Source organism: Genypterus blacodes, unplaced genomic scaffold (assembly GCF_046128005.1).
Source record: "Genypterus blacodes isolate CSIRO-AG114 ecotype Tasmania unplaced genomic scaffold, CSIRO-AGI_Gbla_v1 ptg000076l_1, whole genome shotgun sequence".
Classification (NCBI taxonomy): Eukaryota; Metazoa; Chordata; class Actinopteri; order Ophidiiformes; family Ophidiidae; genus Genypterus; species Genypterus blacodes.
This window is the reverse complement of record NW_027466885.1, coordinates 7,194,022-7,263,881: the sequence shown is the minus strand read 5'-3', so window position 1 is coordinate 7,263,881 and position 69,860 is coordinate 7,194,022. Positions and strand designations below refer to the sequence as shown.

Here is a 69,860-nt window from a genome sequence, read left to right as displayed (position 1 = left end):
AAAAAAATATATGGATAATTTGGTAGAAAAAGGACATGGGTGGCCAAAACTCTAACTGAGTTGATCAAATTGACAAAAAAACAAGTTGAACTAATTAATTAGATGGATCACAAAATATTAATTGACTGGATTTCTGTGACATCTCAGAGAAATGAGTAAATAATAATCTGACAATAATAATACGTTAATATAAATGTATATAACTTAACCTTCAGCCCCCCTATTCCTACATAGTAGCAAATTGAACAAACCAGAAAATTCAAATCTCAGGACAGCTGTAAGAATCTCATATGCTCGATTTTCCTTCACTTTGTAGCTTTTAAAAACATTATTTCTCTGATTCCACAATGACAAAATGAAGAAATGATCATAAGAGTATTGTTTTTTGTTCTCCCTTTGAGTTAAGCCGTCATTACTGTAGCAGATTTACCTTAAGTGACATCATGTTAGAATATGCACCTAATTCAATGAGAAAGCTAAAACTGAATAGTACTGTAATTAAAAGGTAAAGATTATGGGCGTTCTGCTACAAAGCTCTGGCCAGGAAGACTCTGCAGTGTGCCAGGACATCTCACGGCTCAGCTGCTGCCTGCACGCAGCAGAAGTGTCATTGACACCTCGCTCCATCTCCAAAGATAAGGCAGTAATGACGTTCTGTATTCCTGGGGCCTGTCTAGTCTGGGTGTTAGTCGCTATTTGGCCAGAGTGCTAAAGATCTCAAAAGCAAAATAGCAGGCTGACAGCATATGTTAAATCAATCTAAAATCCTTCATGGAGGACTCATCTTGATTTCTTTAAGGACTTCTAATATGACAAGAGGAAAGCAAAAGAAGGATTAAGGTCTAGGACCATGCCATGATAAATAATAAACCTTTTACTCCTCCTATAAACATTGTTTCTAATTAATTTCAGAACTGATTTGATCATTCAATTGTAATCACATTTGATTTTGAAAACAGTCAAAACACAAATATAACATATTCTTACTCACTGTATCAATGCAGTGGCCTCTTGTATTATCTGGTCCATTTTTCTCCTCACTTTGAACTGTTTGGTTGCAAACATGACGAAACAGAATAGAATTGGATTAATGAAGACAAATGTGTGAACTCAGCTGTATGAATGTGGCCTTTCTGTTCCCTTTGGATGGTGTTTTTGTCACAGAGGCCTGTTCTCTCAATCATTGTAATAAGGCTGATCCCAGTCAGAGGTTTGACAGCTCAGAGAGGCCCTGCTCCGCTCAAGACCCCAACATGCTCCAATAGACATACAATACTGCACAATACTCTAGATTTGTTAGAATTCAAAATTGCCTTGTGTACTTTGGCTCTACACTGAAATAGCACCCCCTGCAGGTGAAATGCCACACGCTTTTGCCAAATCATTAACACATACTGTACATCAAACTGCAAGAGCTAACAACGAATGGTGACAAATGACAAAATAGGCAATTTCACATGTTGATAAACAACACTAAAAATATTGTGCATTTAAGCGGTTCATCTTGCATGGGACAGATAATATCTAGGTTCAATTGTACAAAACGTTAAATAAAAGGCCTTATGGTTCATGCTTTAAACGACAAAGTTAATAATAAACGGACTTAGATTTCATAATTTTCTCCTGTATCTTTTCAATACATCATTAATATTTGAGATATCTGAGCGCGTGCTTGGCTAGCTTGGTTTATCTGGCAAAAGAACAAATACACAAAATTGTAAACGCAGTCATTTCCTACTTAATAAATTTTGATTCGAAACGTTGACAACTGCACAAAAACTAATTTGTGAATTTATTGTTCAGCTCTCTGTTCTTCCTCTCGTGTACTTTTTACATTTGACACTTTATTTATTGATAAACATTCGGTCACACGTACACAGTTGCAATCAAGCTAGCTAGTTTGTGAAATGAGCTAGTTTATGAAATAAATGAACAACATTAATATAAAGTGGTAAATTACACTTACCACTGAGTTACATATGTTTCCACACTCTTAGACGACTGAGAAAGAAATATTGCGATGTTTCCCGCAGAAACATCCGTCCAAACAAACAATCGCAAACATGGAAACCGGAAGTGCCATTTCTTCACCGCTGCTTAGGTAAGTAATTAATTTAATTGTTTATTAGAATTGATAGCAATTGATAGTTTGTTTGTTCATTTATATTATATCATAGAAAACAACTAATACAACCATAGAAAACTAAATAATAAAATTTGAAATGTATAGCAAATCTTTTCAACAACTTCAATTGGGTGATCAGTGTTTGTATTGAGGCAACTTTTGCTCATTCAAATACAGTGATATAATAACTCTAAGATAACACTCATTTATCCCGAGGGAAATTCTGCTGCCAAGGGTTGCTCAGTAGTACACTGTGATAGAAGGTGCCATAGAAGCAATAAAAGCAAGTACTCTTGCCAAATGCATATACAAGTAAAAGATACAAAACACAAAACTGTATACTTATTTACAGGGAAGAGGCCAGGTATGGTAAGGAACATTTTCATGAAGAAAGCAGAGATAGCAAATTAGAGGTGCAGTGTACAGTACCTTGATGACATAGACATGATCAAATGAAATAATGCAACATAAAGCAACTTGAATGAAAAGGCCATGCAATAAAAATAAAGCAACAATAATATTAGATATCTAAATGGATGGTTTGACATAAAAAGAGTGATGCAAAGAGAATTTTGTATCGTGGTTGGAAGCCTGCATCAATCGTATTGTTTCAGAAGCTGAATTGGTGTTATCCTATTATCTCCTGCCACATTCTTATTAGACCAAAAGCATTACTTAGGAAATACACACATAGCGTCTTTGTAGGAATGTTGTCTCATTGGGCTGCTCAGATATCTCCCACGAGGATTTTATTTAGTGATGTCAGTTTAGTGGTTCTGTGTGTGTGTGCAGTAATGTGCTGGTATTAGCCACGAAGAAGAACATTTTTTTATTCATGGATGACTGAGCATTAAGCACACTGTTCACAAAGCATGTTATGTCCCTGTTTATAATGGGATATTGTTTACTTCCAAGCCTAATCAAGCTATGCCTATTGTGGCTTATCTTATACAGAGGAGAATTGTTTAATAGGTGTCAAAACTGGCAGAACTAATAATGCAAACATCACTAATTACCTTTAATAACGTCTAATCATTATGTTTCACCATTTTAGTATGCTAAATCCTATCTTGTGCACCATGACCCTAAACTGACAATTGTGTTAATTAGATCTGATGGGGTTAGTTGACGTAAATTTACAGTTAAGTACATTTAAGTGAATGGAAGAAGACTTCAACCTCGGAGTCATGAGCTCAATCAACGCTAATGACTCTGATGCTTCTTTGAATTTAAAACAAAATTTTATACTGCGCAGACATGAAACGCTCACCGAATCAAAGAGGAAAATCTAAAGCAGAATAATGCACTAATGTGCAAAATCATCTTTTTTTAAAGGGTTTGGAGTTCAAAGGTCACAGTCAGACTGCATAAATATATATATATATGTATATATATATCAATAGCAGTAATGATAATAATGTAATTTCATGGGAAAGAAATATCGGAAATCAAAGCTTCATATTCGAACAACCTGAGAAACAGTAGATTTCAGGGATATAGGGGTTTTAAGGTCAGTTGATCCTCTTTCACTTGTTTCAGCAATTGTCTCTCATGCTTTCATCCCAAACTGAACAAATAAGAAATGATCAGATTTTCATGCACTGCATCTCTCCACTCTCTTACACGCTTCTCCTCCGATTTGCCCCACGAGGATCCTCTGTAAAACAAAAGTCACATTTATCTCTGTAATTGGCCTTGGCGTTTAAGTGGATAATGTGGTTATTACTGCATTCTTTGTTTCAGTCCCCCCCTCCATCTCCATCTCCATCTCCATCTCCTCCCTCTTGCTTTTTTTTTTTTCTAAAACTGTTGAGCTGGTAAGTTCAATGCAGAGGCACGTATGCACACTGGAAAGGTAATCTAGAAGCCAGTTGAGCCATGACAAATAGGGACAGCTGGCCTAATTGAATCATTTGAGCTAAGACAGCTCAACTTGGTTATCCCCTCTGCAGCCCACACTGATATTAGTGCGGGAATCATTAGCCATGAAATCATGTCTGCTCTCTCTGACTGCATCCTTTATGACATGACAGCCAGCCCAGCCTGTCTCTTTCACTCTCACACCAAAAAGAGCCCTTCATCATAAAAGCAGCCTAACCAGGGTGTCTGCAAGTCAGCTGAAGAGAATCTTTTTGTCTCTTTCTGGACATTTCTTTCACGTAAAATTATCTCATCAAATCCCCTGCACCGTGCTTTGTGCTTACATAAAGGCATTGCCGTACTTGTAAACGAGTAGAGTAATTTTCACCATGTGTATTTGCAACAACACACTAACTATGTTGTTGATTTTTCGACCAGGACCTCAAAATGTTCCACCTAAATAGCTTTTCAAGATGTTTTTCCTGCGCCAATCATTTTAGGTGCCTCCTGTCACACTTCATAGCCCTTAATGAGACACAATTACAATCATTCCTGAGGACCATTTGCAGATAATGCAATCAGGTGGGCATGATGGGCTCCACTGACGGATGGGGGTGGGGGGGCTCTTATTGGAGGGAAAGAGGGGCTCCACATATTCTGAGACCCCTCCTGCCGCACAGCCTGTTTTCCGTGGTTCCTCTCTGCAGGACGCTCCTTAATCCCTGGCTGTGCCATGGGCATCGACAGAGCTGGGAGGGATGGAGGGATGAAGGAGCCAGACAGACAGACATCTCCACTGAGAGCATTATTGGTTTAGAACGTGGAGAGTTTTGATTTGTTATTTGTACAAGGTTTTAAGTTTCGTTTGTTTGGCTGTTCAAAGTCGCAAAATGTACAACAGAAATACTTCATAAGCTCCTCACATCTCCTACGGTAGAGGAAGCACTATACTATAACTGTCCAACTATGCATTCTATCTTTTAAGCAGAAAAACTACATTGGAATAGATTCAAAATCACACCAAACCAAACGTTATTTTTCACATGAGCTCATGTATAAATAGTAACAGTACAGTTTTGCCATCCAGTGGAAAACCTGCATTCAGATCAGTCAAGGAAGAAAAAGGAAAGTCATAAAGAAATAAGGAAGGACAGAGGAATGACAAAAATAAATCAATGTAAAGTACACTACTTGAGTATATGTACCTCTGTTTCCTTGTAGTCATAGAGTTGTGATGTAGGACATGAAGCAGGGTTACTATCAGTAGTTGATGGTCTCAATGGATGGCCCTTGTGCTCTGCGTAATAATGGACATCCATCCCAGAGTGAGGATGCCTGGCTTAATGGAGCTCAGACTGGGGATACTGTGCAATGTTCAGGCCCATTTCCTTTTGACTCACATTCCACAGGGTGGCGTGACCCCAATGAGACGCCTGCTTTACCCAGGTGGCAGTGAGCGATGCTCCTGCACAGTCTGGAGGCAGGGGAGCGAGGAGACCCTTCTTTACCCAACGAGCTGAGCTGGAAAAACAGACGCCCACTCAGACCCACACATCTCTCGCACACGTACACACCCAGTTGCACCCTTCACACCCTCAGGGCTCCGGCCCCGCATTCAAGGAAATTAATTTTTTTATTGAGGGGCTTAGGAATGACAGGTCTATTCCAGGTTTCAACAAGCACGCTGGGGAAACAATCGTGTGGAAAGATGGAATTACCACTGGAGTGTCCTGGACTAAGTGAGCTGCGTGTCTGACTCCCTCTCTCTCTCCCCCTCAGGCCTTTTTAGACAAGCACTCGGCCTCTTCTTGGATGTTTACACATCATTAATGTTCGCCTGTCTCTCCCAGCCGCTGTCTCTTTGAAGGAAAGGAGACTACCAGGTCTGAGGTGGAAGAGGAGGCAGTTCCTGGTCAGGCATGAAGGGAAGAGGAGAAGGAGGGAGGGCAAAGAGACCCAACAGACAACGCCTGTGTGGCCGCAGGTGACACCTTGAATTTAATTCTGTTGGAAAACTGTAGTATTATACATTCACGTGTTGTTTAACTATTAGCTCAAACAAATAATCATATCCTTAACTGATTTGACAAATGTGCAGATGCATTTACAATCATTATCACAACTAAAGCAAACAATGATGTATGCATGCAAATATCATCAACTGAGCTTTCAAAGAACTTTAGAAATTTCTTCTGAAAGAGAGAAAAGCAGGAGTGGGAAAGTCTGGTGTGCAGCAGACACGTTAGACAACACTGGTAATGAAGCATTGGCAGAAAGTGATAATTATTTTAATTAATGATAATGGTTTTAATGATTCAACATTTTGGCTAATTGATTATGATTGATTGCACATTACTAAACAAGGAAAGTGAATCAGGGAGGTAATCAGGGAGATGACAGCACAGGTCAACACTACAGCGTGACGGAACATACACTACACATGCTAATCAGACCCGGAGAGACGGAGAGAGAGAGGGAGAGCAGAGGGAGAGAGAGAGAGAGAGAGAGAGAGAGAGAGAGAGAGAGCAGAGAGAGAGAGAAAGAAAAAGAGGGAGAGCAGAGAGAGAGAGAGAAAGAAAAAGAGGGAGAGCAGAGAGGGGGGGGGGGCAGACAGACAGATGGAGGGAGGGATGGAGAGATGGAGTCAGAAAGAGTGAATGTCTGCTGGAGGGACAGACTCCCACAGCAGGGAAACATAAAGGAATAAGCTGTACAAGAATGAGACCTAAGACCCCAAATAAGTGTTTATTTTGATCACATCACTGTTCTACATGTTGTTAAAATGGCATCACTGACTGAAGTAAAGAGCATTCTGCATCAGTTAAAGAAACGTGTGCCATGTTGGAAAGCACATTTTTCTCATTTTGCCACAAGTTCAAATTCTGACTAATTTGGGTATAATTAAATCAATACCATCTCGTAGAGACGGAGACACTACCTGTGATGTTTGAGTGAACAGTCAGGTTTGAGGATGAGGGTTTGTGGGGGAGCAACGCCACAAATCCTGACTGAAAACACAATTACTGTTTAATACAAAATTGATTACATAAGAAATGAAAAGAAACTGTTTTAGGTCACCAATAATTAAAAGTAAATGTGGAAAATATTCAACCATATACTCAAACCCATACCATCAGAATCGTATTGTTTTAATTATTGATCTGTGTCTTAGGATATATATTGTATAAGAACAGGGCCTGTAGTGACATTCCAGCCTCTGTTTCATCCAGGATAATCACCCTTCAGTTACAAAGCAGACACACACACACACATAGACACACATACACAATAATTACGCGCTACATTTAAGGACACCGTCAGTCCTTCCTCTCCTCTTCTTCATCTCCTCCTATTGTTTTCCTCCACAGTGCACACGGGTTTCATACGGGTCCCCACTCCACCTCCATTATCAGATGCTATTGTCTACTCCCACCCCCCCAACACACACACACACACACACACACACACACACACACACACACTTTGGAGAGATGGTGAGTGGAGCAGTGAAGTGTCCTGGCCTCTGCCACCTTCCTCCCCCTCCTCCATCCTCGCCCACCTCCGTCTCTGGATGGGACTCTCTCTCTCCTCGCCGTAGATGGACTGAGGTTCGACTTTAATTAATGAGATGTATGATAATGTGATTTCTTTAATAGAATGACATAGTCTAATGGTGTTGTGTGATTATGATTAATATAGTACTTTGGTAGGAGAGAACATCATGCCAAGGGCTAAATGAGGACCTTCTCTCTCGGTTCCAACCCCAGACACGTTTCAGCGGTGCCTTGGACCTCTGTGGAGCTTCACTCCACACCCTGTACATCGCTCTGGATCAAAAATAGCACCTATTTCCCTAAGGTGCTATTTTACCAACATTTATTCTGTTTTCATATCACACATTCTTTTTATGCTCTGTGAAATAAAACCAAATGTATATTTTCATACAAACATTGTAAGATTCATGTCGTAAACTGATCATGCGGGGATCATTCCATTTATTACCCATTTGGAATGGATCCCATGGGTCAAAGGTCCCTATTTTCTCTTCTGAACTTAGTCAAGCGGCAGTCAAGCATGAATCATACTATCCTTGAAGAGATTAATGTATCTGACTGGATGAAGAGGGTAATAACGTGAACAAAGGCCTCTTATTTTCTCTTATAAATGGGGGGGAAAAAACCCAACAAAGTGTGTTTACCGTATTTGTGACAATGTTTTCCTCATCATGCAATTTCCTAATTTTACAGTTAACTCAAGACGGTTATGTGCTGACAAATGACGCTTCAAAATTCACCATATTTTGACTTTGAGCTTCAGCGGCACCGTCAATTGCAATCACCGGGAAGTGACAAATCAAAATAGATGCTTCTTACTCAGGTGTGTTGACGAGACAAAACCTTCCATCATAACTGGTGATGAAGGTTACCTGAAGGACAGAAGTGAAGCGATTGTCTGGAGAAACAGGAGGTTTGAGGGAAGTGCTTCTCCAACAACCGTTTGTCACTCTGATATCTGCTAAATGTGATAATTAATACTGTAATTTAACTAAACCCACTCTGCGAGGTCTGTAATTAAAACTGATGTACCTACTTAGCGCACCAAGCATCACAGGTGGGCCCAAATTAATCTGCAAATAGAGGTAAATTGCCTGCGCTTAGCATTTTCGTCAACGTCACTCACTTTGGGGGGAAATATCTGTAATTAATTCTGATATAACAAAGTCATAAATTTGAGGTTAAATGCCGCCTTGACAACAGACGCAGTGACAGCAAGAGACCTCATCTAGCTGTCCCAGATGGGATCCAAGAGTCTGCTTTCTCCCAACAACTTGGCTGTGACTTCCACTGACAACTGTTCAGACAAGGGGAAATATTCAAAGATAGAATCGCATCCTCTCGCTCTATCTCTCTCTCTCTGTGTTTATCAAGTTGGAGTAATTGAAAGGAACTGGAGCGAAAGCTGACTTCCAGGCTGCAGAGCTGAAAGTGGGATGATCCGTTCTGGATGAAAACCAAATAAAGGAGTGTGTTTCGATTTTCGACTTGCTGGGAAATGAAGCTGGAATCTCACAATAGACACAAATCAGTTTGCCCACTCGGGCGGAATTCTTACTTCTCCAGATCCTGCTAGAATATTTGCAACAGCTCTTATGTATACAACGTGGTAATAAATAATTCAAAGCTACACAATCTGCTGCTTATATGTTAGAATGTACCTTTTACCTTAGTGGACGAAGACCTTTACAGCTACAGAGGAACATAATCAATAATCACAATGTGAATAAAGACTTCACTCCCTCCTCCTACTGAGTATTGTGAGTACAAAATGTTTGTTCATTATTCTCTCTGGTGTTTTGTTTTGGTTGATACACAGCACGAACTGGCACACTGCTATTGTCGAGCAAAAATAGTAGATTGAGCTGAACGACAGTCAAATCAAGAAATAATCACATATTTATGAATATTTAATATGGTCATGGCAAATAAGGCAAGTAATTAGGAGTTTCCATAAATTAGCAAATTGTTATTTTATGTTAATGAGAGATCTTCAGCTTTTCTCATGAATAATTTATGAATCAACAAAAAGTTTCGCTGGAAAGGAATGAAAAAGTCTGACAGTTGTGTTGATCAGACACATTTGCACGTGCTGAGGCAGAAACACACACACACCACCATGATTGCCTTCAGCCCCTATTGTTTTGTTCCATTTGTCACTTGATATTTATTAGGCTGAAATTGGCAAGACGCATTCAGAAAAAAGCAGATTTTTAAAAAAATTTATTTCTTTATTTTTGAGGCAGCCTGGTGTGGAGTCGTCTTGGAAGACGAGGTGATACTGGCATCGTGCATCACGCCACTAACGCCTGTTCGCGTCCACTTTTATGCGCAGTACAGACTACAGTAGCCTCCAGCCCGGAGGTACGGAACACATTTTGCAGTACATTACAGAGGGAAGTGTGTGTAACATGGCGAGTGACGATAAAAGGGAAGGAGGTGGACGCCGGATACGAAGTGGAGCTTGCAAACGCTAAGATTTTGGAGATGTCGGATGTAGAGAATGTTGAGATGATTGCGCAGTGAAAGACACATCCAGGCACCCAGGGGGAGATGAGACTGAGGGGTGGTGGGGGTCTCACTAAAGGGGTTAATATGAAGGCAGAGGAGAGGAGTGGGTGGGGTAGGGGGGGTGCAGCGAGTCAGAAAACAAGAGCAAAACAAATCTGTGATCTGGAACTCGGAGAGCAGCCACTCAGGAGGGATTAATGAGAAGTAGGAGGCTGTGAAATTATGTGGCCTTTGAGTGGGGAGAATGGCCCTAGCAGAGCATGGCCCTGAAATGAGGTGAGACAAACTTCACCTGATCCTCAATTAACGGCATCATGCGGATGGGTGACAGGGGGTCACAGCAGGGGGGGGTGAGGAAGAACAAGAAGAAGGGGGAAAAAAAAACACATTTCGCTTCATGGCAAATTATCACCTCCTCTAAAAAGGGCAGCCATCGGAAACCGGGACTCAATGAGGAGAGGAGAAGGTTTTACACACCTGTCTTTTTAAAAGGGGGGAGAGCAACTGGGACGAGAGCGAAGCTTGTTAGAGAGATTTATGTTTAATAAGGACAGACGTGTAGCTGGAGATGGAGACAATTAACGGTATGGAAAAACATAAATAAAGAGATAGACAGAAGGAGGGAGAGCGACAGAGAAGGAAAATAGGGTAGAGTTGATTGCACAGGGGGTGAGGGGCAATAACAGGAGCACGGATGATTAAGTGGTGTTAGAGACGAGGAACACTTGTTTGCAAGGACAATCTTTGTGTGCTTTTGTTGTCTGCCGGCCGCCTTTATCTTTGTGTAATTCTCCTTCTGATGAAATGTGTTTAAAGAGATGAATTGGGATCGGAGGAGCCGTCCTGACATGATTATGAGGGATTCATCTGCAGCCATCTGCCACCGTTATGAAAGGGGTGGGGGTGTGTGGGGGGGTAGGAGAGAGAGAGCAATAGAGAGAGAGGAGAGAGAGAGAGAGAGATGGAGGGAGGGAGGGAGAAAGGGAGGGAGGGAAGCGTAGACCTTCTGTTCAGCAACCCTGCCACAAACCCACCATTACACAGGCCCGTGGCCCTCAGTTTAACATAAAGGCTTCCTTTGCTATGAGCTCTGGGTCCAGTTAAGGAGGCAGAGCTGGACCATAAAGCTTAAACCCTTGTTATCACATTTTAAACCCCCCCTCAAAGCATCTTCACAACAGGAAGGATTGCGTAGTTGAAGTCCTTATGTAAACACTTACTGTGAACTCCCACGTCAGCCTTCGCATGGATGTTCACCTCACAGACACTTTTGTAAGCAGGAACTTGGTCATTTGGAGTATTTTCCAGGTATCACTGGCGTTATATTCCGGTTTGGAACTGCCACCTAGAGAATACATCATATTCACACACCAGTTGGAGGAGAGGGCACAGCAGATGGGTCCATTGCTCATCACAACGTCCACTTGTTCTAAAGGGGAAAGCGGGGGCTTTAGACAGCATGTCTTAAGTTGTGTAATAGGCTCTTAGTGTCACAAATGAAAGTCACACATTTTTTTCTCACCTTATTTGTTTTCTCCCTTTTTCTTTTTGGGAATGAAAGATTTTTCCACACTCTGATCGACATCACTGCAGATATACATGGACTGTAAGTGAAATACATACAAAAATGACTTATACCCACTCTGAACTCAGATAATTTGTTTGTTGAGATATATACAGTGCTGTGCAAAAAAGTAACATTTTGACAAACTTGTTATTTAGTATATGTCTATTTGTATTTCTTTTCTTATACTTTACTACATTTTGAATGGAAATAGTGTACTTTTTTCTCCAAGACTTTAAATAAACCCTTCATAAAACCATGTACAATGATGCAATAATACATTACATTGTTCTCACTTGTGAAAAAATAACACATATTTCCATCGTTGCTGCGCTAACACGTACATGTCAAGAGCTACAGTAGATTTTGTTTTTTTGCTTCTAGATAATTACAAGAGGAGAACATTTGTACCTCTCTGATGAATGAAGATATCTTCTTTTAACCATCACCTTGTTCCATATGCATGAGACTATAGCCATCAAATCTCAAAGTGCTCTTGTGTTTTATCAAAGTACCTGTTTCATTTTTGCCCACTATGACTCTGGCATCACTTCATATTACAGGTCAGCGTTACGGTGCTTAATTATGTGCCGGCTGCTGGGGGCCCCTAATAACCTGTCATTGAGGGGAATTTGAATGTCACACCATATTGTTGGGCCCTAATGGCAGCAGGCAGATCCACTGATGAGCCGTTTTGGGACAATTACAGCAGATATTCAAATCACAGGTCTGTGTGTGTGTGTGTGTGTGTGTGTGTGTGTGTGTGTGTGTGTGTGTGTGTGTGTGTGTGCGTGTTCGTGCGCGCGTGCGTGTGCCTGACAGGGCTGCGCCAACACGCACGCACGAACACACACTTGTTGTATCTTGACCCTGTAATCCACCTCCCCCTGACACATAAAGAAGAGCCCCCCCTCCCCGCCGCCGCCGCTGCTGAAACAGTTTAACTGCAGCCTGATCGCTTTTATTATCCACCTAATCCAGATATCAGCGATTTCATCAAGCCAGGAAGATATGCATATCATGAATTATTTTGACACTGGGACCTTTTAATTTTCGCCGGCAATATTTCATTCCACCAATCAGTGCCTGGAGTGCTTGTCGCCGGGCGGACGTGGCAGTGTCAGTGGACTAGACCCCCCCCCCCCCCCGACACACCCCCCAAGAGGCTCCAAATCATCTAGGGGTCCATAATGAGCTATGGCCACAATTATGATCTGCCTGTGTGTACATGCATCTCATCAAGGGCCCTGTGCAAACTGCTGCATACAGACACAGGGACACGCACGCGCACCATTACTTTCATAAACATAGGTTAAACATCTGCCAAATGGGATTGGCAGGAGTGGGAGATACTGTACTACTGTAAATGCGTCTAATAAAGTACCTGTACAATTTTGATGTACTTTATTTCTCTGACGGCTGATACTTTGCAGATTATTACTCAAAAATCAACATGAGAGGAAAATCTTATAATATTGCTGTTGTCGGGGTAAATGCTGATTGGTTAAATGCATTTTAGACATTTAGAGAAAAGGAACATTTAGAGGACTAAAGGAGGATATTAACTTGTCACCTGATAGTTTGAGACCCCATTAAAAGTGAGGCACAGGCTTCCAAACCTCATATTTTGATATTTTTGGGTGAACTTTTTTGGTTCAATAGCTCAAATAAGGGGAATTTTGAGAGGTGACACTGTTTTGGAATTACAATATGGACTGAAGGGTTGTATTTCCCACTGTAGTATTAACATTTCTACCTGAGAATTGAAACACTCCTTTAAACTCCTTTTAACGCACAACCACTTAAACACTCCTTCCACCACTGATGTGACCATTTGATAGAAAATCTTTATGGTTCTTAAAAACTGATAGATCCATCCATCAAAAAAAAATATCAAAGCGCAATCTGTCAATTCTTAAATCAACAACCACAGGGCGTCATGCATGTGTGTGATATGTGGGCTGTGGGTCTTAATACACTTGTGTCTTTATTCACTTCCCTGCAGTGGGTATTTACGTGAGCAAATTGGATGCTCAAACAGTCAGTCCGTGACCTTCCCTCATCTTGGATGTTGACCCCCGTATAAAGAGAGACATTACATCTCGTTACACAACAACACGGCTCAGGCGCTCCGCTCAGATAAAGAAAAATGTCTCAATTAAATCTTCACCGGGGCCCCTGCCAGTGAGTTATTGCGGCCCACAGTAGCGCTGATCGCTACACTCACACATCCTCAAAAGTTATTTGACATAAATTGCCGGAGTCACATTATTTCCTGCCACACTCTGAGGGGGATTTACAGCTGATCCCATTGACTGGGAGCTGCACCTCCAATAAAATTCCTCAAGAGCTGCAGGGGCTGAGATGCACCTATCTACCCTCCATCAGACCCCTTCCACGCACTGTAGATTAACCATGCAAATACACACAGGTGGGAGGGTGATACTGATAACACATTAATGCACAAATATGCAACTGGGCTGATATGGCTGCAGGGCCTCCAGGCGAACACTGATTGTGTTTTATCTGCCAAGGGTGAGGGAATGAAAGTTGCAATGTGGCCTATCTGAAGAACTGCAAGATGAGTGGAACTTTTTGTTCTTTGGAGGACATCTCAACTACAGAGATGCCTGATAGGAATCCAAGAAATTAATGTAGAAGAAGAAATTCCACGGAAGATCATTAAATCAACCAGGGAGGGAGTACAAATCCTATGACTGCACAAATCCCCACCGGTCTAAAAATAAGTAGGATATGGTACTATTGCAAAATGTGAACAAAAGATGACTGCACTTGATGAATGAATGTTGTTAAATCAAAGGATAACAGATGGAAAAACATAATTCATATACTATTAAGAATTTAAAGGGTCATCTAATTACAAACCTTTGTTTCCGTCAGATGTGTTAACAGTTTCTCATTTGCTCTTTGCCAGGCTTATTGTCTCTCTCTAGTGGTCAACTATAAGACATCCATGTCAATAATTAACCGGACGTATTCATAAAGGAGACTATTTCTCCATTATTGATAACAGATCATGATCATTAAAAAACGGTTCTTTCATAACATTCAAAATCGATGTCAGAAAGTCCATGCAGAATGTTGTGCTGAGACAATGGTGCTGTATGACATCATTGCAATTCCAATCTACTTGTACTCTACCTCAGGGTCTATGTATAATGTTTAACAATAGTAGTGATAATACAACCTTCCTTCCTTCCTTCTCTCTATCTCTCCTCTTTCCCCTCTTTCTATATAAAAAATGATCTCCAAAATATCCCACAACTGTATGCACAATGTCATGTACAATGTTTGCTTCAATAAAACAAATTGCAAAAAAAAAAAAAAAGACAATGGTGCTGTGTGTTCACCTTCCATCCAGATGACACAGAGCTTTGACGACTCCTCTCCAGTCTGGCACAGTGTCTCCTTAGAGGCTCAGCAGCAGCAGCAGCAGCAGCAGCAGTCGTGGCTCGGGGGCCTCCAGCTGGGCCTACTGCTGCCTCTGCCTGCCTACCAGCACAGTGGCTGGGGGAGGTGGTGGGCAGGCCGCGTCACTGCCCTGGGGCGCCTCACTTATGGACCAGTAAAGACAACTGAATTTTGCAGTTGCTGCCTTCAGGGATTTGATTTGAAGAAAGTTACAGCTGCGATGATGGTGTGACCACTGCACACATCAGAAAGACAAACATAAATAAGTAGAACCATGTAACGTATTTTTGAGAATAAAAAGAACACGACACAACACATTTCCTTTTCAGTCAATCATTTATCGTGTATGGGAATCAACCATTATAAGATCAGCGATACATTATATTACATTTGTCGACAGGATGCAGTCTGTACATATGAAGTTACATTTCTGAGGACGAGGTTGGTAGCGCTTTGTCTATCTTTCATATGTTGTAATTCTACTAGTAATAGCAGGATCACTTTTACCTGAAACAAATGTTAAAATGAAATGACATGATGCAGCACAGACATTTAGTGAACACAGGAAAAACAAGGAAGACCTCAGATAATTTGAAACGTAATACTGATAATGTTCAGTTTGATCTAGCTTACTCCAAAAGGAAATGATTTCAGAAGAATGTTTGATGCAAAAATTATTGCTTTTTCAGAGAATAGTCATGATCCATTTAGTAAATTTGATGATGCTTAGCTAACTGAATGATGAGATCTCATCATCCAAATAATAAAACCACCCTGGTCAGCACATAACTGTTCATGACACTCAAACAGATAATTAAACCTAGCGTGAATCACAGCATCATCGTGTGGGCTAGAGAATGAGGAAAACCCTCATTCTATGCTGCTGTATCCTCTCATCGGGTTTGCCTACTGAAGAACTTTGTGTCCATAAAATGCAAATCAGTATTACAAAAACAGAACACAATTTCCCTTCACGTGTAAAGTCTGAGATCATCAGGCACCATTTACAAAATGTACATAACCGCACCCCTGATACAGTTTACCACGGCTGCCCACAGACAGCGTCAGCGAGTCCTCTGTGTGCACGCATCAACACAAGCTTGGCTTAAGGACACTGCTGGCTAAACTTAAATTACAAATGAACAGGAGGCACTACAACAATACTGTAAAACCGTGAGTCAGTGAGCTTCCAGGTAACTATTCGGCAAGCAGGAATCCAACACGTTTGTCTTCGCTATGCTGATCTAGGGTATTGTTAAAATGCTGATGTGAAATATTCAGCTGAAAGCAGAGGTAGCCTAAATTTGGTGTACTTAATAACAAGGAGATACAAGTACATCATCGCCACATGAATGTGTTTTTTTCCCCCCGCCTTTAAAAGCAGTGATGGGTGGTAATATTAATCAGTCGACTGGCCACTCGGCTCCCTTTTCTGTTCCACGCGAGGCAGCTAATGTGAGCCGGTGACTGTCTGAGCTGAAGCCTCTTGCTGGTGTTGAAATTACTAATTTTACTGATATGGCCTCCCTCTGTGAGCTGTAAGCTATGGCCGGCGACTGCTGGGAGCATTTGAACCTACATGGGGAAGTACAGACATTACATCTGACATGCTCGGAAGACACAAATAATAAATACAGTGACCAGTCAAAAAAGGCACACGCAATAATCTAGAGGGAAAAGTATGAATGGCAGCGGGCGACATTGGCACAAAACATTTACAGCATGCTTAAAAATGATCGGGAAAATAAGGGAGTAAATTAGGCTTTGTGACAAAAAAAAAAAAAAACAGTGAAAGGGGGGAAAAATGTGCATTAAAAGGCGGATAATTGGGGAAGAACACAGAGAGAAAAGTTTCTAACGTCATGCACAGAAAGTTGAACTCCCAAATACTAAATAAATAGAAAAAAATTAAATATGAAGGCCTGACACTGAGCGACACGGCTACACTATTTGGTTTGAAAATGCTGGATGCATCAGAGGTTTTGGTAAAAATTATTATGGTATGAAAATCATCGTAGGAGGCCGACTCTGAAGTCCTGTGGGATACATAATGCAGTTAGTTTAGTGTGTGTAAGTGTGCAAATGCAGCCAGTGGGGGGGATTCTGTTGCTAAATAAGTGCATTATATACACATGAGTTAAAGTTATTGCCGGTCGGGTTCGGTTGGCGGTCCTGCACACACAGCCGAGCTCTGTGTGCTTTTGCAGTGGGGGTGTCTAGAATAGTGAAAAGCGGGGCTCAGTCCGGGACGAGGCTGATAGCTGGATGGTGCGTTTAAGGGGGGGTTAGGGGAATAGGGATCACAGGAAGTGGTCACCAGTAGAAGGAGCGGGTCAGGAAGTTGGCAGCCGTGCTGAGCCAGCCCATTCCGTCGGTGATGGAGCCCACGCGTGTGACGGCCTTGTCGTGCTCCTCGGACGGACTCTCCTCCTCGGGCAGGTAGTCTGGGATGTCTGTGTTCTCCTCCACCACCACCACCACCTCCTCCTCTTCAGAGTCCACTTGGAATGGCACAATCAGCTACACACACACACAGATAGGGCTTATATTAGACTAACAACAAAGTCACCTAAAGAGAGTCTGACCGAATGAATTGAATACACAAAGATTCATCAATACACATAATGAGAGACACAGCAGCGATGTCATTATCCTGGGTACAGAATCCATAAGTGAGCCAAGTCTGACCCCTGCTGGTCAAATAAGATATGACTACAAATGTAACCACTGTCAATCTAATTATTTTTGAATTGCGTCACTGAAAAGGTATGACGAGGACCAGATAGGTAATCTAACTGGGGGGGGGGGTATGTTATGCTTTCTTGTACGGAGATGCAAACGTATTAAGGTTAAGGCCTTCACCTCTCCTCCATCATCTGTCTTCACTATCTGCTGAGCCTTCATGACTTTGGTGGAGTTTATCGCCGTGCCCAGTGCCTGTAAAGAACAAATCCATAATCAGACTTACAACATAACAGGTAAGACTGCATGGCTGGAAACTAAACACACAGTGAAACGTCACTGTTTACACACAAATACGACGTATCTCGCTCGGGTTGTTGTGTGCCGAGTCCAAACACTTACGTCGGCTTTCAGGTCAGAGCGGATCCTGACCACACACCTCTTGACAGCCATCTGGAAGGTGAAGCTGATGACCCCTCGGATCTTCAGCAGGGCCTCCTCACACAAACTCCTCCGAGTCTGACGACAGACAGGAAGCAGGTAAATTAGAAGTAGCTGTAGTAATTATACAGAGATACTAACGTTGCTGTGATTCAAAATAAATGCAGTATGGTTGATTCTACATGAGCTGCACTGCTTGTGTTACATTATGTATGTTTGTAGACTGTAGCGATTGGGATGACGCTTATCTGAGGTCTGTCTGCTGTAATGTGATCTGGCTTTCCCTGCGAACTTCCTACAGAGCAGCACTCAATCTCAACATCCTGCTGTTCAATGGTTGATATTTACCACCTGAACCCTCGCCCCCACACCCTCTGCCACAGAGACGGCAAACATGCCCCCGTCATCTAAACACGTCGCGGGTCAAACTCTCTGCATCACGAACGTTTGTAGTGACATGGAAATGCGCATGAAAATGGTTCCTGAATGCATCTTATGGCCGCTTACAGAGTCGTCCAGTCCATCAATGTGCAGCACCACAATCTTGGCCCTCTTGTTGTTGGAGCCCAGGAAGAAGTGAGCTTTGCGTCTGCAGGAGGAAGCCGCTGCCTCCGCCTTTTCCGCCTCTTCTTTACCAGCTGCTTGCAAGATCTCGTAGATCTCAGAAGCCAGCAATTTGGTTTCCCCGGGGGATGTACTCCTTTGGTGGAAGAAGGAAAAATTAATCAGTGAGCGAGTGTGTGAGCAGATAATCATCTAAACATTTCTTATGAATGTAGAGTAATGTAATGTCAACTGAAAGACTGAATGTGCAGAGCAGCTTATTCGAGGTATAATTGTGCAAAAATGGTTGTTAAAATCCATTTAGTTTCTATACAAAGGGAAACAAGTGATGGTTTGATGTTTACATCCATCTTTCTATTTTACAAGGCCATATCTTCACACAATCATCTCTGGTTTAATCTGCTGGACTGAATGTGACCACATCCTTCCCAGCGTTGAGAGGTTGACATTTCTAAAGGTCACTCTGTTTTGGGCTGATGTTGGAGGCCGAGCTGCTGCCACTGGGGGGGCACCATGACAGCAAAACTGCCAACTAACCTTTCCGCGGCAAAAACACACACTTGTAAAGGAAAGCTTGTTTGCAACACCATTAAAAATTAAGTCCCGCAAGGCTCCATCAATTCCATCCTTGTGCTCGAAAATAAGGATGACATCGCCTTAACAACGTACTAATTTGCATGCATTGGGCGTAATAATCTCCTTATTTAACAGCCGGAAACAAACGCAGGAAATGTAAAGTGTGCAGCAGCTTTTCCTGAAAGAGCCACACGAGGTTGCAGTTGATATTGCACTGATATTATGCGAGGAATCCGAGGGTACGCCTGCAGATTTGACTGGTGCATACAGTCACCCAGCCATCACATCATGTGTAGTAACCAAATGAGACAACAGCTGTCTCGCTCAGCTTCCCTCTGGAGCCTCACGCTCACCAACACTGTGCACACAAACTACCCACACTATGTCTCACTCCGTGGCCTACAGTCATCAGCAAACACTTTCCTACTTTCAGTGGATGAGAGGTGAGGTGTTGGTTGAAATTGTTCTTAATGAGCTGAAGGAAGTAGAGTGACGTTCACACCTGTTCGGTGCGACTTTGCAAGATTTCCCCCCCCCTCAACCCCCGCGTTCCCACTCTGTCTAGCCATGATCCCAGCTATGATCGACCTCTATCCAAAGTCAGACCGACTGCATTTGAGAGCGGGGAGAGTTTCTGCTGTCACTGCAGGGCTCTTAATTATCCTACCACTGACCAATCATAGTGCCTATCCACTATCCACTACACTGGGGGAGCATTTACGAAAAGGTATATGAGGCTACAAACAAGCGAGTAAGAAATTGGAGTAAAGTATGCCAATGTGAAATGAGAAACCTCTGCAAAATAACTGCAGGACCGTGCAGCAGCAAATAGAATCCTATATCTAGAAAAACACAGGACTCATCAAAATTGCAGAGAGGTGGCTGGAGGGGTGCAGAAGCAGCAAGTTAATTGATTACTGCTCTATTCTAATTCAACATTAATCCCATTGACACTGATGCAAACAAATAGAATGTCATCGTCCTGTCAGAATTTTGCAGAGAGGCAAACAAAACATATCTTTGATTGAGCATTTATCTAAAAAACCTGTACACATGAGGCATGAGTGTGTGTGTGTGGGTGTGTGTGCGTTTGTGTGTGTTGCAGCAGTGACAGGGACTTGCTTCTGCATGACATTCTGCAGACTCAGCATCATGCCCAGCTCGCTCTTCATCTTCTCCCTGTTGGCTCGACATTCTGCCAGGTAGCGAACAGCCTGTAAGGACGAGGGCAAGCGTTATCATTTTACTGCTGAGAGCTGACACTGCTTTGTGATAGTATTGGAAAGAGGGAGGTGTTCAAGTGGGTGCACGAGTGCAGGGATATGGTATTGCGTAACACCAATGTTAAATACATAGGTGCTCGATGTGTTTACAAACGCAACTAGCAACTGTTACATAAAGCCTCTTATCTGTGTACTTCACAACAAGTCCTGCAGCACAAACACGGATGCTGTCATAATGGGGGGAGGTTATCATGTCAACAGCTTTGCACTGTGTTTACGTTACTTTACTAACTAGATTGCGTCACACATTACTTGGTTTCAGCCATACAGATGTACACAGTTACTGGCATGTAAACTGTAAAAACAAAAACAACTGGTTTATCTCTATTTGCATCCTCACGACAATTGATTGAACCATTAGGTGCATCAAACAATTATTCAGCCTTGATAAAGCTCAATAAAACAGCGAGTTGTATTGTATATGTTGAAGGATAAAGGAACTGTAAAGACATGCTGCTTACCAATAAAGCAGAATAGACGATTTGTGGATTGGGGTGGTCCAGAAAGAGGATGAGACCCGGCAGGCAGCCTTGATCTTCTACTATGGCTCTTCGGTTGAGGGGGTCCGCTGCAAGATCCCGCAGCTGGTTCACCACAGTCAGAGCATCCAACTCTGCACTCATGGTGCCTCTTGTCCTGACACCACACACATCAAACCAGCCTCTTCTCTCTGCTGACAAGGGAAGAATAGGGGACAATTAAGACAATGAGCACATTAGGACTTTTTAAAATCAATTTATCAACTTATAGATAAAACATTTTTTCTTCTAATCAACAGATGGAAACTGAGATTCATTTTGTTCTATTTACCTTGATCAGACATTAAAATACTGCCTTAAATTCTAATACAATGATATTTATGAAGTAAAATCCAATCTTAAGTGAACATGTACGAACATGCCTTATAATTATTTCCATTGATTTACAAATGCTTAAATCAATGGGTGACGATAACAATTTTAATGATTTTGTACAGCTGCATATAAATCTTTTAGACTGTTAGCCAACGTTACACATTGTAACAAACAGTGTTGTCAGCCATGTAGGAATTAAGCTTAATGGTAACCGGTTGCATTACTAACACGCCCCCACACACAAACAGTAAATACAGTAAAAGTGCGAATAAATACAAGTCGTCATTGTTTCCAAAGACATCTTCCACGACCCCAAGCTAACCTCAATCACGCCCTACACTGCAGAAGCCATTCCGGAGCTAAGCTAAGCTAAGCTAAACAACTAACCTTACTTGACAATAACTTACGTGTTCCGCAAAACCATTAAAACAATGTCGGACAAATAAGTTCAAATACAACAAAACCAGACGCGGTGAGAAATACGGGTGAATATGGACGACACCGTAAAAACAAGCTTTCCCATATGATGCATGTAGGCCCGTGACTCTTTCTGTGCTATGCTTTAGCTAACAGCGGCGGTGGTGGACAGTGTTTGGGTTTGCGGTCCGTCATTGGGTGTACCTGTTTTGTCACTTCAGACATCCCAGTTTCCCGTACGAGTCCCATGGTTTTAAAGGAGCACAGCTCGGCCGGGATATTTCCGAAAAAGAAACAAGCATCCACAAAGCTAGTGGCATATGATTGGCTGTAGATATTTGATTGACAGATAAAACACCCACTCAAAACATGGTTTGTTATATTGATTGGTAGATCAGTCCGTCACTCAAACTGAATATCCAATTCGAACCTCGATTCGTTGTTAAAGGTTGCCCAGCTGTTGTGATTCCCAAAATTCAATTGGCTCAAAATCTGCTCCAGGATTCATCACATCCCACATAATGTCCGTCGGGCAGACAAGGTGGAGAAACCGATGAACTTGTCAGCTAACCTCAGTGTCGGTAAGTTTGTCTAACAGTCTTATCTGATCGCCGATTATGATTGTAAAGTCAGGATCCGCAGCAGGACACCACGCGCCAGGAACAACGTAGCTTTCCTGAATATTTCACAAATTCTAACAGGTCATCCAGCTGTCGTAAAAGTTCGTAGGAGTGAGTAATGCTATCGTTGTTAGCATCAGTTAGCCGGGTTAAGTTAAGGCTCACAAGTAAAAAACAACTTAACATGTTAAAAACACGTGTTTCAAGTAATCGCGTTGTCAACTAAACTCCATTTGGCAACACATAGCGAAAGTTTCCATTTGTGTGGCGGGACATTCCTGAGATTGGGAATTATCCAAGTATCCAACAGAGGTAACGGTAAACATTACGCGCTAATGTTGCTACCGTGACTGTCAGATTCCCGTCAAAATAGTTTGTGTTTCCCTGTGTTTTGCGTTTTGAAAAAACTATGTCCAGCTGTTTTAATGTTGCTATATTGTTGTATCTGCAATCTGTTGTAGTATTCAAACACACAGCCAGACTATTAGAAGTAAACATTTTAACCTTGATGCTTTTGTTCCCCTCTAGATGAGCCTTTGGTGATGAATCTCTTAGACTTGCAACCTTTGTGTCCATGTGTCCTCGTCAAACAAATCCACAGAAATGAATAAAAGCTTCCCACGGATTGAAATGGACCTGGTAAGCATTGTTTTTGTCTACACCCACACACACGTCAGTAAAAATGGATTCACTGTTCTCAAATCACTCTTTTGTCATTTACACATTACCTCGTCCAATTCTTCTGCAGGCTTTTGGATCAGCCAAGTCGTACGGGTCCTCCAGAAGCATTATACGGAGGATCGCGACTAGTCTTCCTCTGAGACCGTGTCCCCGGGTCCATTTCCAGGTAAGAGGACAGGCAGTCTTGTCTGTCTCGTACATGTATGTAGTGTTAATGTTAAGATAAAGACATGTTTACCCCTTTAACGGTCTGCACTTCCCTTGACTTTTGTCCTTTCTGAATCTGAATCTGAATCTTCTGTCACCTTCAACTCTTCTTCACTGATTGTTTTCCTTTATGAGTCATAAACGGAGCAGATGAAGTTGTCAGATACTTTATTCCAATTTGAAAAGGTGTGGTGGATATTTCAATTCTTTTGCATGTATTTTTTAAAAACTCAACTGCTGTTTCTCAATTCTGTCCTTTCCAATGCTGTGCTTTCTCTTCTTCTTCTCTTCTTTTTCCTTCTGTCTCCAGCGGCCCCCCCCCCCCTCGCTATGAGGAATGCAGTATTTCTGCTTTAGGTCAGTTCAGCAACTTGCAACACCTTTGTGCTGACTACCACAGCTTTATTATCTTTAACCAACTCTACTTTTTTGCGTCATTCTATACAAATATACCGTGTGTGTGTGTGTGTGTGTGTGTGTGTGTGTGTGTGTGTGTGTGTGTGTGTGTGTGTGTGTGTGTGTGTGTGTGTGTGTGTGTGTGTGTGTGTGTGTGTGTGTGTGTGTGTGTGTGTGTGTGTGTGTGTGTGTGTGTGTGTGTGTGTGTGTGTGTGTGTGGCGTTGCTCTGGCATGTTTTGTTAGATGTTTTAGTCTAAATGTTGAGCGTGTTTGGCCTTCATTTCTGGCAGCTTCATCCTTATACTGAGGAAAGCGTTGTCCTGAATGGAGCCAGGAGACCGACCTTTGCAGTGGCCTCCCTGGCTGATGTTGGCTGGATTGACGAGGACGGGGAGGATGAAGAAGACCTATTTGGCAGACCAAGGTGAGATCTGTGAAGGGAGCTGTGACAAACGTCTGCATTCTGAGATCTGTACTCAAAATTTGTCCCCTCACCCGTTACAGGTCAGAACTCCCACCGGGGCTCGTGTTCCGAGCCCGCGATCCGAATCCTAAAAAAAGGTCCATAACCCGTCGGAGGTCCCTACCTAGTCTGCGCGAGGCCGATCCTGAAGCTCAGGGCCCAACATTTGCCAATGTTGATGCCATTCAGAAGATCAGTGCCCTGGAGACTGAACTCGCCAAGCTCAGAGCCCAGATAGCTCAGATCGTACTAGCACAGGAAAAGAGCGCAGGTTTGTCAACTGCAAGATCTCTCACGCACTCTTGCGCTCTCTCTCTTGCTCTCGCTCTCTCGCTCTCTCGCTCTCTCGCTCGCTCGCTCGCGCGCATTCTTTCTTTCGTTCTTTCTTTTTGAATGAATGATCCCCTGGTGTAACAGTCTATCTTTGCCTCTAGATGGCAGCAGGATTTCATGTGTGACATAACCCAAACCACGTTTCTGTGTCTCTCACCTCTGCTGCAGCTACAGGGCCACCTCCTCCACCCTGTGGCACCGCGCCTCCTCCTCCTCCTCCTCCTCCACCACCACCACCACCACCACCTCTTCCTCCTCCACCTCCAAGTCTCCTGCGGTCATGTTCAGCCATCGACTTGATAAAGGAGCGCAAGGGAAAGAGGACGGACAGCCAGACAGTTGACGATTCAGGCCCTAAACAAGCAGAATTCCCCAACATGCTTGACGTACTGAAGGACATGAAGAAAGTCAAGTTGCGATCAGTCAAAAGGTGAAACTCTGCTAGAACATGGACGCTTTATCTGGATAAATCTGACCACAAACATTGGCTTTAAGAGCAGGCACCAGTATTACAGTAAGTCACATTCCAATGATAGCTGTTATCACATTTGACCTTGTTGCCTGTTTGTGCCCGCAGTCGCCCAGCGGAGGTGAACGCCAAAGCGAAGGCCGGTGAGCCTATTGATGCTGCAGCTCTCATCGCCGAGGCCCTGAAGCGCAAGTTTGCCCATCGCCATCGACACGACAGCGAACAAGAAGACACAGACGATTTCAATTTCCCAGTTATGGAGAAGAAGCTTCAAACAGAGAGCCCTTTGGTAAGAGATCAAAGAATACATCCTCAAACACAATTAACATCAGATTTCCACACGCTGGTGCAGTTTTAATAGGTGAATTTGAAGTTTGGATTAACTTACTAAACTCAGTCTTCTCTCTGTTTTCCCAGTTTGGCCAGCACATGTTGAAAGCCACTGGAAAGAGGAAGTTGCCGTGAACATGCTTGAGCACTGAATGACTGACAGGTTGAAGCGCCTTATTAACCTTTTCAGTTTTCTGCTGTCATTCCCGGAAGGAGGTGCGGGAATTCTGCCTGATCTAGATGGCGAGCTTCTCCACATATCGGTCATCTCATAGTGTTGCATCTGAAGGTCACTCCGACCGTCTGTATTTGCACTTTTATAACTTATATTATTAGCTTTGTTTTGAAAACATCATTTTTGTTAAACTGAATGTCTTTCTTTTGTTGGACTAAATCTCCTTCGTTACAGAGTCCTTTTCTAGGCGGAGCGTCATGAAACAGAGAATATACAGAATCCTATGGGATCATTAGTTTTATTTTTGAATCATTGCTTTATGCATACAGGAAGATTCTTGAATTTTTGGAAAGTGTTTGTGAAAGCTTTCGAGTTCGACCGCAGCAGAAAGGGAGCACTTTCTAACTTGTGGAATGCTATTCTGTATTGTTCTATGTGTTCCTTGTCGTCTAATTTATGATTGGGGTCCAAGTATTTATGTTGGTTTAGTCGATCATTTAGTTTGCAACAAAGTCTTGTCTTTGTCTGCCAGTTGTATTGCGGAAGAGTCTTGCCAGGGCTCAAAAGTTGCATTTTTAGTTGATATTTATCTCTGTGATTGTAACTCAACAAACATTCCAGTGATCTATGGTTACATGCTGCCAAATTGGTATTTTTATGGTATTAAAGGTACAGATTATGCACTATAATGTGAAACGTACCACTTTAGATCAGAATGTAGTTATGTCTTTACCCTCAACCACTTGCCAGGTATGAGAGGGATTTAACACATCAACTTTGCTTTATGGGTTCTGGAGAGCATTATTCAGCAAACCAAAGGGTTGGAAAACTAAGGCCACCCCTAGACTTTGGGGGCATTGAATTCAGTTTAAAGGTCCAGGTGAGGCTGTAGTTTGTAATCTTGTACGTTTGTAATCCAGTGCCAACAGAAAGCCAACCTGATGTCATAGGTTACTTTCCCAGAACCTGCCATGGCCTCAAGCTTCCGCATGCTGAATAGACCAATACAATGAACGAGGACTTTGCACTGCTGCATTCGTTCAGCAGTGCCAAAATATAACTAATTTCTTACATAAACTTAAGTGGTGGTGCACTTGGATTGCTTTTATTCTGCATTCTCAGTTCACCATCTTGTTTTGGGAATGTGTAGCTCCTACTGTCAATCTGTGTGACCTTATTAGACGTTGTTGCTGCCATTTCTTCACGTCAACTGTAAGAAACTTTTTTAAAGGGAAGCTAGACTGAGTGTGTGATTAAGTCATCACTACAATTAACTATTTAAGTTTGTGTGTATCTGTCGAATCAAATTTCTAAATAAAACCGTATTCACCCTGATTTCTCTTCTCATGTCTTCTGAAAGTTACTTATCTACTACCAATTTACATTACATATAACAATCGGATCATGTGATTTTACTTTGAAAATTCAAGCAGTTTGTCAACAACAGGTTTTATTAATCAAATTGTAACTGCAACAGGCATGTATCAAAAAGGTCAATACAGCAAAGCCTTTACAAAATCTGGCTTGACACTGAAGCCTTCCCAAAAATGGCTGTCGCAACAAATTGTAAACAGTTTTATCAACAGTCTTACAGCACTTACAGCAAAATACAAATCAGCTAAAGTGAGAAAAGCACCTGTTATCTTTCAAAATGTTTAACACAGAACACAATTTGTGCCACTATACAGAATCAAGAGAGTCGACAAACCAAACGCAAAAGAAATGGAATGTTCAAAAGTCACCCGACCATTTTGTTTCCGTAGAAAAAGGACACAGCCGGAGTTGTTCTTCCTCACAACGACAAAACAAAAAGGCAAAAGGGAGCAGACAGTGCATTCAAAAGACGAGCACACCATGCACTTGATGGGAACAGGAGTTGGTTTGGTCACTTAGCGTAGATTGTGCATAGTTATAAGGCCTCGATCGAGCAGTCCTTTACGTTGCATGTGGCTAACATGAGAGACATTCTGCGAAGAGGGGGAGAGTCGTTTAGAAGCGATCCTAGTCGGGGACGAACACTTTGCATTACCACAGTCGACACCCACCCTCCCTCCCCTTTCCTCCTCTCTCCCTCTTGGTAAGAGATTGGCAAAACCCTGAGTGAGTCGAGTTGCGTCGATCGGAGTCCCAGTTGAGATGCTTGTGTGTCTGTCGCAGACAAAAAAGCTGACGCGTGGGACGCCCGTTGGCGTGGTTATTGGGGGGCGTGGTGGGGGGGGGGGGGGGCGCAGGAGCAGAACGTGTGGTAGCACAGGTGGAGTCACTTATGGCATCTGGATGTGTCTGAATAAGGTTCTGCTCATGGCTTTAACAGTGGGGCGACAGTTCCAAATGAGTACTTCTTCACATCTGTGCTTAAGAAGGCAAACGGAGGAGCCGACGTGATTCACTTCACTTGGGAGGGGGGTGGGGACGACCAACCAGGAGATGCGTAAACAGTCTTTGTAGAGGCAGCAAAAGGACTGGGCTTGTCACATTTTAGTTTCTTTTACACCAGGAAGAATCTTCAATACAAATGCAACGCGGTATACGCTAAAGTCTAAAGGAGAGAGAGTCTGGGGTGTCAATACTCCACTTGTCTCAAAGTCAAATCATTCTTCAAATCTTTGCTTTCAAATGGCACTTCAAAATACCAGGAAAAAGAAACAAACAGGTTTTCTTCAGTTCTTATACTGTTTTCCCCTTAAGTGTCACCAACGCAAAAGTGGTGTTCAGTCAGTAATGCCAAAACTACAGTGAACAAATAAATAAAATAAAGAAAAATTTCAGAAAATACAGCAGTAGCCAAATGAGGTATCTATGTATTGCTCTATGCCAAAAAAAAAGAATTAAAAGTTAAATAAATTAAATAAAATCAGTGGTTTTATCAGATGGGAGGCAAAAGCAACAAAACGTGAACAAGGTGTTGGGACCAGGCGGGGCCGCCCCCCCCCACCTGGTCCCCAGTGTGTGGTGAGGCCCTGAGGCCGGGGTCAGGACACTGAGGTGAAAGGGGGCAAACGAGGAGTGTCAGGATTCTCTGCTTCCCTGAGATATTTCTTTGGAGCTGGTTCCTCTCGCGGCTGCGAGCGCGTTTCCCTCCTGTTGCGCGGCGGTGGCGGTGGCTGCGGCTGCCGTGGCGGACTCCGCCTCCTCCGAGCCGGAGATTTGTTCCTGCTGTAGGCCGACCCAGCTGGCCTTGTTCAGCCCCATGTGGCCCAGCATGGTCTGGGACAGGCGGGTGTCGGAGAAACGGGCCCACTCAGCGAACAGCGGCTCGGCCACGTATGTCATGAAGCCTGCAGGGGTGGAGGAGGACCGAGATGCAGGTCAGGGATACGGATCAGAAACAACATTGAGGTCTGTCTGAATATAACAACGCTCCTTACCAATCTGGATGTTGCCGACTGTACTGGATTCCCTGTCACAAACTGGGCTGACTTCAAGTTTGTGCTTCTTTTCAATGTCTCCTACAGAAACACAATCAAATACATGAGCCTTGAAGCACGCAGGAGAATGGACTAGAATGGAAAGAAAGGCAAAATCGAGCAGAGAGAAAGAAAACCTTGCTGGAAGAACTCGGCTGTCACTTTCTCACTCCACTGCTTGCTGAGCTCCCAGGGTCTGCAGGGGTTACAGATGTCTGCACACTTCAGAGCCATCTGTACGGGGAGGGGAGAAGGGGAAAGGGCAAAGGAGAGCGATTGAAGACTTCAGTTTGAAAGAGATTGCGGAGGTGCGTGGGGACGGCGGACGACAGTGGGGACGGCAGACTGACCTGCAGGATGAAGTGGCGGTGGCTGGCGTTGCTCAAGCACAGGTCATTCTGGTCCAGATGCGTGCGGAACCTGGACAAGTAGTCATTCTGTCTACTGATGTCTGTGGCCAAGATTAAAGAGCCCAAATCCCTCTCCATGTTCAGCCTAAAGAGGTCAAACGACACATTTCATTCCACAAAACTCATCAAAAACATCACTTTGATATCTGCTATTTCAGCTAATGCTGAAGGTGCGGCCGAGCGTGGTGTACTGAAGAATCTGCCTGGCTCACTTAGGAGCATTTGCGTGTCAGACTGACCTGTCGTCTGCAGGCAGGTGGGAGAACAGGCCCGTCTCTCTCAGCAGGCCCACTGCCGACTTCCAGTGGTGGTTTTCCAGAACTGAGGTATTCTGCATATGAGCGGAGACGGTACAGACACAGACAGGCATGTAAGTGAGAGAAACATCTCCGTGCCATGCCACAGTCAAGATGTGTGTGTGTGTGTGTGTGTGGCACGTGTGTCCGGTCTCACCCTATAGAGTGTAGCTAAATAGTGGTCAGTCTTGATAAGGAATGGCTGGTTCACCCCTGGATGGTCCAGATCGTGAGTGGCAGCTGCCAGCAGTCCCAGGAGGAGGTCACGGGAGGTCAGCGACCTGGAGAGCTACACCCACAACAGGACAATGACGCACAAAAAGTCTTTAAGAGCTGACACCCAAAACACACTTGTATCTATGCAACTGTTGCCTGTTGCAAAATATGCAGCAAGATGAGAGGGAGAGTTCATAGAGTTTCCTAGAGTTTGTGCTGCTCTGTAGCTCACCATGGGCTCCCGTAGGTAGCAGTACATGGCCTGGGTGACATCTGCAGCGTGCACAGCGTTGTGGTAGGGGTTACCGCTGTGGTAGTCCTCCTGGACCATGACCAGGAACCTCCAGAGTTTGACCATGTCGAGCTGGTAGAGCTCCACCAGGCCATACTGGTTCAGCAGGTGGCAGGTCAGAGTGATCAGGCTGTTCCCTGCGCAGGAATCGACACGACAAGGAAAAGGAACGTGAGGAAAAAGTCTCCCATCTCTGTGTTCTAGGAGGCTCTTCCACATTCAGTTTGGGGATTTCCAATAATTACTAGAGAGGAGCTGTGAGCCGAGTTACTTGCTGTTCTATTGAGGCTTCTGTCGGTGGATTAGCCCTCTCAATTTCTAATCATTGTTGAAAAGTGCTGCTGCTGTTTCTCCACAGTAAGCAGATGTCTTCCTCACACATCCAGCAGATGGCGCCATTGGCAACACATTGTATCTGAACGCTGGCTTCCAATCGATGCAACTAGTTAACATCATCGTGAGATTAAAAATAATGTCTCACCAATAATTCAGATCATGTTTTAGAGGCAAAACTTACCGTTTGTCAGCCTGTCGAAGAGGAAAATGTCAAAATTCCAGTTTCCGACTTTTTCCAGCATGCACTACAGGGAGTAAAGGGACACAGAGACACAGTAGTGAAGCCATGTGCTATCTGAACAATGTGTGTGTGTGTGTGTGTGTGTGTGTGTGTGTGTGTGTGTGTGTGTGTGTGTGTGTGTGTGTGTGTGTGTGTGTGTGTGTGTGTGTGTGTGTGTGTGTGTGTGTGTGTGTGTGTGTGTGTGTGTGTGTGTGTGTGTGTGTGTGTGTGTGTGTGAGATACTGCAACGTCATACTTTGGCCTGTCCAGTGTAATCTTCATCGAGGATGTGTAGGGGGATTTGCTGGGGGACGCCACGCAGGAGGCGGGACGAGTGCAGGTACCTCTGGAAGCTGAGCAGCCTGTGGACCCTCCGCTCAGGGGCGGCGCTGACCGACGCCGACCCACATCCGCCCAGCGGTGCTACAAACACAAACACACACACACGAAGAGGTGAAATCAAATCTTTATTTCACAAGCTGGTGAGTTTGTGAGATTCCTTCGGACCACACTGTGGGGGGATGAGATACAAACAGAATCACTGCTGACACAGCCACCCACTCTTAAGCCTTTCATCTGGGATCACACACCAGATATGCTTTGTCAGTGGTCTCTCTCACACTCTCTCACACTCTCGCACTCACTCACGTAAACACACACACAAACTCAATGTCTGGATAAACCGATTGCAAACCGGAAACAGCTCAGCATGAGATTGTGTGTCGCTTTTTTCTGAATTTCAACATCTACACACACACACAATATCCACATTGTGTTTAATCTTTTCTAAACAGGTTTCGGTGAGAATAAAGGTAGATATTTTATCACGTAGCCTTCCATGCGACTGATAAAGCTACGGTTTACGGTTAAAGACACACCTTGGCCTTTATCGTCATGTGAAAATATGCGGCCAGGCAGTGACAACTGTTTGTTGTCACGGTCTGGGGCGTAGGCGAGTTGCTGCGTGTCATACTCACTATGGAGAGTTCGGAAGTCGATGCACAGGTACGGGTGGGAGCTTCTTCGTTCGGGTTCAAATCCCACCTGACTTCTCACTCTCACATCTCCTAGAAGAAATGAGCACACAATTCCTCAAGAGTCGTGCCGCTTCCAAAGTGATTTCTATTGGGCTGAATAGTATTCACCAATCATTCTATGACAGATTGAGATGAGTCATTATGTCATTTCGTAACAACGTGACAGTGGTTACAACGCCGGTTAGGCTAGTGTGGCGTTTGCTACAGCCAACAAAGAGGAAGATTGATTTTTGTTTGGTTGCGAATACTATTTGACCCAGGCCTGGTGCTCATAGCTATCCACGTGCGGACATAGTCACACACACACGAACACACACTTCCCCTTAAAGAGAGAATTCAATGAGAGAGATAGGTCGATCAAACAGTCGAGCATGCGATGCCATGTCAGGGACGACCCGCTCTACTATTAGTACTCAGGAGAGGCCACTCGGAGAGAACCTATTGTCCTATCTATCACCTTTTTAGTAGTCAGGCAGAGGAACAGAGGCTCAGGCTCGTGCTCCAGACAGACAGACAGATAGACAGACGGACGGACGGACAGACGGCCAGCCTGCTTGTAAACACTGCAGTCGGGAGCAGAGAGTGCTTAGTGAGGTGAGAGGACGGCGCGAGAACACTGATGCAGTAAAAAAAAAAAGCCAAGTGTGTCTTTCCAGGCAATTGTCTGTACAGCCAGACTCCACACGGCAGCGCACTGATCAAGGTGCAATGCAATGTTTCCAGCACGCCGCGTCGTATGTGCTATTAGATTGAAGTCAAAGCAGTCACGGAGGTTTGTTTCCCCAACCCCGATCTGCGCGTTACTTACTTGCGAACAGCTGTTTGAATACTACACAAGCTCCTAGCAAAATATCAAAAACTAAGAATTACAATTCAAGCCAGAGAGACACGCAAAATGATTCTGAAATACTGAAGAGAAGTGAAATCATATCAGTGGCAAAACACAAATTTTGACCAAGGCAACAGTAACAACATCCATGCACTCCTCTGTGTGTGTGTGTGTGTGTGTGTGTGTGTGTGTGTGTGTGTGTGTGTGTGTGTGTGTGTGTGTGTGTGTGTGTGTGTGTGTGTGTGTGTGTGTGTGTGTGTGTGTGTGTGTGTGTGTGTGTGTGTGTGTGTGAGAGACTCGGACTCTAGAAAACACTGGTCTGCATTGGCGTGCGTCTCCCCTCTTACTCCATTTCCTATCAAACCTACAGAGACAGATGCTTTATTCCAGTGACGTATGAGGTCGCCATCATACTTATCCGAGCAAAGTGATTAAAAAGCTAAAGCGCCTTCCGTCTGCTCTATTAAGTGCTGCTCGCTACCCTGCCTAGAAACACACGGCAGTAAACGTGTAGACGTTAATAAACGTTGGCCGAGGGAATAAACTGAGATTGCAGCTGTATAATTGTTTAAGCAGCAGTTAAGAGCATTTCAACACCGTCGTCCAATAGCTCCTAAAGCGGCCATACTGCAGTGCTCGCTGTGTTTCTGGACTGCAGCCGTATGATGTCAAAGACTTCCGCAAGAGCTTTTTTTTGAAAGAATTTAGGGAAAACCTCATTAAAAACTGATCCATAAATTGAGTGGTGTATGAGAAAAAGCCACAAAATTTTCATTTACCAAGATTGCAGCCTCAATTGGGAATCAAATTCACACGCCGTCATTTTTGAGTAATACAGGTTGGATTTTGGAATCAAGAAGATACGTTGAATTTTTATAATGGGTTGTAGAACTTCTAACGTTCTCGGGTCCATGTGAGAGCTGAAGCCATCTTTAACGCCACTCCTCCTCACTAGATGGTAAGAATCGAGGCGGGGTCGAAAGACGAGAGAGGAGTCGGACGTGGTTGCAGTTTATTTACTGATTACAAGGAGGCGAAGGAGACAGAAGCGCAGGATCTACGTCCGGAAGAAGGCGGGGGATTTTCTGTTTACTGGACAAACATGGAGTTTTGACAGAAGAGGTGGTGAGTGAGCCAAAACACAACACCCGATTGCGCAATCAGCCGTGTGATATTTGCATTGATTACAGCCTGGGGGAGGTAGAAGAAGAAGAAGAAGACGACGACACTTAAAACAACGGTTGGACCTGGGGGCGAAGGAGCCTATTCTGTTCTGCCAGACGTCTTCCTGCCCTGAAGGTTGCGTTTCGTACGAAGTGAATGGAAGCTTTCAGGCCGTCAAGACACCGCTCTCTCAGAACTGCCAGTTACTGGAGAGGGCACTGGAGCGCGGCAGAGTCGGACGGTGATGTCAGCACGGCGGCGGTGGCAGCGGCGAGTGTGTAACGGAACACTCAGGCTCTAATCCAACTATTATCCCCCAGTAATACTACCGATGAGGCAGGCGGCCATGTTTCCCCAACAGTCTAATCTGGGTCACTCGCTGGATGCATTTGAGTCAGCCAAGCGCTGAAGCAGAAACAGAAGCAAACACGGACACACACAGACACACACACACGCGCACGCACAGTATGTACACGCAGAAGCATTTATACACATAAAAACACAGCGTTCAAATCTCCTGCTTGGGGGTCAAGTCTAAAACTGAACGGCAAAGAAATCTGATCCAACCTCCAAATGTCTGGACACTACAGACACACACTCACAACAGAAGCCTATTGTGATAGAGAAGATTATCCAAAGGTCGAGGCTGGAGTGGACTTGAGTGGATTACGGTTTTCACCTCTAATCCATCCGTCCCTTTTGCCATCTCACTGCTTTTAATACACAGTGTCACACAAGAATAAGAAGAAAGTGGACATTGATATAGAGAGGATAAAGCGACTGATATCTGTGTGTGTGTGTGTGTGTGTGTGTGTGTGTGTGTGTGTGTGTGTGTGTGTGTGTGTGTGTGTGTGTGTGTGTGTGTGTGTGTGTGTGTGTGTGTGTGTGTTTGGGGTGGGGGTGGGGGGGTGGGGGTGGGGGGGGGGGGGCGTTGGGAAACACTTACCCAGCATACGGATGTACAGTGCAGTCTGGTCTGAGCTGTCATAGGAGATGGCCCCTCGTCTCTGAACAACAACAAAGACAAAACACACTTGTCAAAGGTTGGTACCAGTATAGTGCTGTTATACATCAACACAAAAGATCCCCCCACACACACGCACACACCTGAGAAACAGAAAGAATGTCAACAAGAAATAAGCTACTTTTTTTAGTCTTTTATTTCTTTCTAAACGTACTGTACATCCACACACACCCTGATAAGTGAAGGGTGGTGTAACGCTTTCGAATCGGCGCTGCGTTTTGTGTGTGCGTGCGCAGACCGGCTCCACACTGATAAACATGTTCCAGCCCCATATCATCTGGCTGATACAACACACACACACACACACACACACAGTCATGCGAGAAGACACGTGTTATGTGGACACATGCGTGGAAAAAACAGTCGACTATTTGGATTCCTTCCAATAGATAAGTGAATAAATGCTGCCACGCCTTTCAGACGGATTTTTGGACTTATTGCGTCGTATCTTATCTTTAGTTTATTCCATTTTCAGTTTAGTTAGCGGCTGGATTGAATGGTATACAGCCTACTGGTACTTCATATTCTGCCTTGTGTTCTAAAAAATGGAGGCCATATTCGGTTAAATGCAGTCAAACAGTGTGTTAGAGTGTAAGTGTGTTCCTTTTTATTGGGCCGGTCTGATCCCTGGTTTCCAAATCGACGGCTCCATTTACACCGTGTGCATTAACAGCTGCTCTCCTCCTGGACACATTATCCACATACGGAGAGCCGATCGTGTTACTTGCACGCGGGCCGTTGCGTCGAACGCTCGTCCCCCGCTTCTTCCTTTAGAGCTCCGTAGCACCGTCATCAATCATTCATGGGATTGAATGACTTTTAGGGACTCCCCTTGACTTGAACAACTTGAGTGTACGAGAGCGAGCCGAGGAGGAGGCGGCGTTGCGTTTTACACCTCGCTACATGCGATAGGAGATCGGATGGCGGCGCGAGGCCGCACGAGGCCGCACGCGGCCGCACGCGGATCGGATAGCGATACCCACAATGCGTCCTGCGAGCACTTACACCTCGAGTTGACGCAACCTCATTATCCGGTCATCTGTTCCTGACAACAAAGAGGGACGTTGATGCAAAATAGGAGCGGGAGCGAACACGGCTACAGGACGGACAATGCGATTTCGTAGTTTGCTGAAGTCAACAACACCATTACGTTGCCATGGGTCGCTGGGCGGGAGGCGTCTGCGACAGGCTCAGCTCTCCCTGCTCTCCCTTCTTGGGGGCTTTAACCTCGTCTAGGGTTACTCAAGACGGGCCGCTTGGTTCACCCGCCCCCGTGCCAACAGACCGATGGCCTGGCTGGTGATGGTTTACGGGTTTTGCCTCTCTCGTCTCAAGAATACGACCATTTCTTTTTGTGACCGTCGTCCCACTCCGGTACGCATTCTAAAAGCTGACAAAACTTTTTCTACTAATGCTGGACAATAACTCCATTTTGTTGTTCTCCTTCTCCCTCTCTCTCTCTCTCTCTCTCTCCATATACCCAGATGGTAACACATTTCTCACATAGAGATATGATGATTAACAGGCCCGTGTGCCAAAATGAATAATAGCAAAAGTTTGATTTGAATACAATCTGCCACAGTGTGACATCTAAAAAACACATAAAAAGGGTTTGTTCTGGAAAAAACATTTGAATCTATTGATTGAGGACATGTTTGCCTTACGAGTCTGGAGCACGTTGTTGTTTCTGCAAAACAAAACCCATTCACTGCTGCTAATGCTCTTATCCATATTAAGACAAAGCTGTAATCATTAAAGGCCTCGCATGAGTTTGCAGTTCTTCTGTCGCTCGTCTCAGGTTGAAGTTGGCGAGAGAGCCGCGCTGAGGTAATCAAACCCCTGTAGACTTAACAGAGTGTGAGGTTCTACCTGCTTGTAACAAACCTATCAGGAGATTCTGTCAGTCAGGTCTGGTTTCTAAATACACACACACACAGGCCTGAGAGGAGGCGGGAACATCTGTGTGGGCGTTTCCAAATTGGTGGCAAGACCGAAATCCACTCAGGCTCATATCATGGAGGGACAGTGGACCAGATGGGGCCGAAACATCTGTCTACAGACCAGGACCGTATGAACACACACACACACACCCACACACACAAACACGCGCAGACAGAAATGTACATGTTTGTACACTTATAATTTCATATCCAAGGATTAGTAATGAGTCTCCTTTATACACACACACACACACACACACGCGCACACATTCACACTAAGCGCATGACAGCAGCCAATCCAAGGCTAATATTTTACCGGCTTGCAAACAGCTTGACTCAGGGTGGGTAATCTGCAAAGCTGTATTTTAGTGTCAACAGGCTTCTGTGTTTACACACAGCACCGGTGGTTAGTGTGAGCAATATAGATTGTTTGTATGGATGCATGGGTGTGTGTGTGTGTGTGTGTGTGTGTTGGAGGGGGGAGGGGGTGTATTGGCTGCATCTTACATGAGAACTGCACAATGCTGGCAACAACACTGGGGATGGATGGAAGAGTGACCAGCCCTGCCAACACTTGCTCAAACAAACCTTTTGGCCACTGCCACACACACACACACACACACACACACACACTATCAACCAGCTGGTACTTAAGTGGACACTGGCATGCTCCCTTGAGAGCTGGTAAGGAGGCGGTAGTGCAAACTCTTTGTCAATGTCACATTCCCACTGAGATGAAAGACGGAGAAAGTCAGAAAGTCACGTTTTACCCTTGAGAACAACCAGCCCACAACACACAACTGTGCCACGCCTTGCAGTGCCAACACACACACACACACACAAACACACACACAAACACACACAATACACCTCCCATGGTCCGACATTTATGCTTCACAGCAGAGGGCGATGGGAAATACGGGAGCAAGAGAGCGAGCACATGATGTAATGAAGGTCACGGGTGGGTTGAACTTGCAAAGTCACAGACACAAGAATGAATTTCAGGCCTTTGGATCATTCCGTATATCTGGGAGGGGTTTCCTTTGCACACGCACACAATCAAAATGGAACAGTATCAAGAATGTAGTCCAGCAATAGATACTGTAGATGGCTTATCTTTACTCTCGTCACCTGATCTTAAAAACTGCTGACAGTGAATACAGGAACAACGTCGCTCTGAAAAAAACACAGACGTGATTTGCATTTATGTCCCGTATTCAAAGTCTAAGCTGCTAAGAAACTCGTCAGAAAAAGGTTTAAACTAACAATTAAGTTATGGTCAGAGTTTCTAGTTATCATTTCAGACATTCCACAGTATCTGACATTGGGAATCATTTACCTACAGAATCCATCAAAACTGGGGAATGTTCATTAGAGAACCCCAGTGATTGTTAGAAGCTAAATGTCATCATCCAGCCGTCTCCAGCATTCATCAGGTCTATGTGACAGTGCATATCCGTGGCAGAGCCTGTTGACCACCCGGATAATAATCATTTACTGTAAATAGCTGGGTGCTCCCGGGACAGGGATAGTAAATAGCATTTCAATCTCTCCCCCTGTATGGGCACTTTTAGGTTCTTGCACGACGGCCTCTGGGAAGGGAGACGTCTGATTGTGAAAAGAATTCTCCAGTTTGTCAGCTTCAGAATCAAGCGCCTGCTCAAATTCTGGCCTGTTTTGCCACCTTCATTTCGTAAGAAAAAGAAGGAAAGAGAAGAAAAAATCGCCTGTGTGGGTGAGCAGCCTAAACTTGCCTGCAAGTGAAATAAGTGTGAACACAGGCGGGCGAGCAATACACAAAAAAATGAAATTGAATTTTCGCACGATTTCACATCGAGCACAGGCTGGCGAAAACAAACCGGTCCAAGTTTTTGCATAGACTTTTCTCTCCACCGCCTGCAACGCATTATCACCTCTCATTAGGTAACAATGTTCCGGGATTGGTGCGACAGAGTTACACCCGTTTAAATATAAAGCTATTTGCGAGGTGTTTTGTAAGGGATATGTGGCGACGGGGCCGCTGCTGCTGCTTCTTCTTCTTCTTCTTTCTTACGCCACGATTTGTAAAACGCATTCATCTGCTGCTGTTGCTACTAACCAAACACCTGCAGCCACACTGGTGTTTGCGCTCCGTGTCTGCAGACTGAGAGAACAAGCTAAATTCCATTTTTTTGTTGTTTGGAGTACAGTGCGGGCATACACGCATACATCTATTCATTCTGCTAACTAAGGTGTCCCTGTTGACTCGTGTACACAGTCGGCGCTCCGTCTCTTACCTCTTCTTTGTCTTTTAGGGGGGGGAGGGGGTCAACAAGCACTCGGGTTTCTGAGGTGGTGAGGTCACACGATGTCAAATCTCCGAGTGCGTGCGTAACCTCAGGTCTTAAATATTTGACATTTGACTTCGGTTAAACATATGCTGACAATATTACAAAGGTTGGGCAACATGAACCAAAGTAGCCTGACTGGAATCCGGTGAAATCCTGCCAACAGAGGTGTGTCAAATATCTAGGTTTTGTCACAGTTCACAGCTGCTGTATTGTTCCTATGACGTGTGTACAAAAGGAAGTAGAGTCACGTATTGTGTACGTGTGTGTGTAGAGGAGAATGCATCGCAAATATGCAAATTCAACACGACGGCTTAGTTGAAATGACAAACTATTTTGTTTGTCGTCAAAACATTTGGCCAATCCTTTTCAATGGTATGCAACAGGCCTGGAGTCTGACGCAGGAGCCGGCGTATCCCCGTTCTTCCCCCTTTTCAAAGAGCGATACAACTGGTCCTCCATGTCGGTTTATCATCAAAACAGTTTTAGGGTTGATGACGGGCCGATTGCAGGGGCAGCTGGGGCCGAGCTAATGAGGAAGCCAGCCGTGTTCCCATAAACGGACGCGTCAGAAACAAAGCAGAGCACGTATGCAGGCCGCGCACGCATGTAAATACTCCAGATAAAAGCGGCCCGGACTCGGCACAGTTTCATAAACCCTCTGAGTTATGACCTCTTGCAGCGCTCTGCTGTGTGGGACGGCACATTCCAGTAAGTGAGTGCTAGGCCGTAAACACAGACTTTACTGCAAAGGTTTGGAGTGAGTGAGAGTATGTGTGTGCGCTCTGGCCACTGCCAACACAAGACCGTAGATTGAGTCTACCTGTTGTAAAGCCGTTTTATGAGAACACGGTCCACTCCGACACACTCCAGCTCCAGTGAGTTTGTGAGAGAGGGCGGCTGGTATGAGGAGGAGAGGCCTGGGGTGGAATGACTGGGCCTCAGCTGGTGAGAGACACAGCAGAGACGTTGTCGCCGCCGAACAAAGCGCCGTGCTTGTCGAGCAGTAAAAATATCAACAAGCAATGCTTTTTTTCCTTTTTTTTTTACTGGCGAGTAAAGTGTCATAAAATGATTTAAGCCTTCTTTACACAGCGCTTTAAGAGGCCTTGTATAAATGCGCTTTTACCAGTGCTCTATGAAACAAGCAGAGTTAAGCGGTGGGGGATGGGGGAGACCTGCTCCATATTCTCACAGGCTGTCTACTCTGCAGTGGAATTTCATTCATTTCAAACATCATCCCCAGGCTCTAATTGCTTCTCTGGCCCAGCTAAACGCTCCCGTTTGGAAGTCCTCGCCATCTGAGGGAGGCAAACAAGAAGCAGGTCTCTCGTTGGCGTGTTAGGGGGACGGCTTGTGATCGCGAGCAAAAAACAATAAGGAGGGTTCTTGTTTCCTGTGCGGCCTCACGTCGGGCCTGTGGGGCGACAGCAGAATACCATCAATATTCAGCCTCAGCAGTTGGCCCTGACACTGTGTCGGTTAACGTTTTGATGTGTGGAGCCACATTCTCACGGCCGATTGCACCCAACACTGCAGCACAAAAACAGAATGGTCATGTGATAAGAGCCCCCCCCCCCCAGCTGCCCCCCCCTCCTCTCCCCATCCCCCCTCCGCACACTAATTCAACTGCAGAGGATGTAAGGTTTGTTTATTAACAAAAGAATCCACGTCCCGGCCTAACGAGCCGCCGGGTTTGGAACTTGGAAGCGCTCTGAGGGTTAAAGTTTTTGGTGAAACATTGTGAAACGGCCGGGCTCAGAGTCTGAACGGCTCCTTCAGCATTCTTACCACATCCTGAAACGACGTCAACCCGATGGCACCGCGAAAGAAAAAAAAAATAGAGGCCTTATCGTTTCAGTTAAGATCAACAGAGTGACTCCCTTTCGACAGACGCGCGGTACTGGATTCCTTATCTCATCTCTGCACAAAACAACCCCAAGTGTTGATGAAACAACAAACGCAATCTGCCGCTCTTATGCATAGGCCTATGGTACATGTATGTCCAACACCTAAACATATCATTCAAACTGGAAAAGGCCACTCCATGCCACTCCGACTATGATATTATTGAGAAAGCCGTGGAGAAAACAACCTTCCCAGCATTTTCCCTCCCCCCCTACTGTTGTCAAAAGCCACGTGACTACCCGGGGCCTCATCAATACACCACATCTGCTCATCGATTCTTATTACTGGCACCAAATGCAGACACGGAGGCCACACGGTGCGGGAGTGTACCCAGTCCTGCCATGCGTAATATCTCCCGGATGTAAACAAGGGCTGGCAAAGCGTGACGCCGCCATCCTCCTCTTTGTGCGAATATATGTGTCCAATGTAAACGCGCATCACAAGTGTTGGTTCGATGGGAAGCGGCACATGACTTGCAGCTTTCCCATACTGCAGCTCCTTTGTTATTGCAGCAATCTAATCCGTCTCAGTCCTGTGTTTACATCCACTCAAGATACGCCAAGAGGGAACAGTGTGCTTTTCCTCAACACGAGCAATAAGTTAAATTGTGTAACCCTTCTCGCTTTAAAAAGGGAGTAAACAAGCTGCAAACATGCGTGATAATAAAAACAGAAGAGGCACTGTAACAGACAAGTGAACCCATTTATTGCATGCCATTGCTTGTTGCAACGCCTCTTCAGCAGCATATTTACACCCAATCATATGCCATTCCACGACCACAGAGATATTCTTCTGAGACTTGGTCGTCTCTTCGGCCCCTACTCTTTCGTCCCCTGTTTACGAGAGGAAATGTCTTCATTGAAGCCGGCGAGCGAGCGAGCAAGAGAGGGGGGTGGGGGAGAGAAAGACAGAAAGAAAGAGAGGGAGAGAGAGAGAGAGGGAGCGTGTGAGTGAGCGGAACAAGATAGCCAGTGAAAGAAACGAGACTGAGACTCTGGCCATCTGTGAGTCTGGCGGCGAGCCAAACCACTGCCCCCAGAGCCCAGGCACATGCCTAACTGCCTCTCTCTCTGCAATGGCAGTCCGGCCCTGCTTCCACAAACAACAGGCCTGTGGAACCACACACAAAAACACAGCAGCCACCAAGGACAAATGCACCCTTATGGTCATAAATAGGGCCCCCAAACAAAATATTTGTAGAAGTGTAATTGCTCTGTGACAAAGGCTGAGTGACACTGCTGACTGAGTGCGTGAATGTTTATCCAATTCTGCCAATATTCAATCAAAGGAAAAACAACTACGTCAGCAGAGCTCTCCAGCAGCAGCAGCAGCTCCGTCCCTGAATAGCTCTCTGTCAAAGTCTTTGAACCAGTGCATAAAAATACTTGTGAATCTTGACTTAATTTAGTTTCAAAATTACAAGCAAATCAATTTTTTTCATTTCACTTCCAGGAAATTCCCTTAAGAGTTCAGCTTACCGGGTTACAAAAGAGCAGATTTCCTCAATACCTGCTGGTATTTAGCCTGCAGTTGGTTTTGTTTTATTTGCTAGTTTTGAAATATCAACCACTGAGACAAAATTAAAGGCCAGAAGGATGAATGGGATTTTTCTGTGTTGTAGCACTAAAATTTTTCAGTAGATTCTGGTACAAAATGCTAATAATACCGCTGCAGAATGCACTTCCACTGCATTTTGGGTATAATACTACTTATCCCCAACAAAATAATACAATGACAGCACCTCTCATAATGCAATGCACCAACTGAAAATGAATTCTGGGCCGATTGCATATCAAACAGAGAGTCTGACCAAGAAACAACAACACACTTTTGTTTTTGTGCTGTGAGCAATCTAGCCTTCGGCTAAGATGAGTCGTATACTCTTGATGTTTTGTCTCCAGTGATCCCATCTGTGATCTTAGAAGCAAAGTCAGCCATGTCTCCATAACTTAAGTCCCTGAGTGATGATTGAGCAGCACTGACAATAGATGGGAGATCAAATCAAGATTGTATGGACTGTTATATGCAATGATGCAATGGTGGTCAACATCTAACTACAGTGACAATATGTCTGCAAACGCCAAAACTGGCCCCGTGACCACAGTGAATAGGAGCACATACCCAGAGCCTTTGACACACACACACACACACACACACACACACACACACACACACACACACACACACACACACACACACACACACACACACACACACACACACACACACACACACACACACACACACACACACACACACACACACGGCCGTGTATTAGCCTTTGACAGAGTTGTGATGGTGTGGTAGGTTCAAAGCGGACACACATGGGTGGTTATGTGGAGCAGAGTCGTGCACAAAGGGATAATGGACGGCCCATTGAAGAGAACGCTCTCACAGTCAACATCGGTGACTTAATGCTTAGTTAATGGGGAAAGGCCATGCAATACTGTGGGATTCTTCTTGTAGGACCTGACCCAGGGCAGGTCAGGATACACCATACTGCTCCAATACACAACTCTAAGTGTGTTTAACAAGTTATATCGCAGCCATTTGAGTTATTGAATCAGGAATTTGTGTGCAGGATTTGACCAAATTAAGGCTTGAAACCCACAGAACGTACTGGACAAAGTCTAATGGGTGGCACACCATCTGAGACGTGTTCACACACAAAAACACTGACTCAACACTTGGCTTATACGCTGGAGATGCAACGTACCACCCGTGCCAGTTCCTCTGTGTGCACGAGAGTCAAACAGAACACAACCCCACAACGTGAACACCGTTTAGTAGAGCCCACATTTTGCTCTATAGTGTCAGAGCCGGAATATAAGGGCGAGCTTCTGACAGCTACGTTTCCAGAAGTCTGAGAAAGCAGGAAATTACTGTATGACTCAGTGATTTATGTTCCTTCTGTCAATGTGACAAGGGATGTTAACATAAATAACAATTTGGCACGTTCCCTCTGACAAATGTGGCAACCGGTGTATTGGGTATCATCCTGTCAAAGTGTAAGCCAATAGGGCTATGTATCTGTGGGCAACGTGCACTAATGAAAAGTGGCTTTGGTAGATGGCTAGTTGGAGTGTGTTTTAGGTCTAAGAGATAAGAAAATGTGGTGTGTGTGTGTGTGTGTGTGTGTGTGTATATGTGTGTGTTAGGGCCTAGCTGCAACAACCTGAAACAACCACCTGCAAGATTCCTGTGGATCATTCACATATTTGTTGAAACGGTTTGGTTTGTAAAGGCCCTTGTGTGCTTCATAGCAACAAAGACATTGGAAGTGAATCATTTTAAAAAGGCAAAATAAGAGTGTGTTTCTTTTATTTACCTGTGACAACTGCCTTGGATCAGGAGCCCCGAACAAAGATGAGCTGGAGCTGAAACTAATGGCTCCCCTCCGGCTGAGGACATGCTTGGGAACCGGCCTGTCCAGAGGCAACACCGGCAGCTGATAACATACTTCCATTGAGTAGTCAGGGCTGGATCCGAATCGAAAATGTGAAAAAAATCAAATAAAATACAGATACAATGAGGAAGATGAACAACTAGATAATTAGAAAATGTTCCAAAGCAGGGGCAACAAAAAATAAATAAAAAATAAAAATCAATAGTGTGAAAACGTTCAGTTCTAGAGCTGCAAAGTATTTCTGTTCATTATTAGCGATTCAAAACTTGTCCAGATCGCCTTCATTGATGGTGCGTTCACGTCTACCGCCACCGTTTAACCTCCTTTGGATTCATTCCGTAAGAAAATGTTCATACTGCTGTTGCATTCGCTCCTTTCCTTCTCATTTCACTCAAATCGTGGCCCACGAACGTAGGAGACCTTCTTCTTGCCATTTTCTGGCTCTTTATGAAAACGCTTCCTCATTTTTCAGGGGCAAAGAGAAAACGCTGGATCCGCTCTCTCCCTCTCGTCGCAGATCCGCATGATCACATATCCCCCCCAAAATGAAAACAAAAGGCACGGCCACTTCCAGAAAAAAATGTCATCAGCAGCAGCGGAGCATATTGGAAGAAGCAAAACGCCGGGCGGATGAAGTGAGGCAGGAGAGGAGCCGGGGCGAGAGAGAACGGAGCCGAGGCGAGGCGAGGCGAGGCGGAGAGGTCTTCAAAACGGAGGAACACAATCAACATGTAGGGCTTTTCCGTCCTTTTTCTTCTTCTCCCCCCTCCCCGCACAATGAAGGAGCAGTTGTCTAATTCAGCGTCAAAACACACAAAGTGCCCGCTTCAGTGAGGGAACCCCGACGTTCACCTCATTCACTGCGACCCCGGCGGCGTTCAGAAGAAGTCAAAATGAACCGCAGAGCTAAATGATTCACCAAAAACGGCAGACTAACACGCTGAAGTTTGTTTATTTCCTTAAGACTATCTACCTAACGACCTAAACGTTAGCCTACTGTACGATTTTAAAGCACACACACCACCTGCCAGAAATGGTGCTGTTGGAGCTAAAGCAAAAAACGCCCTTGTGTAATCTCGACCAATAGCGTCAACGTAAGCAATGTAACCTTTACGCTGATTGGACGGCGCGCTCATAATCTTTACAAAGGCGCGCGTGAATGGCTACGCGGCCAGGGCGATCCCAAGACCGATATGAGCAGTCGTTTGCAGACGGCGTGGACCTTCTCAAGGGTATTCCTCCACAACGGGGCTTGCCCTGCAGCGGTCCACATCATTGCTTGTGATTACCTTCCTCTCATGACTCATACTACTTGGGAACTGGGACTCACCGAGTTTCAAATGCAGCCGAGGAAAATACAGTGAAATGTTGCTGTTGTTATTGTTGTTAGGCTGAGGCAAGTTGTTCCATATGACTGCTAGTGGTGACTCAATAGATTTGACTACATAAATAATCACTTTGATTGTGAACCGGCGCTGTTCTGTTTCAATCTGTGTTCATTTTATTGTGTCAATGAGAGTTCGGTCATTGGTTTTCTGCAGGGTAACATATGGTTAATCAAGCTACAGCTGAGTATGTCAAATAAAATGTCCTTAGTAAGGCCATGCAGCATTAAGGGAAAGATTAAGATTTTATTAGTGTTTTGTGTCATGCTGGGGTGCAGAGGGACAATGGTGCAATGTGCCATGGCAACAGTCAGGCTTGGTGCCAATGGAGGCATAACCACCCCCATCTCTATTTCCATGGGTCTGAAAGCAGGTCCCCACCATCACACCCCCCACAAAGAAGTCCTGCATCCTTTCCAAACAGCTAAGGCAACAGCAGATCGCACAGAGCCATATGCAGAGGAGGGCTCTGTATTAAAAGTGTTCCCACTTTACCTGTCTGAAATTAGTTTACTGAGTGAGAATACAAAAGTAACACTTTTAAAGACGACCTCATCAGCCTCACATGGAATTTTACGCATTTCCGCTGTTTTTGCAAAGAGTACAAGCCTGTTGTTGCCAGACATTTGAGAAACCACTTGATCTAGCAAATTACTACATCAATGGACTGTCAAAGCATTTGCGCACAGGACAGTACACACACACACACACACACACACACACACACACACACACACACACACACACACACACACACACACACACACACACACACACACACCTTTATCCCATGGCAGGTGTTCACCAGTCAAGACTCAGGTCTCAGGAGCTCTGGGAAGACAGGAAACAGGTGAGCTGCATACCTGCTGATTCCCCTTAGGGTCACAGGTATCTGCTGGCGAAGCTGCTCTCTGTGGCTTAAAATCTCTGTGGAGAGGTTTTGTGATGAGCTGTGGTGTCTCTAATTGATTCACCTGTTACCGTTTGACAACACTGCGAACATCACAGGGGGGGTCATTATCTGTTGCTTCATTGCCCAAGCAGCATCTCTACTCCCTAGTGCTCCTCATGTACGTATTCTATAGTAAATCTATGCGCTTATATTTGTAAACAAACACACATGGCACTGTTACAAACACATGTGCAAGCAGAGTTTTGACAGGTTCAATCAAAGATCAGTTGACCACATTGGTTGAGCAATTATCTATTTGCAACAGCAAGCATACCACATTATTTCAAAACAGAATCACCACATCAATAATTTCATTTAGGAGAAACATTTTTGAGGTGTCAAACCAAATTCCAGAAAAATGTGTATATAGTGCCACCCTGTGGTCAACGTGGGTACAGGTATTTGCTATAAATGGACGGGCTGATATTTTCATCAAGATACTGTCAAATTATACCTGCGTATTGCCTACTAAATGTAAACTATTTTTTGACAAACCTGGTTAAGTTTAATCATACAACTAGTTACATTTTTGGCACATCTCTGCATGGTGTACCTGGAAAAGTGAAATGTCACAATTTCAAATGAAGCATCTGTTAAAATCCAATTGCAATATAATCACAAGTACAGTATTTAAGCCTTATGTTCGGTGATAGTAAATGCTTGATGTTCGTAATGCGACTACTTGACGTAGCCTTATCCTCTTTCTACCACTAGATGACGCCCATTGACTCAAAGCTGATGCCTTGTGCTCCAGTCAGAGAAGGTCAGTGGACGCTATTATGTTCATCCAAGCAGACCTCGCCACCGGAACAGTTTGGTAATTTGTAAAGAGTTTACATTTTATAGATAAAGGTAATGTTTTGCCAGTCAAAATCAACAACGAGCAAGCAGGCACTTGCGTATCAACATGATGAGCAAAACCACCACATGGGTGCAACGGGGAATTAGCTCAAATGGTAGAGCGCTCGCTTAGCATGCGAGAGGTAGCGGGATCGATGCCCGCATTCTCCAAGGTGAATCTTTTTTCATACTTGTCTTAAAAATGCAGCTGTTTTCGTCCTGTCACTTTTGCTATATCTGCTTAACAATCCCAGCAACAATTTTTATCGCAAGTCACGCGAATATATGTATCAACTTGTGTTTATGTTTGTTTATGTCATGGCCAGAACGACGTACGACTAGGCCAGCATCCCTTCGATGGCGCTGTTGCTGTTTTAATCGTGTTTCATTCACAACCACCGGACCATCGACTGTCCCCGCCCTTTCCTGTCCTGCGCACTTATAGGTCACCCACATTGCTTTGCGGTTATAGTAATGATAACCGCAAATGATAGCTCGAAAAATAATTTATAATGATAAATTCAAAGAAAATTACTTTTGAATAAAACAATATCCGAATAGTGCTGGTATTCCGCTATGTGTGAATTTGAAGGCAGCGAAGTTAATGTACTACAACACCATGACTTATTCTGCTGTCATGTCAGAATAGTATAATTACTCGCAAGCTGGGAGTCGGACTGGTTGGTCCGAAGGCAGTGCGAATACAAATGAATGCTTAATTCAGTGTCTTCAACTCACAGTTTCTCTACTTTCTCACACTGCCGACCTTGACTAGCCTTTTGATCATACATTTTAAAGATTCCTTACCTTGTCAATTTATGCCTGCATATGTATGAGAAACCTTCTAGTTTTAAACGATCATTACAAATGTAAATTTCTCTACTGTGAACTAAGATCTTTGCCCAGGAAATAATTTTAAGATGTTAAAGAAAGGTATATGATGGCAAATATTATTAATTATTTTCAGTGAAGGGTGTTTGATTGATGCCATGAAGGCTAAATCAAGCATTAGTGGAATCATATCTATCATCAGTTGTTATGTCCAGTCGCTTGGGGGCGCTTTAAGTACCAATAGCCTGTACCACAGTTTGAGAACCACTGACCACAGGGTACACAATATAGATCGATACGGCCTTGGCTTTAAATAGACACTATGACTATTTTTGGGTCAAACCACGATGCAGTGTATCTTTGAGAATGTGGCTGTAATTGGATGCACATAAACGACATAAACAAGGTAGAGGGGGGAGAGAGAGAGAGACAGAGACAGAGAGAGAGAGAGATTTGTCCCGCAGTAACCTCCTCCATTATTTCTGTAATCGATCGTCGAGCTGCACGATCCACCTCTGCAATTATGCGTGTAGTGTGTGGGATGAGATTTGTTTTAGTTCACGATGCGCAGGGCTGCAGCGCCACATGTTGTTAGTTTGAGTGTGTGTGAGTGTGTGTGTGTAGACGCAGGCGGGCTGTTGTTGTTCCAATATGACTCGACATGGCTGTGACGACTCAACGTACATGGCTCTGCTACAGATCCTCTACACCGTGATCAGTTGAGAGAGAGAGAGAGGGACACAGAGACAAGAGAGAGAGAGCAGATCAGATCATCTGAATGAACGTCTCAAGGTAAGTCCACCCGTGCAAACATTTCTTTTTATATCCGCGGCTGGTAAACAGACGTGACGAGCAGGCCAGTGTTGTTTTCCCCAGCTTCTCCTCCCCTCCGCAGCACATTCACAGCATTGCGGCGTGCGAATTGCCCCTTTACATGTGCTGCTGCTGCTGGGGATCACGTTTCGTGATTTACTAAAAGGAGCCGTATATTCCGTGGAATAACACCTCTGTTGCCCCCCCCCCCCCACCGCCGCCCCCCTCATTGGCTCGGTGTTGGAAATGTCGGGGCTCTCGTTTTACGCGCTGCTTAGAATACAAGGATCCACCCGTTTTACGCCTAATATCACCTAAAGGTACAATATAACAGAAAGACGTTCAATTCCCATGGACGACATCATCTCAATACCACCTATATAGTGATTTAAACATGCACACTTTTGTATACTAGTGTGATCTCGCCCTTTTTGTATGTATTTATTGTGTGTATTCCCGGGCAACACAACCCTAAGCCAGGTTCAATTTGAAACGCTTCCCTTGTAACACCTGTGCAGGGATAAGGTTTCATTTTCAGGCTGGTTGGCATAATTTACTACCCCAAAAGTCAACTGCAATATTGGGACATCTTGAGCAATGGGACTACTTATGTTTTAATGTATGAATGGAACTGTGTGTTGTTTATTTATTGTTGTTTATTGTTGTTTATTGCTGTTTATGTTGTTTATTTATTACTTTTCTAAGATTCAGGCACAGCACAAATGCATTTCGTTGTATTCTGATGTACAATGACAATAAAAGCTATTCTATTCTATTCTATAATCCCAATGTGTTCCTTGGCACTCCCCTGATTAACATAATGTTTAATCAACTTCCCGAACCCCTAAGAACCTTTGAAACTACTGTGCCAGATTTCTAAATCAATCCAGGAAAATGGAAAAGCACTTATGATGAACTGACTTTTGGAGTGCTGTAGTAGCACCACTCATTGAGTTTTTCCACCATTGCGCCTCAGCTGTTTCCTTTAAGCTGACCTCTGGTAACCATGTGTCCTTGGCAACAGGCACGAGAGCTACAGGACACAAACCTGTTTGAGTGCCTTTTAAACAAGAGTAATGCTCCCTGTAAGCATGGCTGGAGTTTGTAGCTTTGGTTCCGTCCGTTTATCTGCTCAAACGAAATCCTGCCATGGTGTCGTTCCACTTGAACTAAAAGGTTTTCCACCCTGCAGTATGTTACTCTAAAGTAATGGTGCCCACTAATGTCCTCAAGCATTTCTTTAGGGCGATGAAGGAACAACGGAGAGTGTAAAATCACCAAAACTAGCTTTTCATTGAATAAGGTGTGTGTGTGTGAGAATCTTTTGTGTTTTCACAGCTGGACATAGAAGATAGTAATATGTATTATAAAGTTAGGTGTTGGGCTAACTTGGCACTTCTCATAAGCTGGCACAGTCAAATCATGTGCAACACATTCACACACGTACACACACACACTCATAAACCTGCATACCGTCTGTAATTTGCTGCTTAACATAGACTTCTTATCACTTGGGAATTATCTCTATAAACATTTGCTCCACATTTACACCAGATGGCTTCAACCCCACTTGCAATGTTTGACCATCGATATGAGACACGTAAACAGCGTGGGTCAATGTCTACATTTCATCAAACTGCAAATATTATACCAGATCATATCCTTTAGCGTATCGTACTATACTTGGAGAGCGGTTTGTCTGTGTGTCTGCCTGAAAATGAGTTCATGGGTCCAGCATTTGCATTGTGCCTTTATATTCAACATATACACTAGTTTAACTGACTATTTGTGTTAAAAAATACTAAAAGATTGACATGAATGGAACCACCCAACGCCCCAATAATGACAATATGAATGATGCCACTGTTGATGCCATAATGACCTCATGATCAAAGAAAAACCTTTTATGAAGTTGGGACAAGATCATGATTTAAAAGTACAGATTTGGAATAGTAATGAAGAATTGGGGCAGTAACTTTCTCTCTCTCTCTCTCTCTCTCTCTCCTCTCCTCTCCTCTCCTCTCCTCTCCTCTCCTCTCCCCCTCCCTCAGCTGGGTTGGGTGGCCATGGACCCATTCAGCCAGCTCATCCTCGCCATCTCGGTGACCAGTTTCTTCACCTTTCAGTGGCTCTTCCACAAAATCAGCCCATGGATGTCGGCGCGCGCCAGCACCGGCTTCCTCGGCCTCGGCGACAAGCAGAAGGTGGAGTGGAACTCAAGGTGACCTGACATAAACTATTAATGATGTTCGCCACTGTGTATGTCACTGCTCTCAGCTCTGATAGGTACCACAGAGCTGGATCAGCGCCTTCACGCTCACAGTCCACCCACATATTTCCTGTGTAAATGAATCATCAGCAGGACATGCGGTTGGTTCGCCTTCCACAGCTTGTGTTGCTTGCTGCTTTTTGATTCCGTGGAAGTTGTTGAGGGACAATGCGATCATAACCGGTATAACCCTTAAAGTAAATGGAAATGTTTCGGTGCCAGTTGGCTACCATCTTATGTGTTTCCATGCTAATCTTCTCATGGACGGACTAGAAAAACTGGTTTGAGATCAAAATTCTTGATCCGTTGGGATGAATCACTTCTCTCGTGTGTATTTTTCTTCCTTGTAAGGGTAATTTGAATTGAAAAACAAATAAAAAATGTGAACACTCCAGGAAATGGAGTCGTCCTCGTGTAGTAGTACCAGGAACAGCCTGTCAGTCTTGTTGATGGACTGCTGAGAACTGATTGCCTGTCCAATTGTTGAGTGACAGCTGTGTGTTTAGTCTCATTTAGTCTTATTGATCTTAATCTGTGTGCGGCTTTGACAGCCTATCAGTTAATTCTCTGAAAACACAGAGTAAACACAAAGATGCGTGACATTTTCGATGCTTCGCTTTGCCTTTCAGGACGGTGTCAACTTTTCACGCAGTGTTTGTCGGACTCTTTTGTCTCCACATCTTGCTCTTCGATGACGCCGTCAATGAAGATCCAGTCTGGTGAGAGTCTTGTCTGCAAAACACATTTGACTCTAATCTCACATACTCATCTGCACCGCGTTCGTTAGATTAAAATGTGCCGATTGTCTACGCTGACGGCAACATTTCACTGTAACCATAGCAGCAAGAGGTGGTAATTGATCTCACACTTTGATATTGCAATGGTATTGAGTTGCAAATTCAATTAAATTTGAGATTTTTTCCTTAATCTGCATCCAACACACTGAAGCTATTGTGTTTTATGTCAACAGGGGAGATCCGACGCTAGTGAAGATAAACGTTGCCATCACAACAGGCTACCTCATATCTGGTGAGAGAAACAGTTCATGCTTGATCACATCATTCACTCTTTCTTTTCTTTTGCTATTTGTTTTTATTGAAGCAAAGATTTTACATGACATTGTGCACACAATTGTAGGATATTTTGGAGATTATTTTTTAAACTGGAAGAGGAGAGAGAGATAGAGAGAAAGAAAGGTTGTATTATTAATGGTGTTGTTGTTTTTTGAACTTTATGCGTAGACACGTCATTCACTCTTAAATGAGCCACTTTAACGTTTCTCTCACTTCTCTCCCCTCCCTTCCTCCCTCCCTCCCTCCCTCCCTCCCTCCCTCCCTCCATGTCTTTGTTCCAGATCTGCTGCTAATATTTTACTATTGGAGGGCGATAGGAGACAAGTTTTTTGTAATTCACCATCTCTCAGCGTTGTATGCTTACTACTATGTACTGGTGAGTGCCCTATTGTCCAATAGCAGAACATGCAGGCAAGATGGGAAGGAGACAACCAAGGGTGAACAGTCTGTGTACTGTGGAGCCGGGGAATGCAAACGGGTTTGGTCGCCGTTCAGGCTGAAATTGATCTGGAATCATGATAAGAAGGTTCATTGGCGTGCAGAGGGGTTGGTGTAATCTTCAAGACATGCTGCATGTATCCTCAACCTTTACGTGACTAAACCCAATCTGTACATGTTTGAAATACATCTACACATAAGCTACACATAATATAATCTCCCTCCTCAGGTGAATGGGACATTGCATTGCCACATGTTGATAAGGGGAAACAATGGAGATTAGAATGAGTTTTAATGATCTGCCGTATAAGTTCCTATTATATGGGAAGAAATGCCTTCCTGGAACGGCTTACGCTCCTCTAAACTGGCCTTGACCATGATTGTTTTGGTTTCATCTTATGTTTGTCACAGAGGTTGCCGCATTACAACAAATTTGACTTAATCAGATTTGGCCTATAGGAAGAGGTTGGTGGCCCGTTTCTATAAGGTTCCCCACTCCCTAAATGATGTATGTATGTGGGATAAGGATTTTTGGGTAAACCAGCTTGACTTGGAACGACTCCTTTGCCCGCGCTGAGTCTTATCTTATCTTAGTCGTGTTTGTTTTGATGTTAACCGACCTGGGCGCGTAATAGCTGACCTGAACTATTAGAGCGTATTCACATGGAGTACGAGCCTGACGGTGAATCCACAACTACTTATTATTAGTGATGATCACACAGTCGGCTCTGAGTTGGACGCGGAAACAGATTTCCTGTGCCGAGCGTTTAAAGGCAGTGCTGTTCACCCTTGGTTCCAAGCATCTGTAACCCTTTAGGTCGCCAAGACATGTTGCATAATTATGATGAAAATGAATGACTATGGTATTTTTTGCATGAAATGCTCAATGGTGGTACTGGCTGCCCCCTCCCCTTTCACATTGCCTTACAGTTTCTGTGCTTTCTGTTCGTTTTTTTATGCCCCGCCTTTCTATGTTGTGTGAATCTGGAGCAGGCTGAACTCCTCTGAGCTTAGCTGAGCTGAATGCCGTAACATTTGTGTGCATGCCGAAACTTCTGGAAAGCTGTGGAAGGACGAGGCTGTGTCCATTTGTCGTTTCTTGTACTGTGCATGCCAACAACCAACTTTTATCCTCAAGTACTTACCTGCCTATCTATACCTTCAGCCTGTGTTTTCTGTGCCAGAGCCTCCTTTCTCTCTCTCACATGCCTCCTGCTGCAGGGACACAGAAATGCGATTCAAATTCAGTCATCTCCCTCATCCCAAGATGCCAAAGTGCGTCGCCAAGTAGATCGTCCATCTTTCTAACGCCGTGTCGAATGCATTCTAAGGAGTGCGTCCTATCGCTTCAACACAGGCGTCTCTTAGTGTTCCTTTTGAGAGGCAGCGTCCTTTCTGCTTAGCCACGTTACCCTCGCTGATAAATGTGGTGCATTTCTAAAGAGACCTAAACGGCGTACAGTGTGCGTTGCTCTTCCTCTGAGCCTCCATGCGTTATTGAATTTGATTTCTTCATCAAATTTGTTCCACATCTAAAGTCACTACCTGGATTTTCAGACTCCTCATTTTTCCATCTGTCTTTGTCTGTCTTTGTCAATGGAAATGATTTCTGTTCTGTCTTGGTTTTGGTACTAAATCAGTGTCACGTAGGTGGAATACATGTCTGAATCTATCCTGTAAGGCCAGCCTGTCAAATATAGAGCAAGCACCTGTACGTAAGATAATGAGATAGATGAGATGAAGTAGGCCATACTGTTACTGGACAGCCATAACTGTTCGTCAGACCAGGTCACAATGTCATCTGGGATCAAATGCTTACTAACACGGGCCGCCGCCCGTGTTAAGTTGCTATAAAAGCAACACAAGCGGCTCAAACCTTCACAGGCGATCTACTCGATGTCATTTTCATTTTATGTGGTTGTGTAGTGAGTCGAATTTGTCATAGTCTTATTAGGTTAACGTGGTGAGTGTGTTTTATGTGGAAACGTTCACATTAAATCAGCAATAATCCCGTATTTACCTCTTTAGGCACACAGCACTATTAAGACTAAAGGAACTTGTTTGATATGCTTGGTGGGATTTTAAAGTATTGATCGGTAAATTAGATAATAATTAAAAAGCAGTGTAATTTTTTTGAATAGTCACGTCCAGGTCAAACACAGACGAGTGATATTTGACTGCTGTGTGAAAACTAGATGCATGCTCTCTGTTCTCGGTGTTGCTTCTTATTTGCTTCCAATTGTGGTGGCATCGTTTCTCCTAATATACACGTTTTGTCTGTCTCTGTCTTGTCTGTCTTGTCTGTCTGTCCTTCTCTCGTGTCCTCCGCTAATATGGATCTAACAAAAAAAGCCCCCCCCTGTTCAAAGTCTTTCTTTCATGCAAAAACTACGTACCCTCAATTAAGTTGGGTCGTGTCACCACTGTTCATGCAAAAACTACCAAAAGGATTCATTTGGGTCTGGATCTAGATGGGGACTTCCTTTACTCCTGTCTTGTCTGCTGTTATTGCTGTTGTGTTGCACTGAGCAGATATGATGCCCAGTCACAGTATGGACTTACCAGTTCCTAGAGGTACTAGCATGCTCATGCCAGGTGGAAACATATGTGGTACCTGAACTTCAGAGCCTTAGGTACCACCTGTGTGTGTCACGTAGTAAGTATGTTTCAATGATGCGCTTTTGTTTCAGCATTAAGGGTAAGTTTCCTCTCACCGCTGTGTGAACGTCGTGCCATTAGCTGTGAGAATCTCCATTGATGTGTTTCTGGATATGAACGGAATGCTGTGATTTACATCTTGAACACACTCACGTTATGTGTGTGGGTTGCATTATCGCTGCTGATTGTTTGTGTCAAAGCTATGATTGAAAGTGTTTCCGTGATAGGTTCAGGACTCTTTGCTTTCAAATCTGTTTGTGAATGGGTCAAAGGTCAAGGCCACAGGGCTTTGACAAAGTAAATGGGTCTGAATTTGATATTATTTTCCCCCCAGGTTAGTTTAGAGTGCCGCAAGATCAATTTGTAGCCACAAGGGGGCAGAGTTACGCTTCAAAATAAGCTTTAAATATACATTCTGGAGTTTCATGTCAATTTCAGTCTTTTAGCATAAATACTTTGTTTTAATTGCACCAGCTGGTCTTTAGTTTGCTAGATTATTTGCTTTGAATATTACACGTTCACTACACTACAGAGCCAATTGCTTCTGTGTTACTATCAAACAAATCAGTTGTTGCAGGTTTGAGCTATAAAAAAAACAATTTACGTGTTGTTTTTAACTTTTTTAATTTAATTCTCAAAAGCTTGCAGAATTTTCCAGTATGCAGGTGCACAGAAAAGTTATTCAACTCGTGCTTAACAACTGGCAGAGCATACGGTTGAATCTCAGCCATGCAGTGTTCATTTTCACTTAGGCACCGTTTTAAATCCGAATGCATAATCCTGGATTCATTTGTCTAATGGCACAACTTTCACCCCACAGGTGTCATTTGTATGTCTGATCAGTGATGCTAGACCACTGCATCACACACACAGCGTTCATGGCTGTTTGGAGTCAGGACTGGTGGCCACAAACTGTCATGGTTTTCAGATCATCTTCAGTCAAAACCTGAAGATTCCCACAAACGCCTATTTGCCATACTAATAGTTTGAATGGTGATAATAATGATCATGATCATGATATTGATATCCAGAAAGTGTAAACAATCAGCTCTCTGCATGTGGTGGAGGAAGCTGGGCAGAATGAAGGTGATCTCATACCAAGGAAAACGTGGTTCCATGTCCCGATCATCTAAACAATCGCTCATTTGGAAGTTAAACCTAATACTTTCTACACTGCATGGCTATCAAATACAGATCCGAGTAGTTGTTGGCTGTATTTATGTATGGCTGGCTGTGTGTGTCAAAGCCTGTGCTGTGATGATTCTTGCTTGTGTGTTTTACATTTCCATGTAAAATGTCAAGTTGCTGAGATGTATCACCTTGCGTTTTGGAATTGATGTGTAACTGCTCACATAAAACGTTAAAGTTTTGTTCTCGATCATTAGTGACTGATTTCTTAGTGTAGCTCAATTGTGTTGTGATTTCTGTGGCCATTTTCTTTGTCGTCTTTGGATATTCATGGTCCAAGATGTGAACTGTCTTGTCGCACCTCCATCATGTCAAAAATGTCATTTACTGTATCAAACAATCTGACTTCTCCCTCCATCTCATCCTGAAGAGCCTTGTTGTCATGCTAATCTACTCCACATATTCACCTTTCCCAGAGGATGAACCCTTTCCATTCGCTCTAAAGTTTAGACCCAATGGAAAGGGTTCATCCTCTGGGTTTAGACTCGGTTTCCTCTGACGCCAAACAGAGATTGTTAAATTGTTGTGTGTTTGGTCCTAATTTGATCTGATCACAGGCCTAATCTGAACAAACGGGTCTAATGTGAACATGTCTGGAAGCACACAGGCTTCTGCTCTTGCTGATGGGTAATGAATAAGCGAGTGACTCATTAGGAGGTAAAATAAGAGGCTGGAGTCTAATTTTAGTCTGCAAAACTTGGAATTATCAGTGGCCTGGAGAGGACGAGTCTTCTGTCAGATCTGCCAAATAGCAGGGCTGCATTTGGTAACAGCCTCTGTTAATTTTAGACTTTTAATGATGATGAAATATGCCATAAAGTTTTGTCCCGAGATGCCCTTGATTTATGAAGACAATATAGTTGATGCATGGCAATCAGCTGGTCTCCCTGGGTTACAAAGATAACATGATAAAGGAGAACACTGCAATGTCTCAACCCCCTTTTTTTCTAACATCTGTATTTCTCTGTATTCAGTGTTTATTTTCACACCCACAGCTGAACTCAATGACTCAGTGTTTCGCATTTATCCCCTTTGTGTTCCGTTGTCTTCCTGTTCTTGTCTCATTCTTTCAGGGCCAAGGAATGTTGCCTTATTTTGCTAACTTCCGTCTGCTCGCTGAGTTTTCTACCCCGTGCGTGAACCAGCGGTACGTTCCTTTCATCATACCACCCTGGGCTTTGGCTCCTTCAGCTTCAGGGTTTAGGCTTAGTGTTGTTATGTTGCATGTCAGGAGTAATGTTAGTAAAACCTAAAAACATTTGGGTCTTTGACACTGACACAGATTAGCCCATTTATACGGCATTTTCTAAGAGATTCTTGAGATTTTTGGCCTTGTTGCACGCTGTTGTCTTGACTGTGTTGTGTTTCAGCTGGTTCTTTGAAGTACTAGGTTACCCCAGATCCTCCCGGCCTAACATTGCCAATGGTGTCGCCATGGCAGTGGTCTTTTTCCTGGTCCGCATCGCCGTCATGCCAGTCTACTACAGTCGTATGTATGCGGTCTACGGCACTGACGCCTTCTACCTGGTGCCCTGGGGAGGCCGCGTAGCCTGGATCTGCTCCAGCATCTGCTTAGACATCATGAACGTTATGTGGATGCACAAGATTGCACGAGGGTGCTACAGGGTGCTGCGCTCGGCAAGGCGGAGCAAAGCCGGGGCCTCGCAGGTGAATGGGAAGACAGATTAAGCTCTGATGGAGAAACGCCAAATGGAGTCTAGATGATGTTACTCTCAGTGGTGGCGAGCGGCAGCTTGGACCGGGAGCTGTTTACTCGGCTTCAGCAAAGAGCAAAGCTGGAACGTTAGAGGACCGAGTGTAAGGAGAGAAGCCGAGTACACTGAGATGTGAGCTGATGGACCGGTGACCTGGCCATCTCCAAGCCATGACATGGCCTCTTAGCAATACTCTGTGTGCATGGCCAGTTATTTTCTCATGCACAATTAACCACTTCAAACTAAAGAGGATGTTCTGGAACAATTGACTGTTACCCCAAACACACACATTGTTAAAAGGTTTACTGTTCATTGCTCCATGTAGGACTGTTTTTTTTTTGTATCATCACTTTATGCCTAAACTCCAGATGGTTAAATACTAAATCATGTTGATGACAAAGCGAATTAGAAGGGACGTCAATAAGGAAGTCATCAATCACCGGGTGACATTTATTCATGTTCATGTTCAAAAGGCAAACCATGGGTCACGTGAGAGTCACATGTCGGGTGTCCTGCAACAAGCTTCATTCACCTTTGGATTTTCTCATGAAGCGGTTGTGGAATTTTAGCAAGTAAGTTATAATTAATACATTTAAGGTCCATTCAGAATTTGGGGTTTTTTAATCCTTCAGATTTTGGTTTTGTCAACACACAAAACGACAGAAAACAGTGTTTGAATTCAGATGTTAAAGGTGATGTAACGAGCGATGTAATATCTCAGCTGTTAAACATCACGGGCACTTCCATGTTTACTCACCGGATAGATATACAAATTGCATTTTGTTCTGAATAGACACATTCATTGTTAACGCTGTTTAAAATGACATTTATTTAGAAACATGTACTTGAATTTCCATTTTGGGCGTCTTTATGTGTGTTAGCTGTTCGTCAAACGCTTGTGTCAAGACTTTTAGTGAATCAGAAACGGGGAGAAGCTAGCCTTGATACTGTATGTCAAGCATTCATTTTGTTGCCTTTAGAAAAAAAAGCTTTTGCAGAGTAAATATTTTATTACATTGAAGTACTGACAACTCCGAAACATGCAGAATTTAATATCAAGTCTAATTGATTTGTTATTTTTGGTTTCTTGTTGTTATTGTTTTGGGAAGTCGGATCTGTGTCAGTGCTTCAGCCAGTATTACTCTGTGATGTTGCCATTGGAAGACAGTGTATTGTACTTCCTTTTCTTTTTTGGGGCAATTCCATGTGCATTTTCATACACCAGAGCCAAATTTGCAACCATGATTCACCATTCACGTCGCCATTTTGTTCCCCTCACAATCACGATTTGACCAGGCCCAGTTCATGTTGCCATCATTGTTCGACAACCTTTGCAGTAATCCTTACCCCAGTACGCTTACAACGGGACGGACCTGGCAACTCATTTTGGGGTTGAATGTCAGCAAACGGAGCTGTATCGTAGGAAAGACTCAGGATATGGTGTCTGTGAATATTTTTGTTGTAATTAAACAGCAAGTCATGCAAGGGTTTTAGGCCGGGCGCCTGATTGAATCACTGCCAGCTTTATGTAAGGTCCTGTATGGAATCTAATCATGCACCCTCTATTAATGCATGTGGTATTGCATGGGGATTGCACTGTAAACAAAGTAGCATATGCATTTGTAATTTGTTCTTTCTTTGCTTTTCCTTGGTACATGTACATACTGTTTATTTAAATGTGTTCTTGTACTGTGCCACACGATGTAATCCACCTGTGATGATGTGAAAGCAGAATATCCATTCAGCAAATACTTGAATACTAAACGGTAAAGTTTATAACAATCTGGGCAGTGCAAATAATCATTAATCCTATGTGCACTTTTGCATCATATATGCTTACCATTGTCTTCTATTTATTATTATTATTATTGTTATTATTACTATTATTATTATTATTGATAATAATAATAATAATCTAGGAAAAGTACACATAAATATATCAATGGTCAAGTTATGGTTATGCTTTGTGTTTTGTGCGGGAGAGACGTTTGTGTGTGTGATGATTTTCAATGAATGTATTGCAGAAGGGAAATTATTGGTAATTCACATTTTCTTTTATTCTTTTCAATAAATAACAATGATTTGATGTGATGTGTATCGTCGTGTTGGGAATAGACAAAATCAGAATATGTAACAGGATGGAACACAGCAATGGAAGAGTCTACCTTCATTTTGAGCTCAGCTGATGCCATCTGCCTCGATGAATTAAGCAATATGCAGAGTATTTTCACTGTCAATAAATATTTAGACTGAAAGTTTCCTTTTTATGAAGACTTTCCTGGCATTTGTCAAACATATGTAATATTAATTTATGTTTTCCTTTCCACACACTATGTAGTAGTTAAGCTTGGACTGGATCAATTCATTCATTCATTAATTCATGGTTGTTTATTATGCTACTTTATGCCGTCTATTATTCTGCTTTCTCAAATGGATACGAATACATCTCCGGTAATGTCTAATAATGGCCACGAGTGGGCAGTCGTGTCCTGTATTACAGTTATGCGTTTCTAAAATATGCAGGTCTGAGTTGCAACACATATGCACATGTTCAATAGACATAAAGCCTTTGTAGTTTCATTTTCACAGTTCATGTAAATGAGAGTCATGATAGGCAGCACCATTTCACACTTATAATACTTACAATATGATATTTATAAGAGTGTTACAGTGAGGCACAGTAGAAATGGCCAAATTAATCATACAACTGTTGAATACTGAATACTGTATTCTGAATACTGGGGGGCACAAAGGAAACATGGATTGTTTTGTCAACATTCAGGGGGAAATTAATTCTCAGTCACATTTGGTGGAATATTTTTAATTTGACAATATTACATAGGCAAGAAGAGCATAGATTCTTATGATTTACAGTGGTAGGATAGGTTACATATGTTTTCTAATTGGAAGTGATACCAATGAGCTGAGCTGTTTATAAGATTTACCCTTTATTTTTGCTGCCTCAACCAAATCAGTAGTGAGTAATACGCTGGAGGGGGCTCTCAGGGTTTGGAGGCACTCTGATCACTGTGACTGCGGGTGTTGCAACTGAGCTCTGTCTTGAGAGTTTGATGATGTTTTCCTCCTGCAACTATGCAGTGGAAGATTATGATTTCACAACAAACAGAAAAGAGGAAGAAGGTGAATTGGGCTAAAGGGGCAGCTGTTATAATTTGCATGTGTACCCATACGTCTACATGTGATCTACAAATGATGACATAGATAGATAGATAGATAGATAGATAGATAGAATTTGCATGTTTTTTTAAGTGCAAACTAGTACAGTAGAGCAAATGTCAGCTGAGTTGGACCTGTTTATTTTTTTATGTCTAATTCCAAGTACTGGTTTGTGTAACAGTGTGTGTAACAGTGGTAATTAAGCGTAGAAAAACACGTGTGGTAGATAAGGTCAACACTGTATATTACAGGCTGGAGGCCATAAAGCAATATCAAGGCCGAGTTATACAAATAGATACCATCTATACCAAGAAGTAACTCTAGATTCCTTTCCATGAGTCCTCTCGGGATTATTGGAATATTTTACTGACATATATTATTGACAGTTTGAATAAGAAACTATGTAGGATTCAACCCAATTTGGATTATAGAAACAACACATTGTGGATTGTAGATTGTAGGACAACATCTGTAGTGCTGCCTCTGATGAGTGCAAATTTAACAACATAGAAGTTAGTTCAAGCTCGGAAATCTCCCTCGGGATAAATAAAGTTTTGGTCTTATCTTAAAACAATTAAAACAAGAAAAGAAGAATTTCACCCATGAGCAGAGGGATGTGTGTGAAGGTTCTCATCTGCAGAGGCAGAGGGATACATTATGATTGCAGCTATATTTCCTTTATAAAACCATGAACTCCACTGTGGAGTTGATTGAAGCTTTTCGTAGAACTCATCAGAGCAAAGAAGGTGACTCGTCGGCGAATCGCCGCAGCGACGGTCATCGAGATAAGATAAGCGTCTTAGTCCGGCCCCCTAAACGGAGAGCCGGGAGCTTTAAAGGGAGGGGTGAGAGAGAGGAGTGGAGAGCAGTGAAGAGGAGTGAAGTGGAGTGAAGACGAACGGAGTCTCAGCATTTTAATCTCGCTTTACGTAGTTTTGTCACAGCCGTCCGTATAACAATGGCACCAGATTACTCCAAGAACTCAACGGAAAACCCGGAGCCCTGCAAGGCAGAACTCAAAGGTAAACATAAATGGAGATCAACCATCAGATCGATTGAAGTAGAGGTTAATGGATGCTTTATGTGTTTTGTGGTTGTTAAACGCTACGTTGTGGTATGTGTGTGTGTTTGTCAGGAAGCCTCCCCAGCTGGCTGCAGGGCACGTTGCTGCGTAACGGGCCCGGCTTGTTCACATTGGGGGACACCACCTACAACCACTGGTTCGATGGCATGGCGTTAATGCACAGCTTCGCCTTTAAAGATGGTAATGACCCCCCTGCAGTTTCACACATCAGGAACTTTGCGTTTGTTCGTCCAGGTGCAGAAGAAGTGTGTAGTAAAATGCGTGCTCATGTTTGTTGCAGGTGAGGTGACGCACAGGAGCAGATTCCTCAGGAGTGACACATATAACTCTAACATGGCTGCAAACAGGATAGTTGTGTCTGAAATGGGCACCATGGCTTATCCAGACCCAAGCAAGAACTTTGTTTTTAAGTAAGTATATCTTTATTATTATTGTTATTGTTATTGAAGTACCAATCAGAGTGATGACTCAATAGATGATTATGTTGTTTATCTTGCTGTCATTTGTTGTCTCAGTGTATGTGATGCAGCCTTTTGATTATTTCTCTCTCTCTCTCTCTCTCTCTCTCTCTCTCTCTCCCCCCCCCCCCCCCCCCCCCTCATTGTTCAGGGCCATAACCTTCCTCAACCACACGGTGCCTGATTTCACTGACAACGGCGCCAGCAACTTTATCAAATATGGAAATGATTTTTTCGCCACCTCTGAAACCAACTACATCCGCAAGATTGATCCCGTAACCCTGGAGACGCAGGACAAGGTACCACCCTCCCCCTCCCCTGTGCTGTAAACACTCATCTGTTTCAAACGCAAACGTTGTGAGCTCACCAGATCTTCTTAAATGTCGCACACACAGGTGGATTACTTGAAGTACCTGCCAGTCAATTTGGCTTCGTCTCATCCGCACTATGACTCGGAGGGCAATACCTTCAACATGGGGACTTGCATCGCGGAGAAGGGCAAGACCAAATACATGCTGTTCAAAGTCCCTGCTGCTTCAGAGACAGGTGAGGAAACCACTTTGGCTGGACGTCCATCATAGCGATTTGTCGTGTAGAATATTCTCCATATTGTGCATAATCTGGGCATAACAGGGACAAGTGTGTGTGTTGCTCTGTGGATTTGAATACACACAGGAGCAACTGTAAGATAACATTTTGCTCATACTGGTACTCGTACTGCTTCTACTCCCTCTGCGTCTGTTACTACAACAACAACCAGTCGTCGACGGGAAATATATTTTGTTGTTTGTTACATTTATGTTCCAATTTCATCCTTTCATTAGTAAGATAGTTGCAACATGAAATCGTGAGTCTGAACTTATCTCCTTCCCTTTCTTTCAGACAAAGAGAAGAAGGCTGTGGCGCTGAAGAAAGTTGAGGTGGTTTGCACCATCCCTTGCCGTTCCCTCCTCACCCCGAGCTACTACCACAGCTTCGGCATGACAGAGAACTACTTCATCTTCATCGAGCAGCCTTTCAAACTCGATATCCTCAAGATGGCAACCGCGTACATGAGGGGAGTCAACTGGGCGAGCTGTCTGAAGTTCGTTCCTGAGGAAAATGTAAGGCGACTCGCTCATACTTCTATGTTTTACCATCATATTTTATATAATGTCAAATACAGCCACAAACAAGACTCAAACAGATCTCTATACATTTATTCCTTGCAGACTCTGATCCACTTGATAGACAGAAGGACTGGCAAACATGTGGAGACCAAGTACTACAGTGGAGCGATGGTTGTCTACCATCACGTCAATGCTTTCGAGGATGAAGGACATGTGGTCTTTGACGTCATCGCTTATGATGATTGCAGCCTTTATGATATGTTCTACCTGAACAAGCTTAAACAAGGGACCAGTGATGAAGGCTACTCCAACCCAAAATACAGGAGATTTGTTCTTCCCGTCCACTCTGACAAGGTGAGATATCACGAAAACAGGAATCGGACAAATCAGAATCTGAGTATAAGAGGTGAGGGTCTATTGATAATCACCCTGTGTTGTTGTATTGGCTCTGCAGGGCTCTGAAGTCGGGGAGAACCTGGTGAAACTCAAATATACCACAGCCAGAGCTGTGAAGGAGAAAGACAGCAAGCTGATGTGCCAGGCAGAGATCCTTTATGAAGGTAAAAACCAATGCAAGTCAAAACATTTAGCAATTATCTTGAATCAAACTATCATTAAGGTTCCATGCTGTCGTATCCTACTGATTTGGTCGCCTTCTTTTCCACAGGATTTGAATTACCCAGAATCAATTATGCCGTCAATGGCAAGAAGCACAAGTTTGTTTATGGGAATTGTGTGGAGTCATCAGCTCTGGCAACAAGGGTAACTATTGATTTTTAATAATTGAATAATTTGACGACTTCCTCCTTAGAAGAGACTGGAAGGTATTAATTAAAGGACAACGAGTGAACAGTGTTGATGGCTGTTTCTCTATCTGTTATTCACTAAGGGAGTAGAAAACACATTGGGGTAACGAACTCCAGGCCACGTTGCCATCCTCAGCGTGCTATCGTTATCACACATAGCCTGCACGCGTGAAGCCATTAACCAATTACAGAGTAAACCTTCACTGCTCAGTTGCACACATACAGTGGAAACCCACAACGTATACACAAATAGGACCTATAGTTCAGTCACATTGATAAGGAAGTATAATTAAAAAGGGTTAACTGTGTGCATGTGGTAACCCTGTTATGAAATAGGAGTGTGAGAAAGATAACACGCTGATGAGTTGACGTGCACAAACGTTTACCATCCCACTGCAGACCCTTTGTCTTTCAATTAATGGAACTTCCTTCTTTTCAGTTTCATAAGTGAGATGCCAAGAATTTTAAAAGGCAAACTCTTGGGGAAAAAGAACAATACCGTTCATGGAAGTGTTGTGTACTACTTGGATGCAAATTGCAGAACTGAGAATTATCTGCTGACGTAACAGGACGGTACAGGACAGAAGCAGGATGTTAACGTGTAAACCCCCAATTAGCACAACAAAGACCAAACCATTCCGTAACTCTGGGGATAACGTCTAAGGATCCTGTCCATAGGGCGCGCTTGTACGTCATGCAGTGGAAAGATGTAATAAAGGCAAAAAGGCTTCAAAGGTCTGAGCTGCCTTGTGTGAGTCTCTCGTGTCAATGCACTCTGTGCAGAGGAAGGCACGGGAGGAAACACATGTCAGCTCAGATGGCTTTAGACAGCTTTGCTTTCCCACTGGGCAGTTACAGACTTCTAAACAACTATCAAACCATATCTGTGTATGTTACATCTTTCCACTTGGTGCACTTTGTACCGGGGTCAATATATTTCTTGGTCATGTGACGTAACAAAAAACGCCATTTATTATTAAATTGCCTTGTAATACTTGATACCAAGATAGGATAGGTTTGTGAAATACTATAAGAACTATATTGAAGAATATGATGTCAACACTGCATACGATTGTAGTTACCATTAGAGGTTAAAGACAATGGGCGGGTCTCTCTTCTTTCCAACCACCATATATAAGCATAAGTACGTCAAAAACTACATGATAAGGTGTCATGTCTGTGACTTAATGTAATGTTTTCATTATTATGTAGGGGAGTGTCTTTAGAAATAAGCGCTGTGATTCACATGGGAGTCAGTGGGTTGAACCATTTTCTTCCTTGTGTTCATTTAGATCGGGAAGTTTGACACGGAAACCAAAGAAATGGTTTGCTGGAGTGAAGACAACTGCTGGCCTTCAGAGGCTGTGTTTGTCCCTCGGCCCAACGGAGAGGCAGAGGATGATGGTGAGAAAACGTAGACAATGTGACCAATGAAGACAATGATTGCTACTCCACAGATGTTCTAAATCCTCCCCTTTTCCGTTTGCAGGCGTGGTTTTAATATCAGTTATCAACTCCAACCCGGGACAGTCCTGTTTCATCCTTGTGCTTGATGGCACAACGTTCAAGGAAGTAGCTCGAGCATACGTGAGCAGCGAGCTGCACAAGGACATGCATGGATTTTTTATCCCACAATGAAATTAGTCTCATATGTGTACAATATATGTGTAAAGAAACCCACCTGTGCCTAATGATATGACACAGGAATCAATATGAAAGCTGTAAATTAGGTGGTGAAATATGTCTGAAATTTGAAGGATTGTCTTCCTTAGAATTCTTATTAATATCAACCCAGGTTTATTGATTTTGTACGGCTCATCATGTATCCTATGAATTTGTATATGTTACTGTTTCCAGTGTTCAATTGTACTGCTGCTGCTATTTTTCTCTGCTCGTCCTTTTTTTGGATTAAAGGACAAAACATTTAAACTACAGATATTTGCTGTGTGTTTACTCTTCAGTTCAGACGGGGGCAAAAGAATGACTTTAAATTTGGGACTAAGGGATAAACACAAGTACATTTCATAGTTTAATGTACAGCAACCAAGGATAATGATAGTTCATGAGCGCAAAGTTCATCTAGTTTGCTCCAAAATTAACTTGGAGATTTTCCCTTAAAACACAAAATATCAACACACAACAACACTGTAACACCTGGTACGTTTGAAAGTGCTTTATATTGTATCATGAGCAAAAGCAGAAGCATATATGACGTATTAACTAGGTAGCAAAGAAGATGAACTGAAATGAGATACACTTTAAAAGGAAGAGCGTTCCTTGGAGCTTATGCCTCCACCAAGGCCAAACAGTCAAGACTGGTCTGGTTTTATTTAGAGATTACTTTGGCAGAGGCAACAACACAAGACTAAAAAGTGGACACGCTGACAGTTACTGTATACTCGACAGCGACCTCATTTATATATTAAAAGCAAAACAACAACATATTGTTGGGCCTTTTAACTTTTACATTGTCATATTCTTTTCTCTATTCTTATCTTATTCTGATCACACTTTTTATCCATAAATGAGTTTGTCAATCGTTTTTTCTTAAACCATGTGTAATAGACCAGTGGTTCTCAACTGGTCTGGCTTCGGGACCCACCATCACCCCTTAATGACAAGCCGCGACCCAAATTGAGGAAAATTTTCAACTTCTCAAATTTATTTAATAAAAAGATGGTGCAGTTTGAACCTGAGACAGTATTCCAACACAGTGCAATGCAAAACACAATGCCAAAGAGGGAAATATTTACAATTAGCTGCATTTTAATTAAAGAACAAAAAGTGCATCTTAAGAACACAAGGTTATACAACATAATAGACTTAACAGACTCAAAAGTGCTTTCATGCAAACATGAAATAAAATAGTCCAACTACTGAGAAGTAGTTTAAAAAAGACTGAGAATAGTCACTCACTGAATCTTACAACCAAACACTGCACTATGGAAAAGGATTCAGTGTCTTGAGTAGCAGCTTTTATCTACAAACTCAAAATAAATTAAACAAAAAGTGCAATTCAAAAAGATTCAAGTATACAAAATTAACTTTTCTTCTGATTACATATACTTATCAGTAGGTAAATACTGAAAAACATGAAGAAAATTAAGCAGCACTCACTTCAACCTTAGGTGAGTTTGGAGGAATTAATGGGAGAACTGGGGATGTGTTTTGCTCCTGACAAGAGTCTCAAAGTCTGGAGTTATAGTAGACAAGGCAACTCTGAGGTCATGCTCAATGTCCAGTCTATTTCTGTGTTTAGTCTTCAGCTGAACCAGAGCTGAGAAGCCACACTCACAGAGATAGGTAGTGCTGAATGGTAGGAGGATTTTTACTGCTCGAGTGGCAAGGGAAGGATACTCGCTCATCACATTGCTGCACCAGAACTGGCTTACCTCCGTGAATTTCTTTCTCAGCGTGCGGTCACATGACAGCTCCACCAGCTGACTCTCTTCGTTGCTTGGCAACGTGACGCTTTCTACGTTGATTCCAAAGGGGTCACGTATCCAGTCGTCATCCCTCTGTGTCTCGGGAAAGTAGTCATTAAACCGCTCCAGAAGTTTATTCAGATGTGTCGTGATTGTTTTCTCCATTACATTTTTCCCTGCCGTGTCCAGTTGCTGTCCCTCATGACAGGCATTGGGGAACATGTCGAATCGTATTTTAGAAACATGACTTGCCCACACGGAGATCTTTTTTTTTGAAAGCATTGCTTTTGTCATTGTTGTTCCCCCTCCCCTGCATAGACACATTTAATGTGTTTAACTGTTCGAACACATCAGCGAGATAAGCAACGTGTGCGAGCCACACACTGTTGCTAAACAGGTCTGCAAGAGGCGACTTGTTCTGGGCAAGAAAGGCTGCAATTTCACTTCGTAGTTCATAAAAACGGGACAGCACCTTTCCACTCGAAAGCCAGCGTACCTCGGCATGATACAACACCTGTACATGCTCACTACCAAGATCTTGGCACAGTTTTTGAAAACATCGGGTGTGAATAGACTGCACTCCGCTGCATTTAAAAACCATTTCAAAATAAAAGCACAGGATTTTGTTGTTTTGCATTTTTTCCCCACCAGTTGAGAATCACTGTAATAGACCACAGTCATATAAGCAAAAGCACCAGTCTAACGCATAACATTAACTATGGCACCATTCCATTTAGGTACATCCATGTCACATGGCCATGGCACTGGTTGTTGCAATATTTGAACACCTACATGGAACAGTGCCATTTTATTATTTACACCTGTGTACCATCTGCTGCTGTAAGTCAAAGTGTCCCATGAGAAAGACCTGTTGTGTTTTTACTACAGTACACCAACTGAAAATGAGGTGCCAAAACCAATACAGAGGAGGCAAAATATGAAAGGTTATATTTAATTAACTACAACTCTGCGGTAACATTATGATGTCACTTTGCTGGCTTTGGTTAGTTGCTGTCGCTCTGTTTGTCATCCCTTGGTCTTAATCAACATGAACATTACACAGCCTGGTTCTCTTAACGGTTTTAGTTCTCTTCTTTTTCTCTGTTTTTGCTTCTCTCCCCTTTATGAATAAAAGTAATCCACATTACACACGTGGACCCATTTAACAGAAGCGTGACAATTTGGCCTCACTATTATCACTTTGGTAGAACACAATTATTCATCACCAATAACAATCTTTTTCTTCTGCTTCTCCTGTTCTCCTCCTATCTGTGTACTGAAAAACAATC

The 69,860-nt window shown here is 43.5% G+C and overlaps 5 protein-coding genes and 1 non-coding gene across 13 annotated transcripts; 4 read left to right on the top strand and 2 right to left on the bottom strand.

Annotated features, from left to right (window-relative positions):
* Window positions 1–15,742: 15,742 nt before the first annotated feature.
* armc1 (armadillo repeat containing 1) lies at window positions 15,743–22,157 on the bottom strand. 4 transcript variants are annotated; one of them, XM_076158229.1, is made up of 7 exons: window positions 22,068–22,157; window positions 21,054–21,265; window positions 20,432–20,523; window positions 18,677–18,869; window positions 18,131–18,247; window positions 17,909–17,983; window positions 15,743–17,566 (listed from the first exon to the last, which is right to left on the bottom strand). In XM_076158229.1, the coding sequence occupies exons 2-7, from the start codon at window positions 21,213–21,215 to the stop codon at window positions 17,360–17,362; spliced, it is 846 nt and encodes a 281-aa protein (XP_076014344.1). In that variant the 5' UTR covers window positions 21,216–21,265; window positions 22,068–22,157; the 3' UTR covers window positions 15,743–17,359. The 4 variants fall into 4 exon arrangements, with proteins under 4 accessions (XP_076014344.1, XP_076014345.1, XP_076014342.1 ...); XM_076158230.1 differs by having other exon boundaries at window positions 21,054–21,262; window positions 22,068–22,140; XM_076158227.1 differs by lacking the exon at window positions 22,068–22,157 and adding an exon at window positions 21,854–22,054.
* A 201-nt stretch (window positions 22,158–22,358) lies between these two features.
* Window positions 22,359–26,873, top strand: mtfr1 (mitochondrial fission regulator 1). Its single transcript, XM_076158340.1, has 8 exons — window positions 22,359–22,444; window positions 23,012–23,122; window positions 23,232–23,330; window positions 24,059–24,192; window positions 24,273–24,502; window positions 24,733–24,994; window positions 25,142–25,322; window positions 25,451–26,873. Exons 2-8 carry the CDS (start codon window positions 23,087–23,089, stop codon window positions 25,496–25,498), a joined length of 990 nt encoding a protein of 329 aa, XP_076014455.1. The 5' UTR covers window positions 22,359–22,444; window positions 23,012–23,086; the 3' UTR covers window positions 25,499–26,873.
* A 98-nt stretch (window positions 26,874–26,971) lies between these two features.
* Window positions 26,972–45,404, bottom strand: pde7a (phosphodiesterase 7A). 3 transcript variants are annotated; one of them, XM_076158220.1, is made up of 12 exons: window positions 44,273–45,404; window positions 34,692–34,752; window positions 31,693–31,782; window positions 30,972–31,138; window positions 30,677–30,740; window positions 30,100–30,296; window positions 29,809–29,940; window positions 29,595–29,686; window positions 29,296–29,440; window positions 29,083–29,179; window positions 28,907–28,987; window positions 26,972–28,816 (listed from the first exon to the last, which is right to left on the bottom strand). In XM_076158220.1, exons 1-12 carry the CDS (start codon window positions 44,408–44,410, stop codon window positions 28,548–28,550), a joined length of 1,533 nt encoding a protein of 510 aa, XP_076014335.1. In that variant the 5' UTR covers window positions 44,411–45,404; the 3' UTR covers window positions 26,972–28,547. The 3 variants fall into 3 exon arrangements, with proteins under 3 accessions (XP_076014335.1, XP_076014336.1, XP_076014337.1); XM_076158221.1 differs by having other exon boundaries at window positions 31,693–31,779; XM_076158222.1 differs by lacking the exon at window positions 31,693–31,782.
* Window positions 45,405–47,625: 2,221 nt separating this feature from the next.
* trnaa-agc (transfer RNA alanine (anticodon AGC)) lies at window positions 47,626–47,698 on the top strand. The gene has a single exon. It is a non-coding gene; the product is annotated as a tRNA-Ala (tRNA).
* Window positions 47,699–48,585: 887 nt separating this feature from the next.
* tlcd4a (TLC domain containing 4a) lies at window positions 48,586–60,777 on the top strand. 3 transcript variants are annotated; one of them, XM_076157972.1, is made up of 7 exons: window positions 48,586–49,150; window positions 51,223–51,392; window positions 52,070–52,159; window positions 52,411–52,469; window positions 52,795–52,889; window positions 57,871–57,944; window positions 58,168–60,777. In XM_076157972.1, exons 2-7 carry the CDS (start codon window positions 51,238–51,240, stop codon window positions 58,484–58,486), a joined length of 792 nt encoding a protein of 263 aa, XP_076014087.1. In that variant the 5' UTR covers window positions 48,586–49,150; window positions 51,223–51,237; the 3' UTR covers window positions 58,487–60,777. The 3 variants fall into 3 exon arrangements, with proteins under 3 accessions (XP_076014087.1, XP_076014088.1, XP_076014089.1); XM_076157973.1 differs by lacking the exon at window positions 48,586–49,150 and adding an exon at window positions 49,185–49,491; XM_076157974.1 differs by lacking the exons at window positions 48,586–49,150; window positions 51,223–51,392; window positions 52,070–52,159 and adding an exon at window positions 52,205–52,289.
* A 1,769-nt stretch (window positions 60,778–62,546) lies between these two features.
* On the top strand, window positions 62,547–67,073 carry bco1 (beta-carotene oxygenase 1). Its single transcript, XM_076157912.1, has 11 exons — window positions 62,547–62,711; window positions 62,825–62,953; window positions 63,054–63,183; window positions 63,383–63,530; window positions 63,627–63,777; window positions 64,114–64,334; window positions 64,443–64,694; window positions 64,795–64,900; window positions 65,008–65,102; window positions 66,439–66,550; window positions 66,636–67,073. Exons 1-11 carry the CDS (start codon window positions 62,648–62,650, stop codon window positions 66,782–66,784), a joined length of 1,557 nt encoding a protein of 518 aa, XP_076014027.1. The 5' UTR covers window positions 62,547–62,647; the 3' UTR covers window positions 66,785–67,073.
* The last annotated feature ends 2,787 nt before the right edge of the window (window positions 67,074–69,860 follow it).

Excerpts from the sequence above, each read along its gene's own strand:
- mtfr1 (XM_076158340.1), top strand. The coding sequence starts at position 23,087 with ATGAATAAAAGCTTCCCACGGATTGAAATGGACCTG. Across the intron at positions 23,123-23,231 it reads CACGGATTGAAATGGACCTG|GCTTTTGGATCAGCCAAGTC; the intron begins GTAAGCATTGTT and ends ATTCTTCTGCAG. Across the intron at positions 24,193-24,272 it reads GACCTATTTGGCAGACCAAG|GTCAGAACTCCCACCGGGGC; the intron begins GTGAGATCTGTG and ends CACCCGTTACAG.
- armc1 (XM_076158229.1), bottom strand. The coding sequence starts at position 21,215 with ATGAGTGCAGAGTTGGATGCTCTGACTGTGGTGAACCAGCTGCGGGAT. Across the intron at positions 20,524-21,053 it reads TCGTCTATTCTGCTTTATTG|GCTGTTCGCTACCTGGCAGA; the intron begins GTAAGCAGCATG and ends TCGTCCTTACAG. Across the intron at positions 18,248-18,676 it reads TTGATGGACTGGACGACTCT|ACTCGGAGGAGTTTGTGTGA; the intron begins GTAAGCGGCCAT and ends GTCTGTCGTCAG.
- bco1 (XM_076157912.1), top strand. The coding sequence starts at position 62,648 with ATGGCACCAGATTACTCCAAGAACTCAACGGAAAACCCGGAGCCCTGC. Across the intron at positions 63,184-63,382 it reads AGCAAGAACTTTGTTTTTAA|GGCCATAACCTTCCTCAACC; the intron begins GTAAGTATATCT and ends CTCATTGTTCAG. Across the intron at positions 65,103-66,438 it reads CATCAGCTCTGGCAACAAGG|ATCGGGAAGTTTGACACGGA; the intron begins GTAACTATTGAT and ends GTGTTCATTTAG.
- pde7a (XM_076158220.1), bottom strand. The coding sequence starts at position 44,410 with ATGGAAGTATGTTATCAGCTGCCGGTGTTGCCTCTGGACAGGCCGGTT. Across the intron at positions 34,753-44,272 it reads ATCCAAGGCAGTTGTCACAG|AGACGAGGGGCCATCTCCTA; the intron begins GTAAATAAAAGA and ends GTTGTTGTTCAG. Across the intron at positions 29,441-29,594 it reads CACCTGCCTGCAGACGACAG|GCTGAACATGGAGAGGGATT; the intron begins GTCAGTCTGACA and ends TGACCTCTTTAG.
- tlcd4a (XM_076157972.1), top strand. The coding sequence starts at position 51,238 with ATGGACCCATTCAGCCAGCTCATCCTCGCCATCTCGGTGACCAGTTTC. Across the intron at positions 52,160-52,410 it reads GTCAATGAAGATCCAGTCTG|GGGAGATCCGACGCTAGTGA; the intron begins GTGAGAGTCTTG and ends TTATGTCAACAG. Across the intron at positions 57,945-58,167 it reads ACCCCGTGCGTGAACCAGCG|CTGGTTCTTTGAAGTACTAG; the intron begins GTACGTTCCTTT and ends GTTGTGTTTCAG.